Source organism: Manduca sexta, chromosome 21, assembly GCF_014839805.1.
Source record: "Manduca sexta isolate Smith_Timp_Sample1 chromosome 21, JHU_Msex_v1.0, whole genome shotgun sequence".
NCBI classification, from domain to species: Eukaryota; Metazoa; Arthropoda; class Insecta; order Lepidoptera; family Sphingidae; genus Manduca; species Manduca sexta.
Genome location: NC_051135.1, coordinates 2,460,167 through 2,532,255, shown reverse-complemented (window position 1 = coordinate 2,532,255; position 72,089 = coordinate 2,460,167). Strand labels below are relative to the sequence as shown.

The window sequence follows — 72,089 nt, the reverse complement described above, 5'->3', positions numbered from 1 at the left end:
TTATTGTGGTTAGACAGCATGAAGAGATTATTAGGTTCCCAAATTTCATCAGGGGCGGGTTCGGCGATTATAATTAACGGGAGCGTTCCGCCGTTGGTCCGATCATCTGATCCGTGACTTGCCTTGAGATAACGTTTCCTCATTCATCCACATCCCATTGCTTATTTCTGTCTATCCGTATTATAGGAAAATATATATATTTTTGTATTCGTCATGTCGCACGCATTGAGATGTAAAATGAATTATGTAAATATACTTTCTAACATGCTATATATTAGACATAAGTATCTATATTTAAATGTTGCTATCTAAAAATAATGACGTAATTTTGCCTTGAAATTGAAAATAGAATTTTAGTTGACAGATATATCCAATTAGTAAGTGCAACAGAAGTAAAAAGAAAGAGAAAGAGATAGAAGGGGAATGTCTATAACGGCCCATGTCCAGGAGATAAATAATGGCAATCTATTGGATCAAAACAATGTGCAAGACATAAAACGTGGGGTCACTTTAAGTAATACGCTGGGAAAATCCGGGAAAATGTTACAGAGACATATTTACTCCATATTAAATCAAAATGTAAATGACCAAAAAAATCGTGTACGCCATCATCCAATTTGTTTTAATGATAGAAACAAACCAACTGAATTACAATGGGCGGTCTGAGGGCGTATTGCGTATGATATCATATCTATATATGCTTCGCTGCGTCACTCAAGCCTTCATTTCACGGTATCAGAGAAGGTTATATATTTTAAATAGTATGTAACGTGTTATAGATTATGTAGGTAAGTGAATAGAATTTTTAATATGCCAATGTCAAATATATCACTACCGTATAGAAACGGATTAATATATCTGGCCTAGAGGCCATGGTGATTCAGATTTTAATATCAAACATTGTATAATAACTAATACCGATTACTAGTTATGCGTATAATTCATTCTAGCTTTTAAGAATCGAACATATCTACTAATATGTCCGTACGGTGTGGAGTCAAATACAATATACCTAAAATCTTACAAGAAATAATTCTAAAAAAAATAAAAAAAAAAAATCTTAGCTTAATTTTTCTGATTTTATATGTTTCCCTCCTAACAATTCACTCAAGAAGATGAGCGTTGTTGCTAAACAAATGCCAGTTTGGTAAAAACGCATGTAGGTCCATAGAGAGTGACTAGACTATATTTAAGAGCTACATTTCACATAACATTTATCGAAGCCATATAATATTATACTACAAAAGCCGTCCACATCTAATATACGCAAATGACAAGCCGACCCGATCCAATATGATGTTAAACATTTGCATTTCTGAGACCGCACCGAATATTCTTTATAAGATTGGACAAAAACAAAACCTTTGTTTGTACTCGCGTCCCTGATTATATTTGAACAAAATATACGTTGTGTCATGTACACAGCGTAATAAGTCTCTCGGGTCGACAAATGGTACCGGAGAACCATCGACTCTAAGATATTCCTTTATACGTGATCCAGCCGGGATATGTATGGAATGAAATGGACAAGGGAAAATCTCTTGAGCTGTATTAAGGTGTAAAGGTATCGATTCCGAAATGGCATAGTTATTTTCTCGTATTGCGCGTTGGGGACTTACATTGCATGCGACGCAGAAATTGAAAGTCAATGGTCGGATGGTGGCATAAAAAGGGAATGTTCTCGGAATGAAATAAGTCTAGAGCTTACTGTAGAAAGGTTTGTATATTTTATATTTCATAATATAGTTATTTTGAGCCGAGAAAATATTAATAATACTTTTAAATACATCCAACGTAAAATGTAAGGTTAAAATTAAATTGCTACCGAGAACGACTGATGAAATTGCGTTTTTGAGCGCTTATCGTTGCCAAGTTATCCGTTACGAATGAGCGCCTCGAGAAAATTTCCTTCCTTAATGACATTTAATATTAAATTATTGGAAGAGGTGAACATTCCGCGAACAAATCTGATTCGTAATTTAAAAACAAATGACACTTAAAAGAATTTATTTAATCCAAGTTCTTCCAAAAACTGATGCTGGAGGCACTGTTTTGCAAAGAAATTTGTGTTGAAATGTGTCCGTGGATCGTTGTTTACCAAAAACCAGCCTTGTTTTTTGACTGTGAAAGTTGATTATCTTACATATTTATTTAAACACGCATCCGGGTCCATGGCATACAATTTGATACTCTTTTCCTGGAGGATAGAGTCCAATGTTCTCCGTTCAAGTTTGTTTTGTAAAGCGAGTTGAAGCGCACCGCCCGCCGGGATGGGACCGTCGAATATTGCGACCCTTATTTATGTCCACTTGAAGTTTGCCGTAACAACAGCAAAGTCGACCTACACTGTTTTTTCCAAAACATGCACCGCTGACTGCCATTAAGTCCTAGAGACTTAATGATAGTCTACTTAAATTGGATTAACCTAGAACACTTCTCTTTAATTACGTATTCATTACGAACTTGACTGAGTACTTTGAGTAACAAGGTTCTTTGATATCGGCATACAAAAATTATGTTTGTTTCGTATAAAGGTACATAATTGGCTTAAAGTAATAAAAAAATAATGAGTGTTTTCATAAGAGGTATATACGGTTAATTGTGTCTATATTAAAAAAAAATGTGATTACATAAATTAAATTTAACCAAAAAAAAATATAATTTGCAAAAATCTTTAGAAGGAATCCTATAAAATGAAAGGGAAGAAAATTTATCCGAATATAACCTTAAGGGGAATAAGTTTGCCGTTCATACATTTCACATGATTGCCTTGTCGAATATTTTTTTTAGAACACGTGTAGTCTGAAACGTGTTGAAGTCGAGGTTTAATTATGTTGTTTTTATGACGACTACAAAAATCTAAACTATGAAGTAAATAACTTATTTATTTTATACCTAAAATAATTAATTAAATTATAAAATAGATGAAAATTATAATGACAGTATTATTCACATTTTAACATGAACAATGCTGTCATTATATTGGATTTTTAATTTAAACTTGCTTCAACTTGAGCTGAAACTTTAAAACTTTAAGACTCCAGTTGACTAACTTCTGAAACTTCTGATTTGATCATCTTCCTCATCTTTTGAAGTGATGTAGAAACATGCATTTACAAAAGTTGATTTAGATGTGGCATTTTGTATTTCTTAAAAAATGTGATATAGGTATTGATGTAGAAAGAAATGTATTGTCCTATAACAAGCATATTGAAGCAAGTTGTAATAAATTATATTGACTTTTATTATTAAGATTATAGGTAAATTAAGTAAATATTTCGTGTGAAGAAGAAAATAATGATCAAAGCCTAGTATTTTTTCTATATCTCAAATAGGATATACAAAAATTAAATAAGTAATTTTTTTTTATGCCCTTTGCATAAAAAAGAGGTAATATTACGATAAATTCAAAAATAAATAAATAGATTCAAAATAGTAAGAGCGTTTATTGATTAATACAGACAGGTTGAGTTTCATTCCAAATACTCATATCTAAAGAAATTAATTAACGTATGTGCCAACAACATATTGGCCTAAAAATATTAAATTTTATTGAAATATAAAAATGACTTAATTTTTATTTGGCTCATCCTACAAACAAACTTCCTTGTTATAAAACAAAGTATCTTAACCGAGTTGAGATTAAACATATCTACGTAATGCGAGTACGCATGGTGGGGTGACAGAGGTCTCATTCCGTGGCCTTTGTTCGCACTTTAATAAACTTGACGAATTTTGAAATTTATTGCATGCGAGCGAGTTAATGATGCCCGCGAAGAGGGTTCTGTAAAGGGGTTGCAATGCCGATAAAAACTACGCTTAGTGGGTTTAAACATACATAACAAGTTATTTACTTACATACTTTGAGGAATTTTCGGTGAAGCTAAAGGTAGTTTTTTAGTATGAAAATGTTTAACGAAATTCAGTACTTATTGACGTGCACTAAAATTTTGCAACTTCTAATCTGCTTGTACACCATAAATATGAAGCTCAAATAAGGCAAATGCATAATATTCGTAAGTGACGTAAATGCGGTGCGCATCGTCGTGCCGAATAAATAATAGTGAAGGGAACATTGTTCGGTAAGTGCATTCGGTCGTCCGATCGCCGGCACTAGATAAATGCCGAAGATAATGTCTACACTACTAAGGAGTTAAGGGTAGTTGCTTACATGTTTACATTTCGGATAAATACAAAGTCGAGTTTATTGAACTGTGAACACAAAACAATGTAAATATAAAAACAAGTTTTAATGTAAACAATGTAAATATTATAACAAGTATACGTAAGTATAAAAACAAGTTTTTACAGAAGTCTTTATTCCGATTTGTATCTTACTAGCAATATAATTTAGATACATATTATACTAATAATTTACTCTGTAAATATATTTCTAATGGAGTTAAGATATTTAAATAAGTTTTTATCGAACGAAATATCTTCGCTCACACCTACATGAATTTAGTTACGTGTAAGTAATACTTTAATTTGAAATTCGTGTAATTTATTCTTCAAATTACTGACAATAGGTTAAATATGTAGTAATAAAAATATATATTTGTATCGAACTTTTCGGCAATCTTCGTAAATGTGGTCTCAGCCTTATCGGAGTAAGATAATAAATTCTTAGCTTTTAACAGGTAGCCGCTGCTTAAGATACTATGCGGTATTACACTGGAGTACGAATGCTGTTATGCTAAAATACTCATATCTCCGAACAGAGAGTCTACCTAATTGTGAATAAATTAAGAAAGCATTTAAGATCGATAATACATTATGTATATCTGAAGTTTCTTAAAGGTTTAAAGCGTCATAAATGTTCTACAAGCAATTTTTAGAGCATGTACATCGGTTTAAAAAGTAGCAATTATTTATTACTTTCGTAATGCTGAGGGCCCGTTGCACAAATTTTGAGTAAATTATACTCGTCGCATAATTATATTAGCTGACCAAATACAAAAGCCACACTATAATACTTCGAAATAGATGGTAATAAAATTAGTACTACGGAAATTGGCTGTTTAATATGAAAACTGTCAAATAAAATTTACTTGAAGCTTGTGAAACTTAAAACCTTAGTAATTAAATTCCATTGAATTTTCTAACGATATAGATACTCATAAAACTATTCATAATAATCAACTTAATTTATAAAATCATCTGTCATGGAACGAAATTATTATTGGAGAAATGTAGGCACACTAATTTCAACAATGCTTACACTTTTGTGACTAAGCGTAATAATATATTGAATATGATGTAGTCTTTAATTTTAAAACAATGATATTTTTTAAATTATTGTTGATTGCCTATGATGATATTGTAATTTTTATCGATATAAATTACTTAAACAGGCTAAAGGTATATTTTCTCATTATACAATTTAATAAGTAGGTATAACCAACTTTAAAATTTTATTAGTTTATATATTTTTAGCAGTACAATAAAAATAAAAAGCTATTTAAAATTTGCTCATAAATGTTAACAGTATTTCATTATTTTCCTAGCAAGAGTTGAATGTTTAATACAAGTCTTGGTTCTGTAGAGAGTATATGTTTCTAGTAGTTAACGTTCTCCAAGTGGACTCTGTGAAATGTACTTCTTTAATTACATACTTTGGGTACAATAAAGTTGAATGATATCATTCATTTTAATTTGACATTATTTTATTCAAAACTATTTTAAAGATAAGGGACTCTACATTGTCTCGCATATGCCATGTTTATAGTGAGACATTATTTTCGCAACAACTATTCAAACTATCTCGTTGATACACTGTATTTTTGTTATAATAATTTATTATGTTTACGCGTATATAAGATATTGAAATAAAAATATTTTGCCGGATTTTATCGTGGTTTCTGTGTTTTTGTTATAGCCGTGTAAACGTTAATCGACGGCAAAATGTATTGAAAAATCATCTATCAGCTTAAAACAGTGTACGTGGGGTTTTAAAAGAGACATCGCGCGGCTTTGATTCCCCCACCACAAACACGAGATTCGCAAATATTTCGAGTTCGGGTATTGATTGATAAGTTTAGAAAAGCCACAGACTTATATACTCATGTAAGGAAGCCAGATTTATTTGTTATATAAACTTAAAGATAAACAAGGAAATCTCATTACGCAAAAATACTATTTAAGCACACACACCATAACATATCCCCCTAAGATATACACGTAATGTTGTGCAAGATTCCTTCATTAGGCGCTCCGCTTGCGGCTAAGCAATTAACGTCGGTCTATTAAGCAATTACGGTGCAGAGACAGTTATACAATCCCTTTAGGAACGTACGTGGGAATTGATTTCTATTTAAGGAATGGAAAAAATGTGAGATTTAAGTGTAAGATTTCTTTTAACATAGCTAAAATGTTTGTGTAAAAGGTTTTGTGCAGAAGAGGCTAGGTCAATAATTTATATACTAAATGAGCACATCTGTTGTTGTGTTTTGTATCTTTTTAATTTAGTAATTTTTATTATAAAAATAACATGATTACGTTGTAAATGTTGTTAAAGCGCTAATTTATGGATGGAACGGAACTACCATCATTTTATGTAGCTACATAATTGATTTAATTTTGAGAATAAAAAACTCTATTATCAATGAAGTAATTGATAAAAAGTTTATGAATGGAATCGTTGTTTATGCATAGTTAAGTGAATAGCTAATGTAATTATTCATGTTGTCATGAGGAAACGATCAATGAAAGATAAACAATATAATTAAGAATAAGAAAACTGTAAACTATTTTAATATATTTTTATAAATCTATAATTCTAAGCATACCCATTAAACCTATATTTCATTTCACTATTTTTATATCGAATGTTAATGTTCAAAATCAAACACACATTATATATTACCTATTTTAAAATTTAAATTTATTAAATCATCAAATATATAATTTTATTAATTATGCCTGACCATGACCCAAGAATTCAGTGCACTCTCGTAAAAATGATTAATCGTTACAATTTCCTCTATCTTCCGTTGAACCTAAAAAGGAAAGTAATGCGGGCAAAAGAAAAATGAAGGCCTTTCATTCTTCCACTATGTACCTAATGTTAATTCTACTTAATTTAGCCGCTTGTTTAGCGGCAACGAATATTTGAGTCTAGTAATTTTGGTTACATAATTTTGTTCGGTTTGTTTTACTCGGAATTATGATAAGAATTTTAGCCTGAGTGAAAGGAAAATTTACACTTTTAATTTGAGCTACATTTTTCTTTAGAAGTATAAAAAGACTAGAACATTAATGTAAGTATAAAATAGGTAGGTATGACGTACTAAAATAAGCACTAATTAATTAAGAGAGTACATAGATCTACCGTAACCGTAATAGCATGCATCTTTATAAGTACTAGTAACTAGGATAAAATTACTAGATGTATTAACATGCATCTTAGAATATCGTCCGATCAAAGTTCATTCTTATCTCTATAGCTTTTAGGACTCGATTACACAATACCACTGTCTTATAAATAAAGCAGTAACTATAAATTTTAATTGTATTACAACATTTTAACAAATAGTATTGAATTATACTGACCTCCATCTTTCTTCAGTTCTTAAACTTTTACTTAACATTAAAAATAGTTGTTCAAATTACGTGACATTTCAAATTGCTGTTTTAAATCTAGAAACTAGCGTCACGTCCGCACAATTCAATATCACAACGTATTCATATTTATATGGGGTACGCGGTGGCAAAAAAATGGGGAAAGTTTGGTCCCATTGTGCCACCCTCATATAAAAACTGGGCCAATAGGGGGCCGTTTATCTAGTACAATGGATTTTTTCTCACCAATCGATATGATTTCACAAGATGGCCGCTGTGTATCATTTTTTGTTTTGAACTTAGAACGTGACGTCATGCGGGCGTGTGAGCGGTTGAAACCGGTCTCAGATGGTATGTTATCTGGGTTCTGTAGTCAAGTGTTCTTGGGATTGGGAACAGAAATTCCCAAAATGTAGTTTCGTTTCTACACTGCAACTTGGACTTAATAACTTTATACTGTTATGGTGGAGTTAATTAAACTTAAAATTTTAGTTCAATTCATATAAAATATAATTATAACTTTCGAAATAAAAATTAAAATATTATTTGTATTTGTGAAATTGATATTTGATTAATTACACAATAATTTGTTAGCAAAGTCAACTTGCTCGTTATAATATCTAAATTCCAGTTTATACTATAATTATCACTATCAAAAATTAAACATTCAAAAATTTTGATACCAAATTCTTTGAGCATTATTTTAGTAAAGAAAATTAGAGCTAAAATTTTATCACAACCGAAAGTTCTCCAAGAACGCGAAGTAATTACACTTCTACAAAGACATCTAGATTTCTATTATAATAAGCTGTATTACAATAGTCTAGAGTTCATGAAGTGCAGAACTTTCCATTGGTTATAAGGACGTCGACTCTATGTGTGTCATTTATTGTACTATTAAGAGTTTTTGGCAACTTTTTAGATTAATATTGTGACAATAGTTCTAGTTACGTAAAATAGTTTAACATTAATAACTTGATGACCAAATGTTGAATAAAAAGAAATAAACTTAATAACCAAACTTCGTTAAATAATAAAGAGTAATTGGATGCTGTTCGAATATTAAATGAAATCTATTTAGCATCGGTAAAAAGCTCTCACAATGTATAGTTACACTATAAAACTAATATACTGTTAAAATGAATAAAGGAACATTAAAAAATATCTTTGTTGCTCAATAACAATCGATTATATAATATTCGACTACAAACTGTTTCCAATATTCATTGCTTGTAGTGTCTTTATTATAGAAACATATCCAATCTTCTCAAAGATAATTAATGTCTCCGGTTATTGCTTCAAAACGGCTCTTGAAATGAAAACAATCTACAAGCGAAGTTCTCTTTGGTTATCTAAAGAGAGTATGCTAGCGCCATCTGTCCTCGCTGTGGAAACACAAAACTTCTCTGTATATAAAAGTTTCAACGTGTGCATTCGTGTTCCGTTACGCAACGTAAAATATACACTAACGTAATCCAGTGTCTTTACGAGGGGCGCGTTTGCATGTGTGCGTTGTCTGTGTACGCGGCTTCTATGTGTGCCGTGTCTGTACAGTGAATGACAGTATCCGCACAGTGGTAGTGTGCGTCTGTGAAGTCGGGAGTTGATCTCACACTAATGGAAACTTTTTCTCAACATTGAAACATGTAGCGACATCTGTTCAATCTTACTCGAACTAGAAGCTTACAGCGGTCTTGAAGAATGACGCTACTATGTTTTCTTATGTGATTATTTTAATATTCAGTGAGTCTTATAAGTTTTGTTTATTATATAAAATATATTTGTTATATATAATGGAAAATAAGTAAAGTTCCTGTAGTTATTTGTAGTAAGTTAATAACCATGTTTTTAGTATTTAAATAAGGTTTAACAACGCACTCATAAGAAACTTGTTATCATTCTAAAAAGGTATTACTGCTGTATGATTTAGGTTTTGTTTGTTCGTGTATTATATGTATCAGGTCAGGGTATTATTTATTGAGTTTAAGAATTAAATGTCATAGTCGTATTAGACTTTATTTATTGATTGCACAATGATTTCCGGATTTGTTGCTGCTACAAAACAAAATAATAAAACTGCTATAAAATATTTAAAAATAACACAAATTTCCAAAATAAGAAATATATGATGAAAAGTAACGGTCAGCGAGCAAAAAATTGATAGAAAAAAGTAAGTTGAGTCCTTATTCGTCGGCGCGCAGCTTAAAATAGACATCTTTATCAAAGACTTCCTTTATGTATGGCCAGATTGAATTCGTTTTGGATAATTACTACAAAACCGTGTACTAATTTATAATTCAAGGATTATTGTCGGCGCGTAATCAATTATAATAAATTCAGATACGAAACAACAGTTTATGGGCAACTAAATTAATACAATAGTTAATTATTTTTGTACATGAAGACGTAAGTTTTCATTAGCATCTAATTAAGCAATTAAGACTTTTGAAAATGGAACATTTAAAATTCAAATGTCCGTTATTTCGTCGGTGCACGAACGCGCTCATAAGTTGTCCGCGTCATGTTTGTTAGTACGTCACACGGTTATGTCATTGCGACTTTAAACACGCGACGAACTCGGTCAATGGCCCGTGAAACATTTGATCACATTTCTTAGTCAAAAGTTAAGTAAAATAGCGCCGAATGACGTTCCGTTGTTAATGAAGTTTAGCTAAGTCCAATCTCAGTTATATCTGCCGGCGTTCCAAGGGCCCTGCGTGAAATGAATTCATAATTAACGTTTTTGTATGACACAAGGACAGTGCGGCGGTTACACTCTTACGTTTTGTATCGCGTCGAGATTAGTAAAGTTCATTGACGTTTTGCGTAGACGCTAGGGGATTATTGGGGATCGCGCGATATTCTGTCGCCTCTGGCGGTACGCGGCCGAGCGGGACGGCTGCTATACTAGCGAATTGTCTCGCGGCAGCAGGTGGCGATTATAGCAGCTCAGTCGGCTGACTGTTTGAACTTTTGAAGGTCGAAAAATATGTGTACAGCGGACTTTTGGACGCAATAATGGCGGGATGTATGCTGTGCTATCACGAATTTAATTCTTTTTTACACGTTTCATTAAAACTTTTCGAACCAAGATACATAAATTATTCTTAATTTTAACATTTTTTAAAACTTTATAGTTCTGGAAAACTTAATGGAAAATGCAAATGTTGAGTCTCGTAAATCAAAAACTTACGTAAGCCTGACCCTGTGTAGACTCATGTTTAAACTAGAAATAATTAATATACATAGAATTATACAAATTAACAACATAGGATTACCTTGAATGTTAATTATTAAAATGGCTTTAATATAAAAATATGTCGGAAGCAACTATTTCAAATAGTTATAACGTCAGACAACATACTAGATCGAAAATGTATGACCGATTTTATCTCAGATTAGAAACAAAAAGTTATAAGTCGCAAACAAGAAAGCGCGGGCTAAACTGTTATTAGCCGACGTCACATTTCGCTGTAAATTTTTCAGAACAAGAGACACGTGCGGCAGTGACCTTGAGTAAGTAAAGATTTTTGGAATCCATTGTTCGCGCTGCTAATATTCCACTTTAGCTAATAATATATTAAAATCCATTTAATATTAATTTTAATTATTTACATTTTCAGTGTATGATTTTTATTATTCAATTATACATTAATTATATTCATTGTTTATTTAGTATAATAATATGTAAATTATACATTAGCTTATTATTGACTATTTCATATTGATGTACATCTATTAGGCTGTCATGTTTTAGAAAATTAAAGTTATTGATTGTATGACAGCTTGTTATTAAAGTTTTTCCAAATATCATATCTAATTAAAATTCGTATTATAATATACAAATATATGCAATAAAGACATGTTCAACACATTACAAAAGCAATATAGACATAAAGTCATTTATTACATCATCATAACATATTTCGGATTTATATTTTAAGGTTGGACAGACTTGAGAACTTGTCTAAATGGCTTGTCTAAATTTGAGCTGTGGGTTACGACTGGCCGTCTATCTGACGTCAATCCTTCGCAATTCATTAAAAAAAAGAACTTTAAACTAAAGAACTGGCATTGACGTTAACTTGGTTTAAAAATGGAATCCTTGAATTTATAGTAAATGAATTCATTCAAACTTTCGTTTAAAATCGAATTAATGAGATTGATATAGAATTTTCATAATTATTTTTTATTTAAAAAATCATGATATATGAAGCTATCATATGAATAATCGTTTGGTATTCGACTATTCATATTTATTTATAGCACAAAATGGCGAGCTAAGTGACCTGTGGACGTTTATAAATAATAAATATATATTTTATTTTAATTTCGGGTTTTCTATGGCATTGAACCGTGCTGTTCTCTAAGATATCATTTAATTGTGAGGTCTAATAATGTACTGCAATTGCTCTGGCTGAAATATTTGGTTGTATATAAAAGAATATTTATCCCCATTTTAGTTTTTTCAATTAAGGAATGGATAAAAATTTGCTTACAAATTGTTAGAGTTATTTTAGTCGGTGTATTTATAGTACATTTTTGTTATATAGCATAATAATGTATGACAACATTGTTCTTCTTTAAGGATTTAGTTCCTATAGCCATGTAATATAATGATAAGAAGTAAGACCATGGCTCTAGTGTTAGTTATTGGTTCGAATTAGTCTCTTATCTAGTCTAATCTAGACCTACGTTCGTGTCATCTATTTACCTTATTTAATAAAAACATAAGTAATTATCAAATAAAAAAAATAATTATTAACGTATCTCAAAGTTGAATATAGATAATCACATTGTTTGATATCAGTAAAGAGGAATAAACAATGTTTATTTACTTCAACATAAATAAGTGTATATAATATGGTTATCTATATACGATGCAAAGGCAATACGAATTAAACGCTCGTCTGAAAGTAAATGCCACAAACGCCTTATACATGAGAATAACCGTACAAAACATTTAATTACAAAGCTCGGAATGGCGTTGTCTGCTAGATACGTTAACCTAAACCAATTATATGTACTAATATTCCTGAAATCAGATCACAATAGTGCTGGTAGATACATTTATAATCGTTAGCAGAATTACATACTCAGCAACAGCAATATTAATTGCTCAATAAAGCGGCGTGTATGTAATAAGGTTTAACACCAATTGGTTAATGTATATTTTTTCTGAAAAAGCTTTTAGAGAAGTATGAATGTTCCTGAAATACACTCATTGTAACAGCTTATCTTTTATTAAATATATATTGATTACAAAACTCTAAAACAGTTAAATGTTTTTGTAATTAATTTCAATAAATAGACTCTACCGTAGAGTGGAATATGGTACGGTAATATATTAGGACAAGAGCTTTTTCAGTTCCAATCTCTCTCTACATTTAGCTTGTTACTTTATATAGTAATGATATCGTTCACGTAAAAAAAATACTCATGAGGTATACACAATTTACATACTAATAAAATTAAATATGTAACTCAAATAATACACATATTATTATAATCCTACATCGTTCTGCTAGTATAATTAAAATTGAAGTTAGTAACGTGGTTTGTATGTTATAATAAACATTGCTGTATGTGTTTGGATGACATTACATAAACTCGGTCATAGACTATAAACATTTACCACCTTGTTCATAGACGTTTTTATCTAAGGACGGAGCATTGCTGTGATAACAAGTCTGTTTCTCAGCTTTGTTTATCTGACAGCTTGCTGTTTGTTTAAGTTTGTTTATCTGACAGCCAACTAAGTTCAAGTTGTATATCAATATTAGCCTATGAGCCTATCAGGCTCTATGTTTACGCACTGCGAAGACTTCCATGCCGTCAGCACTGAGAAACAGACTTGTTATCACAGCAATGCTCCGTCCTTAGATAAAAAACGTCTAAGAATAATAGGGTTAATCTACGATACTTTATTTATACTTACAGTATTTACTTTCATACAGGCGAAGCCACGAGCAGATACCAGTATTATGTTAAGTTGAACGAACTTTTCTAAGGTCTCAATTGCTTATAATTAAATTGTACAAATACTATTTTAGCCAGTTGCCTAAAGCACTTATAAATCGACGTTGCAATTAAAAAATCCTTGTTAATATTTTGAACGATGAAACGAGATTTTGTATGTAAATGTTCTCATAAATTATCTGTCATATTATTTTTATTTTAATTAAGTTTTACATTAATTCAGTAAGTTCGTTTGTAAATTGATGAGAAGACGTAGTGTACTCTGAGATGTTTTGTTTTACATTCAAATGTATACGTTTATCATTGATTGCAATTGACAACACTTGGCATGGCAAAGTGCCAATATTGCTAGTTCAAAGAAAAACTCTACTAGCCTGGCAGTCTAAGAGTCTGTCGCCATGTTAATGCTGATTCTTGCTCGTCTCTACATTTCCTTTAAACTCTACATACGATCGAATTAATATAAACAAATTGATTTTTAAATTGAATTTATTAATTATACTGATTTGCTTGCACCTCTCTATATTTCCTTTAAACCCTACATATGATCGAACTAATATTAACAAATAGATTATTAATAATTAATTTTTCATGTAAAATCTCATTTAATAGATGCTCAACACATATACAATAATGATTTTGTACTTGATTTTTTTATGCATTACTTACTAGATGTATATTTTATTAACTATCACTTAATTTATTTATTTGTAATACGGTACACCAACAGCACTACATATTACATCATTCAATATAAAAAAAAGAAATAAGGTCCATCCATCTGATATGTATGCTAATAGGTGAACATGTACGCTATGCATTTAACATGGTATACATAAAGTGTAACGCGGAGTTCTCAACGCGCAACACTCCAACGAGACTGAATAAAAATTCAGCCGAAAATATAACGTTTGAAAAATGAATACATTGAAAATATTTTTAGCCGCGCCCGACACCGCCCTTCATCTGATCAGCTTGAACATTGACGCTTGTTTACGTCGAATTGGTCAAACATCTTCGGAAGCTCTCAATTGGCCGTTGGGTCGGAGGCCAGGTGCAGAAGGCGGTATTGCTGGACACGGCGCGCATTGTGAGGAGATTCCTTACTTTGAGTCCCTAGCCGTCGGTGGCCTGGGTCTTGAGCTTCGCCATCGGAGGATCATTAATTTTTTTATATGATGTGCGAAAAATGAATAGATTGAAAATATTTTTAGCCGCGCCCGATGCCGCCCTTCTGAGCTTGAACATTGACGCTTGTTTACGTCGAATTTATTATTAGAATGTTTTGTAGTTGTTATCAAAATTCTCAAAGTTAATGTTAAATTTTCGATACATTTGCCGCCCACTTGCGGCTTAAGTTTATAATGAAATAATAAAATCACTGATTGCCAAATATTAACCGTCTCGAATTTGTATTGATGGAAATACATTCCGTATATTGGGTTAAATTATCACTATGTATGGTAACCGTTTAAACCAGCAATTATTTAAATCCAGTTTAATTTGCGAACGGTTTGAGATATAAAAAAGATAATGAAAACTCGTTCGATAACTTAATTTTGGATTTAATTAGGCGAGCAATGCGCGTGAAATGAAACACAATGGAGTTTAAAATATTATAGCGTCATAGCAACACTGGAAAATTGACTCCGCACCGAAACTTACTACATCCTGTTTTAACTATTATAATAAACTTAGTAATATTTCTTATACAAATTTCGGAGTCGATAATTCAAAAATAATATTACGGAACTAATCCGTAATTAGCGATGTGCGTCAAAGACGCCGCATCAGAAACTTGTTTCGTACCTAACCTCGTAAATTTTCCTTATATATAGTCATCTAAAATAGTCATTATGGACGTAGATAAATAATTACCTAATTATGAAACCCCCATACATATTCAGTACCTATAAGTATATGAAAAGCCATTAATCTATAACCCAAAGGCCACACAAGCAGTTTACGTAATATCGATTTGCTATCCTTGTCTATCGTGATACCGATCTAAATTAAAGAGAGAGACAGCTACTAAGTAGGCTGTCACGTCCTTCGAAAGGCTTCGGCGTGAAAACTGGTTTTGATCAGATGCTTCGGGACGCTGCTCTATTTATTTTTATATATCGTAATTATATTGGTATATTTAAAGGAATATGTTTAATTAAATCTCTGAAACCATTTTTTTGGTCTATAACACGTTGTAATTAAATCGGTCATGGTCAACAGATGTCGCTGCTTTTTCCGAAATAATAAATGAAGACAATATTTTACTTTATATGCGCTGTTCCCGATCTGCCCTATATAACATGACAATATCATTTTATTTACACTAAATCAAATGGATCTAATGTGAAATGTTAAGTATTAAAGATGTGAAAATGTTATATTTTGTATGAATATAATTTTTTTATTGGCATATCTTGCATTAGGGTAAAATGGTATGTAGCGATATAAATTATACGTTTTCATCGAACCTTGTTTTATTCATGTATAAAAATATAATATCACATGTGTTAACTAATAAATATTAGTTTTGTAAATAACCACGTTTTAAATACAGCTCTCATTATCATAAAAATATATCTCAAATAATTTACATTCCACATAACATTTTTTAAATAATTTTATTCAAAGAAATTAATATAATTTCCCTAAAAATACATCTACGTCCCGTAGCATTCGGCGTAGTTCGGAAAAGCCTCCGAGGATTTTGGATAGATGGCGTTAGGCTGCCTGTAATGGCTTCCTACTTTCTTCCCTCCAACTAGCGCCTTTACATAGAAAAACATTTTGTCACATCCAACTGAACTTGAATAGTTCAATTATAAATTTAATAACAATATCAACATTCAAAAAACGTAGTCGTATAAGATTTGGCATGAATAAATTTGAATATATTTTTTCGCTCGGCCTTTTTTCTTATCTTATCCGATAACTGAATGGTAAAAATTTAAAAGCTTCAGTAATTAAGATTCGCAATGCCCACGTGTGGTGCAGTTACTTGTAAGTGTTGTCTTTAGAGTTGTTATTTAATCATTTGTTTACTCATCAAAAATACACGCTTGTGCAACTTATAAGACTGAGTGGTTAATGATAACTTTCTTTCTAACAAGAGTTCAAAGAAATTCATATAAGACGGGGAGCTATTCTGAAAACTTAAGTTTCGTAATCGCTATTGGATATTTTAATAACTTTTCCTTGATGTCGTAGATTTATTGAGATGTTTCCAGATCAAACAGTGTTGCATAACGCAGGGCGGCCGGGCGTCCCATCGCCATATTTATAGTCACGCACACATGCAACTTCGCGCATGCGCTGTTCCCGATCTGCCCTATTTGTTGGTAAACATAGCATTCATTGTGTGGTCGATAATATTTGTGCACCTCGTGGGAAATAACAGGACCCCATGGCTGAATAAGAGGATGGCGTTTAGCTATAGCGCATTTAGCCCCGATGGTGTTACGGAAATGAACGGGATATATTGTTACATATGCTTATATTAGGCTAGTTTTCAATAATTGTATAAAGCTATTCATTATGATACAAATACACAAAGTAAAAACAAATGTTTAAAAATTGGAGAATAATTTCAAATTAAGAATAAAAGAGTTTAGTTAATTTAGATACTTTTGTTTTCGATCAGGTAATTTAATACGTTCATACGATATTTGAAAATATGTCCCTCAAATAAATGACAATACAAACCTAACAAATCAAGGAAATCGATAGTACATCTTTACTAAATTACATATATCTGATTTGTTATACGTTCTATTACATTGAATTTGTACGTCTAGAATAGGTATTACGGATAATTCTCATTGTCATAGCAACCATCTGGTCTACGTAATGTGGACCCGCATATGTTTTCTACGACCTACATCTGGCACTAAGCTGAAAAAAATATTTTCTTTTACATTGTCCGTGGACAGAAAATGTACATAATATGTATTTATTATTTCTATAGTGAAACAAATGTTAAAAGTTAAAATAAACGAAATAATTTCCGTCGCATTGTTATCGTGAAAATGACTTTGGTATTTTAAATTAAAAATAATGTACCTACCTATAATTAATGTTATCTTTTCATGCAATAAAATTATAACTAGCCGATGTCTGTATAATAGATATTGAAGAAAAATTAACATGGCGGGTATTGAAGCAAGAGAAGCCAAAACGACAGCTTTTAGATCTTTTTTCAGTCTTCTGTTGGTACGCGTATCGCGCAAAAACTCCTGCATGCAATTGAATGCAACTTTTACTGATGTAATGCTAGAGGTCTGCCTTAAAAATGTAGGCTCCATTTTGTCCCAAAAATATAAAGCTGGACTTTAATCCTGAAAAAACTGTACACATGGTCCGCGGCACTAACATAAGGTAGTTTATACCATAATTTGGCTACTATGTAATTCTTTTTATTTTTTACTTGAAATTCTCATACAATTCATACATAAATAGGCATGTATGAATTGTATGAGAATTTCAAGATAGGCATAGGCATTTTCAGGCATACGCATACAATTTAGCAGCATAAAACAATAAATATAGTTAAACTCGCATCATAATGAACACAATATCCATTAACAATAATATATAAGTATTATAACAAAGAAGTTATTGGAAATACGATCATGAATCATCAGATTTATATCTTGACTGGACTCTTTCAAACGAAACCAAAGATTCTTAATCAGTTACATCTCTGAGATTTTACGTAACTCTTAATATATGTATTATCACCTTACATTTGCACCGAAAAACATCTCTTTCCATCCTCCCAACTAACCGTTGATTGAAACTGTCGGTGCTCTACATAAAAGTGCAAACTTATCTTTGCCGTTGGGGAACCGAAACATTCCCTGAAGAGTATCTTCATAGGAACGTAGAAGGGCGAAATTAAAACGAAAGTGTTTTACAGAAGTGCGTATACAACATTGTAAGTATCTAAACATAGGTTATCATCAATCAATAGTTATGTTAATGGGAATCAAGCCGCGCGTGCAAAAGTTAAATAACCCTTTATTTATTCTCTCAAGATCAAGATAAATTGTTTGTGAATATTGCAATAAATAGATCGGATTTTTCTTGTGCTAAATTTATATTTATTTGTATGATTATTTACCGACATTTTTCAACGAAATTGTATAGTGTAGGCAAAAATTTAAGCGCTTACTGCCCACGTTACATCGTCATATATTATGTGGGTTGATTTTTACCGTCAATTATTTTTTAAAATATATTTTGTAGTAAATAACGATCATATTTCATATAATAATTTGAAAGCGTGGCGTTGTGAAAAGCTGCGCTTTTATGTTTAATTATTTAAATTTTTAAAACCTTTATACCAGTCAGTGAAATGAATTAACATTATTAATGTTAAAAATCATTCTCGTTGTGATAAACAGTGTCGATATTTTATTTGCAAAGTAGCAATAGAAGATAAAAATCACACATTAACATTAGAGATTTAGTCTTTTTAGTTGATTTTTATCGATAAATGAGGAGCAATTTACTATTTTATTACTTCACCACCTCTCTATAATGAATTTATGGTATTTGAATCGAGTTTATGTTATTTAAATTCTCAAAAAAAAACAAAGAGACAAAAATAGATTTTCATAAAATGCATAGGTAATTGCTATAATATAAAAATTAATTTTGACTAAATTGAATACCAATCCGAATGTATAATTTTAAGTTGCTAATTTTAAGTAAGCGTCCATACAACCCGATTCCTACCGGCTTCTCTTTTAGGTTTATTTATGTTTGTCTTAGTTTTTGACCGCTGTTTAATTGCTCGCGATTTAAGTAAAGTAATTTTTGCGTCGGGTTACCTTTTGAAAAATTTCATCCTTCGCCACTGTTACTTTCCTATTATAATATTAAAATTCATAACATAAAAATTCACATTAATTAAAGAATTCAAAATATTATTATAACATAAATTGTAAACACTATTACTGTGGTTCTATACCTACTGAAGCCGTGCGGCGACGGCGGAGCGGCGGCGCGGCGGCGCTACGTACTTTGCGATATTAAATCTCCTGAATGTTAGCATAAATAATTATGTTAATTTTCTTTTTATAGTTGTAAAAATATTAACTAGATGCTACGCAATTTGTAATAAAATTTGAAATTTTTTTGTATATTTTTTGACTCTGTCGGAAGTCTTTAGTGCCGCCCAAACGCTTTAGCATGCTGTTTCTTAAGGCCAAAGTGATTTTTGATCGCTATTCTAAATATGTGTCTACTTTAAAGTTGTAATATACTACGTATGTTAGTACAGATGTATTTTATGAAATAATTTTTCACATACTTAACGAATACACAAAATATACTAATTAGATGTCCATTATATATTTTATATGCACGTGGCTTTAGCTCTCACACATGGCTAAGTGTGGGAAGAGTGAAAGATACATATTACATACTTATCGCTTGTAACTTTCATTGATAGAGCCTAATGGAAGCATTGGAGTTCACATAAAACTCGGAGCCAACATTTCCTGCTTTATTATCTGTATATACCAATAAATCACTAGACTTTAGTCACCTAAAAGCGAGCGAGCAAGCTCGACAAATGTTTCTATATGTGTTTTATAGATAAAGCACCGTTTTTATGTATCCTTTTTAAATTTTTGAAATACATTGACCTTTGTTACATTAGTCAACGAATACATAGAGTAGATTTGCATAAATGGCCAGCAATATTTTAACAAAAACAATGTATCCACTAAATTAACGCACAAAGTTTCTCTTCTAGAAATTCTGGAACAAACAACCGCGCCGATATCCCCGTCTTCCCCTGGGGTGGGGAGGCCACCGCCCTCTTCAAGGGTGCAACGTTATTACCAAAAGTGCCACGTTGCACTGCACTAACGTTCAGGATCTGCATGCGAATACCCGAATTTGCCAAATCACGATTCGATATTTGAAAATGAACGACGCTGATCTTCTAGTCTCGAGTCGGGATGAGAATAAGATGGAACTGGTGTTTTCGATTTGCCTTATCGTGTTCGAAGTGCATTTAGTTAGGGACGTGACGAGTCAGTACATTCCATGCATGTGAAATGTATCTTTGTTAATACTAATACGATTGGAGATAACAAGATCCGCGAATTGCAAAAAGCGTACAATTTTACATAATCGATAGCAATTCAAATCGATTTTGTATGGTAATAAAACACTATTAAAACTGACAGAAGCGTTAGTTATGGTATAAACACGTTGATAGAGCAATTAAATTGTAAAGTAGGCAATATTTTTCCTTCAACGGTTATTCATGTAAACTTCAATATCTTATACGGCCCTATGGAATCGAGTAGTCATATTTTCTTCGAATGATTATTGGCTAAAGTGTGTAAATATGCTTGCTAATATAAATACAATACATTTTGTTATCTTTATAAGAAGTTTATTGATATTTATGTGAAGATAAAAGCATACTTTAACATTTAACGGTATTCCTCAGAACATGTCCGTTTATTGCTTACAAATTGAAATAAATTAATATTTGCATATTTTTTTAGTAATTAAACGTATAATTATCATAATCCTTATATGAATAGGAGCCAGGCTTGCTAAGACAAAGGATTAATAATTGCGCATCGGCAGGGAAGATATAGTATAAATTTACTTCATCTTTATACCTTTGCTACCTTTACTAAATTACTATATATTACCTTTACTATATATCGACGGTATTTACTCTTTCAAAATACAATGTAATATATTTTCAACACATCTGTCTTATTAGTCACTGTTATATTAAGTAACATCAGCTGTATATAATATGTTTCTTATATTTGTTATAAATGTAATTAAACTATGTAAACTATTTTATACATTTAATGTTTTTTTTACTATAACTGTTACCCGTTTACAGTAATAGTCTATTGACGTGTCTTATATATACACGCCAACATTGTAAACATATAATTACTTTTTATGTTACATTTGCTAAAATATTGCATTCGATTTTTGTGTTTTGGTACCCGCTGAGTTTGGCCGACCACAAATAAATTGGGTTACTTTTTTACTTTTTATTTAAACTTGATACTTTAAAGCCGACATACATAGGCGCTGCCCTGTCTAATTATGTGTTATTTACGACACTATAAACAGCTAAAATGTATGGCAAATTGTAAATAACTAATGGCATTCGAGATTCAATTAGTTTTATCTATATGTGAGAAAAAATTTAAAATTGGAATAAACTATGTTTGATTTTCATTGAATTGCGGGTATCAAGATTAGCTTTCGCATGTTTTACTCTTAATAGGTATTATTAAAGTGATTCTGATACTTATTTCTATTGCTATAAGCGTTAATTGGTTAGTTGTGTGATAATACTGGCACATAATGATGAATTCAATTAACTGAATAGTGAATACTTATTAATCAGATAACGTTGTCATGTGGCACCGAGCGACTGGCGCCTTACCGCGTCCTCACACGTTACACTTGTTATAGTTATAGAGTAGTTTATAGTGACATATTTTGAGATAAAGTAGAGACATTATTTGTCGAAGATTATATCTCCAATCATTAAAATTATGAATAATATGTTTTTTGATCTACATTTATGAATTAATCAGTCTTTTAATAACCATTAAAACTATGAAAAAATTTTACTCTACATTTTTCGTATTTACTAAGGTTTTAATACAACGACAAACTAACTCAATTTATTAAGTAACTTAAAATATCTATTTCTTAATACGGCATGTAAGGCTAAAAGTACACAAAAGCATTTCAGGTAATTCCGGCAAATTTGTGAGAAATAAACAGCAATTTGTAATGTATGGATACAGACGATGCTTAACTGGGTCCAGACGGCATACGGCGGCGTCGGCGTCTACGGAACCATTGAAGATATTTTAACCCTAACGATCGAACCGCTGAATAGTCTGAGTGGCTTTCGAGGAGTTCTACGGTCCAAGGTAAATGTTTAAAGCGTAAACAGACATGAAAGAGAAAGAATTATAGTAAACAAAAACAACACAACTCTTAGGCATATTTTGACTTTGTGATGATAATAAACTACTCATTTTATGGTTGATAACAACAAACTCCTTTTTTAAGATTTACATAAATAAAAACCCGAATCATTTAGCCAAATCGAAGTAAGAGTTATGTATTAAGAAAAAAAAATGGTACCTACTCATGTATTACATGAGTGTTGTGATCTGTTGGACATAAATGGGGAAAAGTCGTCGAAAGGGCTTAGGTGTTAGGAAGATCAAATTATTTGAATTAAAACTTTTGCTAGACACAACGCGTAGATGGATATGATATTCTCATCGCGTGTTGATAGCGTGCGTGTTGCACTACAACGCTAAACCATGTGTGGCAGTTTGTGTGTGGTGTCTTCCATACATCTTCATAGTAATTTGCACGCCAAGAGCATGCAACGAACACGTGATCTGAATAACACACTTAGCCACGCTCTGTCTAGCGAGGCCATAATTCAATTGGTTGTTAGTTCTTTTAATGATAAAGAAGCTTCAAGATGGCTATAATTCTCAGAAATTAAATTACGAGCAATAACAATGTTTTATCATATTTAGGCAGTATCATTTAAAAAACAATAACAATCATTTTTAAACAATAAAATATGTAAGCTATAATTAGTTCAGGGTTCATGCAACTGCAAGTATATTTAATAAAGAATAAGAATATGTTTTCTTATTTAGGTTGTAAATTAACAGCTTAGGTGTTAACTTGATCGTTAAGGCCGATATTATTCACCAGGTTCCACCGCAATGTCTATTTCTGCCACCAAACAGCAGTGTGTTGTCACTGTTGTGTTTCAGTTTGAAGAAAATTTAAGCCAGTGTAACTACTGGACATAATGAGACTTAACTTTTCATGTCTCAGGATAATTTTGTAATTCAAGGTATTGGACGGTGTTTCTACTGTTTATGGGTGGTCGTATCGCTTACCATCAGGCGAACAGCAAGCTTATTACATTTTTGTATTTTTACTTTAAATGACGAAACGATATATACACTACTAAAGCTACACACAACTGCTGATCATGCAGCCACTGACACGAATACAACTCTTCAGTTATCGACCAAACGTGTCACCTACTCATCAAGCAAGAGGCGCCGACGCTGCAACTTACCTATTAAAATTTTCCATTCCATACATTTAATTTTTTCTTCTAATTGAAACTACAAACAACTACTAGTATATATGTAAGCACAGTCGCTAACAGCTCGTACTTTGTCCCAGACCACGACTAGGGTGCCCCTTGGTACGAACGGCTTCATTTTGCTACCGTGGCCGCTCTTGTTGTTAGGTACATAGACGGAAAACGTCTGTCTACCAAACATCGAAGCATAGAGAAAATGTCTTCACGAGACTTAGCATTTACTCTGTGGGTTTATTAGCGCGTTCAAATTTCGTTTGCATTTATTAAGTGAAATATTAAGAAAGTTTTCCAGCTACAACGAAGGCATACACGACTTGCTTATTTAACTTTAATTTATTATAATTTATTTAATGTTAATACTTAAATTAATTGTGTTACGCAAAGTTTAACTTCTAAATATGTTTCCTAACTCAGTAAGTTATTTACATAAAGTAAATTATGCAAAGGGCCGGCTTGATAGTCCGTAAAATCAAATTTTAATAAATAAAAACATGCTATAATATTTTTGAAGGTATGTACGCAATTTAATTGGTTCAGCAATACATGCAGATGCAACTTAAGTAAATTAGATGCCAGAACAGCTAAATTAGAAACTTTATTAGGTACCAACAAGGAACTCGTAAAATCCATTAATTATTGACCCAAACACTTACTAAATTAGTTTGAACAAAACAACTTGCAACAGTACAAATTAAACCCAATCCTCTAAATTAACAAGTCAGGCGTCAATAAATAGAATATTAACAAAATAATTATCCGTCCATAATTTCTACTGTAATGTTTTGATAAGGCATACGCTCGTTCAGGGCATCTGTTCCTGACCACCTCGGGATTGTCGATGCCGACGTTTGAGCAAACCTTATTATTCGGTCCACAAATTGATACAAACACCCTTACTAACCCAATAATAAGAGCGATATTACTTCATTAATTTGCTTAATAGATATCATAGTCAAGATTGGCTGGATGTTCTGTTCTTTAAATTAATTCTGGCCTCCTGAGACTATACTCGGCTCTCGGACGAGATTAAATCGATCTCAAGTTAATGAAATCGGTAGATGGAAAACAACATGCCTCTTATTAAAATAGATTGGACGTGGAAAATGTTTACAATATATTCTAAAGGATTTTTTGTTAATTATATCATAAGGAATGTAATCACAAACTATTCGAATTGAGTTCGTCAATTAGTGCAGTGGTTTTTTGAACATGTTAGTTAATGATTGTAATATTTGATATTGTACATACATCATATAATTTAAAGGGAGAGGGTAGTACTTTATTTGTCTCAACTATCAATAAAGAAAAAAAATACAGTCTTAACTTCCTACTTATAATATCTAATCGAAATGAACCGATTTCCCCAAAGTTTATCCCCTTCTTTTCATTTTCACAGTAGATATATTTCCTTATATCGACTCATTTCTCTATTATTATTGTTACAAAAGGGAAATTAAAATGCTCTCTAACTTTAACGACTGAAGCATTTTAATTAATTATTTACGTAAATAAATAGAGAAACGAAAACACACGTCTAACTAATAGGCTATTATAGTTAAACACGACTAAAGCGTTCTCTTTATATGTAAGTTATTTATACTCGCGTCAAGTATGAACATTGTAAAAATTACCTACAATACCATATTTTTAATTAAATACAGTGAGCCAATACAAACTTTATTTATCGAAGAAAAATAATACTAAGTCGTTGGTTTCATATCTTTATGGCACATTATGGCGATTCGTTAATTCGATATGTAATATAAAAACTGTGAATTTATTTGCAATATGGCAACTTAAACCGTTCATAAAATGAGTGTTCATATGTCCATGTGTCAAGCAGGTGGCCCTGGGACGAGCTTGAGATGGGTATCGGACGATTTTCGTCTCACGCTGAGAGCCTGTTAACGGATATTCGATTTTGCAATGCATTTAAATGCAAGATAATCTTACACGTTTCGATTTCTTACCTAATAAGTTTACCTTATTTACAGAGGATATAAAGTTATTATGTAAAAAGCAGATTTAAATCCAAAAAGGGCTCCTCATTCCAATTTCCATTTTCAAAACTATTCAAAAGGATTAAAACTAAATTAAAACATGATGCAGCGAGAGCCGTGAAATAACTTGAGGGTTTAAAAATAAAAATTAGACAAAAAAGATAACAAAAACATCGGCCATTTTCAAATCGTGTTCCATTAACGTTCGATTTTTAAATATGGTTCCGAGTGCACAGAGACCCGATTCGATGGTTTGATATAATCGTCCATTTAAAATTGAGCTTTGAACCTTCGCGTAATAAAGTTTCGTGGTTGATTGGCTTACGGTGAGACGGGGGGGCGGCGGGTCTTTATAAGTTGGTTATCAGCTGGCATTGCTCGGCCCTTGAGAGTGGGGACGGAACGGTACTGGCAACACGCGAGGGCTTGTCGATGTCAACATCTATCATACATTTTATGGACCAGAGGCTAGAAAGCGAACCGCTTACATGCGAGTCTCATCCAGTATTACCTCGTTTTATTATTATAATTTATAAAGAAAACGTTTATGTTTAAATAGACGGAAGTAATGTGATGGTACATAATATTTACTTTAAGTCTTAATTGTAAAACTATCATTTTTATGCGCCATAATGGGAAAGTTGTTTTTATGAAGCCCGTAAGAATGACTTTCGTAACCATCAGGCGGTAACCAAAAAAACGTACTGATCTCATTTTATTATTTGTTTTTAATAAGCTGTGATATATACAATAATATTAGAATCAAATATAAGAGTAATAAAAAGGTCAATTACAATTTATTGCAAACATTGCGAACTTAACCTGTCAACGAAGTTGCTTGCGATTTCCGATATTCGACAATTTATAAAGTTTCCCTATTCGTATCGGGATTATGCGCGATCAAGAGCCTCAAAGCGGTATCAAAACTTCAACACTTAAAATCAAAACTGTTTCCAGGAAAACGGGGCTATCTTATCAGAAGTATCAAATCCATATTAGGGGTCTATACGTGAGATTGGAGGTCAAATCCGAGAACGCTGCTGTGCATATTTAATTTATATACAATATTTTCCAGAGATACCAGAAAATTGTGCGATATGTCCCTACTGATATTGTAAAATATAGCTTATCGCTTTACAATAAGATCGATATCTGCAAAATGATATCAAACTGGATGTGACGTTTAGTTATACTCACGCAAAGACTTAGGAAGGTGGGTAAAGTTAGGATTCCCGTCCAATTTTGAGAGAGTTCATTTGCATCTTCCTTTACATTAACTAACGCACTCGTCGAAAAGTTTAGCATTTTAAAACTTCTTTCCTACTTCAACTGCTTTGGTAATGCGCGTATTTCGCGGAAGAAGGATTAAAACAAATTTCATAATACTGAGTTCTTTTGTAATAAAACTTTTTGGTTCGTTCGCCGGTTTTGGCACTCGTAGCAATCTTCAATTTTCGAGAAATAAAATAAAAACTGCGAGCTTTCTCGCAAAGTAGGTACCTATTGCGTTTATACTTACAGTTTGAGTTTAAATGCTGTCCTGCAGTAGGTAGTTTCATTTATTTTTCCGTTAAAAAATCTTTAATCTCTATGTAATAGTGGCGAAGGTTCCATATACCCGATTCCTGCCGGCTTCTCTTTATGTAGAGTTTTCGTAGAATCTAATTATGATCGAAATTATTTGCAGACCGCATTTATGCATATTAGTACCTATATATTGTGTCGGGTTCCCGTTCGTAAAATTTCACCTTCCACTACTGCTATGTAAGCAATTAAAAACTATAGTTATATGTACCTATTTAGTATACATCACAAGTAATTATTATATCACGTGCCGTAACTTACTTTTATATGCCTACTTTCATACCAATTCCAAAAATTAATTCTTAAAATGAATACATTTAATTTTTTTGCAATAGTTAGTGACTTTTACGAAACGTTCTATATCTGGCTCTATCGTACATTCACAGCCCCATTGCCACTAATCAAGGCTTTATTAGAAGAAAAACACGCGGGGATAATAACAAGTAATATGGAAGCGACGTGTTGGGCCTAGATACGTTACATTTGACACGCCGGTTGACACGTTCGACAAATATTACTACAGACATGGCAAATACGAGCCAAATGGAACAAACATAGGGGCATAATGGTACACGATATAAAATTACGACTTGCTATTGTCTCTATGGTTCGCTGTAAGGCACGTTCTCGACTTATCGCTTACTCAGTTTTTCTCGCGAAACTGTTTTCTATTATTGGCGTCGTTTAGCTATCGATATTTTGAACGTTTCTTTTTCTATGTTTTATTCAAGTCTACGTAGAGTTTAGGTAGTTATTATATAGGTATGATATAGGATTAACAGAATGAACATTATGAATTGTCAAAACTGATTGTCTTTAAATCAATTACCATGTTTTTGTAATGAAATAGTTTCAAGTGAATTTTTAATAAGTGAAAATATAGATAATTTTGGATTGAAGTCTGCCTATGTAATATGTATAAATAATTAAAAACTAAGATAAATCGTAAATTCAAATACCATTACATTAGAAGCGGTAGATGCACTACGCCTTTGCGGTCACTCAATGTCGGAAACAATAATCGATATTTCACGGTACAAACCTTTCTTTAAGTAAACACCTTTCACTGCAATAAATCAATGATTATGGATAAAAGAAAGTAATTTATACTGAGGTTAGACAATAAGTCACATGATCACAATAAGAACAAGCACCTCACTATATCACCTGTAATTTCAAACTGATGTACACCTTAAAATGTACAATTGTCGAAATGCGGAAGGGTTTCGCTTTTTTGTTTATGCTCCAAATTTTTATGGTCCCCATAAAAAAGTAGACCGACTAAAAACTTAAACAATAAACTTTCAGTTTCTGTATAAAAACAATTCAATAGAAAATAGACAATGCCGTGAGGTAAGGTGTTTTTTGATACATCGCGTACAATACGATTGTTTTACAACCATTGTTTCTGCTGCTTTAGTTTTAACTGGCCATCCCTTATTTTATTTTAGTCATTCTTCGAATATTTTAGTGAGTTATCTAGTAAAAAACATTTTTTTATAGAACTAAGTGTTAAAATCTGAACAAGTGCGTGATACAGTGTTATCGTTAAAGATCATTGCAATTGATACGAGTCACGTTATAGTTGTTCAACACGGAGTCATGATCGACAAACGTGACTAACAAGTCTCGAGGTAAATATACAAAATAAATGCCAATAACAAATTTCCTTTTATTTATTTGTATTATTTAAAAAATAAAATATAGAAGGATTCGCAGATCGTTTGCAAATTAAGGAGGGGAAACATTTAACCGCCTCTTAAAATAAATCTCGATACTTTATTTGGCAGATTTTCGTCATCGATGTTTATTTTGAAGGTTGTGCCAATGGAATGAATATCACATTGCAATGTGGTATGAACTAGTGACACACGTTTTATATCAATTGTTGGCTACATACGTAATCGAGTTGGCAGACCTCTCCGTCTGAGATGTACCCATTTGCTTATTAGAAATCGGTTGACTTATGATAATGTATTCGCGCACAAGACATAAATATACATATTTAATGTTCTATATTCTCATAGCCCTCTTTTGGCTAACATTTTTCATGTTAATACGTCCAGATATTCGTACATATTTCGTCTGTTAATTCGGAAAACGTATGCATAAAGACGTCTGGCTAAAATCCATAAGGAATTTATTTTCAAAATTATTATGTATTTCCTGTCAGAGTAAAATAAATATTTATTCGTACCACATATTTTAACAATATTGCCAATCAGTGCCTTTCTCTTTGCTTTTCCAACAACATAAATACTATTTTATTTCGTGAAATGTCATGACTTAAATTAGTTTTCGACTTTCACGGTCGACTTGATTTACATTTATGAGAACTGTGCGGTTAATTGTAATTAAATACTATTTGTATTACAAGACTATAGGTAATTCAAGCAGTAACTGACTTCGCGTAGGTATTTGTGTAGAATCTTGCATAGTAAATTCAAATAATTACTTTTTATGTTAGTACTATCAGATTGTGAATGTTTTGATATACCGTTTAGGGTTTTATATATCGTTACGTATAAGGAAATAAATATCATTACTGAGAATAAAGAATTGGAATCACGGGATTGGAATTTTATCAGATGTTGAATCAAAAATAAAATGATGAGATTTTAAATGATAAAGTTACCTTACATTTTGAACGAACAAAGTTGCAGCTTGTGATCATAATTGAGTTAGGACTACTTCAATTAGGACGATCACTATATTCCATTGATGGGAAGTTATATCTCATATTTAAATAATAATATAATGAATTCAATCTTGGCGCTTAATTAGTTCTGATTCAAAATGATTTCGCATAAAATAAATTACAAGAAAATAAAAATTATATACACTTTAAATACTAAACATTATTGGCCCGTGTCAACTTTTTACGTATTCTTAAATAACAAAAATGTATCTACTAACATTGATACTGTATTTTTCAACAAAATACGTTAAGCCATGGCTAACACAGACTGACCACAGCGACTCGGCTATTTCTAAAAAGCCAAATACCTTAAGCCGATATAGAACGTAGGAGGCGAACATATTACGAACGCAACGATATTTAATCAAACACATATATCCCGCATTGAATCAGCGTGGTCGAATACATCAAATCCTCTAAATGTGGGGAGACCTTAACCCAGATTTGGTAAATAATACAGGCTGAATTGTATGCGTAACACAAATGTGTTTTATGCGATGTCACCCAACGCACGTAGGCGTAAGTACATAAGGATGTGAATTGAGTACAATACAAATTAGAATTGTCTTCGTGTCCATGTGAACACGATGCTTCTCCCATTTCGGTGAGAATATACGGGACTAATTCGTCTTTAATTGAATACGTGACCGTCGTAATCAGGTAGGTGGCAATTGAGTTTGTCGATTTAAATAGCCTGATACGACTGGAAAAACGTGGGTGCAGTTGCCTTGTTTTACCGTGTATATCTATATATTATTACATAGTATATGTTTATTGTTTGTATATGATTTGATGACGGCTACAATTTGCAGAATTTGGTCCGACGATTGAGTTTGTTATATACTTTAATCTTTGAATTACATAAAAAAGGTTTTTCCCATCAGTATACGGAAGCCTTATAATACCAGATAAAAAAATCCACAATTTCCCAATATGTAAAAAAATCTAAATATAACCAGTTAAATCACTTCAGCGCGTTATTAACATTAGTCTGGTCAATAAAATCATGAATTTATTACACCCCAGCTTAACATGTTTTAGCGGAGTCAATTTAAAATGTAGGTTACATAAAACTGTGTCTGAAATATGAATCCATTAATCTCAGAACACGGAGGGAAAGATAAATTTATCGACGGTAATTAGTTAGACCTATTTAACATATATCTTAAAAACTTTGGTATTTCTAAAGATAGAGAAGATATATGGCGGCTTTGGTGGATAGTCAAAGACTCCGATGCCAATTTGGATGACAGCCAGACTTCACAAAGTGTACGGAAGAGCCAATATAAAGTATTTTGATAGCGTTCGTCCTCTTCCGGCAGTTTGTAGTTTGAAAGATCTTATGTACCTTATGCTTTGTAATTAAACTCTAAAATGATAATGGTATATATACAGTTAACGTTTTGACTTTGATCGATATTGAACTTATCAAAATATTATTTCTAATGTTGAGTTAAAATTATAACAAAATCTTATCTATGTTATATATTATAATATGGTAACAGTTAAATCTTGTAACTACCACAAAATATTTATATTCATCAGTCAAAAAACCATTAAAAAATTAGAAAAATAGAGTCACGTTTGCTACCACTAAATTAAATATAACGAACCTACTTTAAATGTAACAAAAATTCATAAAAGTCATCATATTTTTCATTTTTATTATAAATATAGCAAGTCCGTAGGTTTATACATAGAAGTTCATTTAAACATAATACACGTTCCGAAACAAGGCTTGGAACACTAAGCCTACTCAGCCATTGACTTATTTGAAATCGTTGCGCGGCTCTCCACAAATCCTCTAGTTACACCACGAATACTGGCAACATTATACTTTTTGTGACATGACAAAGTTACCAGATTATTTCTTTCTTTACCCTGATGTATGACGTCTGAGAAGTGAAGTTTTATATAAACAAATATTTTTATTTATGTACCCTGACTGGAGCTTTGTTGCATAAATATGACTGTATTAAGTTGTTATTTCATAAATTATCTAGAGTAAAAACAAGTTCATACAAATTATAATTGTTTAATAAATGAAAATTTTATTTTTACTTAAAATTTAATAAGTAGGGCATATGAATAATTATAAATTATAGTGATAATTATATGCTTGGCTACAAAACTTAACATTTAGTGTGAAAGATTAAGCGAGATAGATATCACGAAAGTACAATATATTTTTCACAACATCTTTATTTTGAGGACTTATCAACGTCACTGACTCATTTTTATTGTTACATCTACTTTTGTTTTTACTAAAAGTAGAGTTACTGACCATATAGGACATAATCACGATTTGAAAATAAAATTTCATTTTCCATCTATAGTCTTATATTAATATAAAATAGAACAATTGAAGTTTTTATTAAATGGTGTTGCCAACCTTTTAGGTTAGTATTTACTAGGTTTAAACAGCTTTTAAGAGCATATCAAACTATAATAGTGTGTGCGATTTCGTATAAGGTTCCGTAACTTTTATGGCGGAGTCTTTGTGTGCAAGTTTTTTTGCAGTGTGTCCCTAAAAAGTATTTGAGTCCAAATAAGAATAACTTCCTCTCAGTACCCATATATCGTAAAGTAAAGAGGCCCAAACTTTAAAGTATATTTCAAAAACTGGAAAAATATTTGCGCAATGTTATCACGTGTTTAGTGTACCTACTACAAAATATATATTTAAGTTTAAAACAAAATTGAAGCTACCAAAGGTATTATGTCTATAATATACATAATATTTAATCTTTTGACATAGAAAATTAAGTACCTACCTACCTAGCTATGTAGTTTTCGGTTCGCGGCTTAATAATACAATAAGTAGGTATCTAAATTTATTAAATACAATCTTCGAATAAATAGCTTTGCCTAAACTCATCGTTAAATACCTACTATTTTAGTAAAAAAAAAACATTTAACTTGTATTATAAAGACAAATTTATTCAGTAAGTTTTTAACATAGATTAATTAGAGACAAGAATATTCAAGGCAAGATACAACCCTAAAACTAAATGAAGAGCCAAGTCTTCAGCATACTTAGTTTTAAGCACGTCCCCTATAACTAATTGGCCTGGAGCCAACATTGGACGGTTCTTCTAAATTTTAATATAGAAACAAGAGTGGTATTAACAAGGTGCCTCGTTACACTATTTTCACACTGAAAGCTTTGTTCAGCTCCACCTAACAAGCTCGGCTTTGAAATTTCAACATCATTCGATCTTGTTAGACGGTGAAATATTATTTATGGGTAGATATATTCACCGGACGTTGACGAGGCCTCCTCGTTTCAAACTTCAAAGTATTCAGGAATAGATTGTGCCACTTGAGATTTTTAATACAATATGATTGGGAAATTTTCGCTAATTTATTGTTTTGTTTATTTAGAAAAATTCTATGTGGAAAGACGATGATGAAACCAAGATATCAGAATGATTTTTATTTATTTCGGTATAGACCTTTTCTCAAACCCATATAATCAGTTGCAGTAACCCCCGAATCAACATTTAAATAACTTCATCTAACCAAACAAAGATCCATCGAATTTTCCGTTCCCAGAGGCAATAATTGGAAAAAGCTTTCATCCCCAAAGGTGCACGTAGCGAACCCTATTCTGAGGGCCGATCCGTGCGGCATGCGAGTGTCGCGTTCGTTTCCCGATCCTTACAAGGTGCATTTCCTTGCATCTTTAAAGTAGGGTTGCCAAAAAAATTGCTGATAAAAAATGCATATCTAATATTTAACATGCTTCTTAGAAGTCTGGTTACTGTAGCTAACAAAAGGTCGGTTTTTGTTGGAAACAGCGAGGGTTATGCTAAAAAAATTAGAACAATTGTTAGATATTAGGTCAGTTTGCACAAATGTTACCAATAGAGTCTATTCTAATAGAAAAAAAAACCGTTTATGTAAATTAAAAACATTTGATATAAGAACCTACTTGTGTGTCCGTAAGTTAAAATATGCCTACCGATGTTTACCATTTACGATTATAGTACATAAATATATTGACATTGAATTCAAAGCTGGCATTACGCTCGCTATGTGGTGGAGTCCCTATGTGGATAATCCAGTCTGAGGATAAAACCGAATAATATTGTGGGCGGATGCCAGCCATTAGTTACTAGTTTTATTTATCAAATCCGACATTTAGTAAAAAGTCCGCCGAACCGAGACGTCGCGTTACAAAACGTCCAAGTTACTGCTATACTCATAAACATGTGAATTTAGCTTTTCGCTTTTTATCACGAACTGGTTTTCTTCGTATCGCAAGAATGTTCAAGTCGATTTTCAAGTAGGTATGCGATTGATACGTATCATAAACAGCTTAAGTGAATTTTTATTTTCGTGAGAATAATTTTAGTAAAAAAATTAATTATTGCTGTGAGTTGCACTTGGCATTGTAAAGTTACAATTCACACGAATAATAAATAAACTTTATAACGTGAACTTTGCGTTGGAAATAATGTCTTTCTTGCAATGCTTGAACTTTTAATTTTAGATATATAATTAAGAATCTAATTAATGTTTCTATTAGAGTTTTTGTAACTTTAAAAATTAAATTAATTTGTAAACATACTATATTTTATTTTACCATAGTATTACTTGTCATACCAATGTAATTTTTATCGGTAAATGATACTGATTAAAGGTAAAAAATTTACGCAATATTTCAGATATTGTGTTCAATATATTAGTTGTTTCAATCAATCAATTATGTTTATAGAATATTCCGTTCCGCGTTTGTTTATTTAAAAAGATTTTATATAACGTTTGTTCTGTCGTTACCGCAGCACTCTCGGTTCGCAATCTCGGCGCCCCATCTTGTAAGAAGATAACATTACACCGACTCTGCTTAAAAATACGAAACAAACAAGAAACGAAAAGTGCCTAATGAATGTTGAATTTTATATACCATACCTGTTTCCAAAAGTCAAGATACTTGAAAGTAAGGTCGAACTTCGCACTGTCACATAATGTAGACGATTTTATTTACACATTTATAGGTATTCAGCAGTGTACGTAATGCACAAATGGTGTTAATATTACATTTTATGCATTTAGAGAGTTCGTGGCGCTTGATTAAAATTTGTGAATAAATTTTTTCGATAATTTTTACGAATGCAATGGTAGTTCTAAGAATTCCCCCTTTCTGTCACTTAAATTAAGTGGTTTTATTTTTATATTCAAAAAACAGACGGTTAGCTGCTTACTTTAATCCGATTTTCGATGCATTCCTACTTAAGGTGATAGCTTAAGGTCCATTTTCATACATTTTGTTTCACCTTTAATCTGGGTAACTAAACAAGTATTGACAAGTGTTAGTGATTAGTTCTCGCAGTTGAAAGAAAAACGTAAAAATAATTAATATGCATGGATATTTCGGCCTTTAAAATTTAATACGACATATATGTTTTGATTAAAAAAGAAAATTGGCCTTTCAAAAACTATATATGAAAGTGCGTCCAAAATTGATGAGGATGTCGAAGCTAAAGGGTATATTGTCAATAATGCACAAGTTACTAGACCAATTTCCTACCGGGAACATGGAAAACCAATAGAAAACATGCCTCTACTCCCGAGGGACATAACGCAATAACAAAAATATTTACCGGAGCTCAAACCGAATAAAAAGATGTCCCTTAATGTAGAGCCAGGTGCGCCCACTTATCATTTGTTTCTCTAAAAATGTTTCGGATATATTCATTTGAATAATGCAAATCCTCTGTCGTCTTTAATAAGCGATTTTTCTTCCTTACTTTCTTAACTATAATATGTAGATGTTTTGAGTGAATGAAGAATGTAATGTCTATCTTTTATGTATTTATTTAATTTCGATAATGAAAGCATGTCTTATATGAAATCATGTAAGATATACGATTTACGCAAAAATGTGCTTTATCCATTCAGACAAATTTAAATATTCAGTATTCCACTTCTTCAGTCAAGCGTAACTAAATTGTTTGCTGATGTTCAAACACTCAAGATATGCACGACATCGTACAACAAGAACGAGTTCATGTTCGAACAATTATACATAGTTTTTGTACGAACATATTTCAAATGCCGTACGTCACGTGCAATTTTAAAGTTAAAATGGAAAGCGCATATAAATGAATCATGAGTCAGAGCGTAGTACGCATCAGAGTTATAACCGCTACGTCACAAATTACGACACGCTCGTAAAATTCGTCCGTCCATTGAGCAAAACAATAAAACGCGATTTGGATCAAACGGTGTCACTAGCCCGCCAAGTTCAAGCGCGCTATTAAGTTGCACAACAGGCAATAAACGTTTGAAATAAAAACGTAAATATTCTCGTCGTAAACTGTATATCATTTATAATAATAGCGTGTGCACGAGTTATTTTTATCTGAGTATCGGTTGGTCGTAAAAGCTGTAGACTAGGAGCAGACGGGTTTTACTGCGATCCGTTGGTGACGAGCGCAGGTGATGAGGTGTCGCGTAATACGCTCCACAGCGACTCGTATTACATCCTTCAGTTTTACGTCGACTCCATCCAACCAGAAACGTATTACAGAGCTTTCTATCCCCGGCTCTTCGGAATACAAATTTAATCTGAAAGATAATCAGAATGCGAACAAAGGATACAAATTATTCTGTTTGTTTGTTACAGATGTACAAGGATTGCGGATGAGAAAGAAAAAATGATTTGGTAAGATTTCGTCACTATACAAGCTTTCACAAAATTATTATAAGCTAAAAAGGAATAAAATAATTTGTCAGCAGAAAGTTGATAAGGCCGAACACAGCCGCCGGCTCGGCACCCCTGGGACAGTCTATTATCATGATTATTCCAACTCAGATTCTCTATGAGATTTTTTTTAGAAATCTCCACGGGTTTGAATAAAGAATTTCAGCAAAAATTCAAGTAGAATTCCTTGTAATAAGACGAACTCGGGTACGGACAATGCTCGGTTTCATAGGATGCATGCGTATTACCTAAAGTAGGGTAGATTAGTATTTGGGAACGTTAATGAAGGTCTGTCCAGTTATACAGGTACAAATGTTCACCCGCCTTATTCACACCAACTTAATTTTAGACGTCCACCATTTGTATGCGAGTAAACGTACAGTCAACTGCAACGCGTTTCTCAAGAATATTAATTTATTTCTCAGAGATGTTTCATTTTGTTTACCAGAATAACATAAATTATAAACATACTCAACATTAATGTGTATGATAACATATAATTATCTATGCAAGAATCTAATTTACGTGTTAAGCATGCAAGATATTCGTATCACTAGATTTTATTACGAATATTTTTTCGTCTAGAATCCGTCTAGACAGGCGATGACTAACATTAAGTGTTTCGTCGACAGTTCATTTTATTGTGACACATACAAATACATAAAACCAAACACGTCATTTAGACAACTATAATGTTCTATTAGGGGCAATTTAAACAGCTCCTTACGATTTTACGATTTCGAAGACGGTTTATGGCGTGGCACGCGCTTGACTTGCTCGTAAAAGCTACGGTCACCTGTTGTATCCTTACAATGTGTCAATAAAATTTTGTCAATGGACGACGTTTTAATGTGCCAATTATAGCTTCGATGTTTCATGTTTACGATATGTCGAGTTGAAGCGCCACTCAGACAAAGGAAACTTCCCTGTTCCGCCCAGATGTTCGAGTAGCGATAGTTAGAAGAAATCGCGCGTCATATACCTATTTGTGTTTGGGTTATTTTAAAGGGTCGCCTTTGCTTTTGTTTTTGTTATTATAAAGATTTAAAATGTATCGGTTGTATTACTATATCGAAAAATTATCATTATACAAGGAGTAGAACTTTAATACGATCTTAATATAAAAAAGTAATGAATAATGAATCTAAGCGCCTCTAAAATGGGTTTGTTGCTTCCGTCAAAGCGGTAGTATTTTTTACACGTATAGGTAAAACGTGCATTTAAATTTATACCAAAATGAATTCATGAATGGAATATTTAGTAGCCGTGTTATTTATATTTTGTCGCTTATACTTTTATATGAAGTACGATAAGAGTGACAGAGACAGAATCTCCTATGCCATAATATAAAATATTTACATTTTTACGATACTGGTATCACTTTTTTTCAATATTTGCTGGGACATCTTAGAATATTGTGCATTTATTTTCAAGTATCATTATTGTTACATTTTATTATACCTAGTTATAATATAACAACTACCTACTAGATGTTCATATTATGATGAATAAATAAATACTTTTGTAGGCGATTATACTATAATAATCGCTCAATTTCTCTTACTACGCTGCTTTGCCCAGTTAATTAGTTCCGTTACACTACAAAGAATAATTATCTAATTACAATATAGTATGTTAATTATATTTGTGAACTTAATAATTATATTATAGTGATTTTATTTAAATAAAAGTTATCTTTATATCAAAGTAGGTATATGGAAGAATTTTGCACGATTCAGGTACCTTTATTTACATAAGATATGCTAAATAGTGCATAGTATATAATACGATTACCTGTATACAAAGTTTACAGTCGTATAAAAGTAAAATTATGGTATCAAATAACTTATTCTTATCAGTAAACTTATGTCTAATCGTGACTTTAGATTTATAGCAGCTAAGGCGAATCAGCATTATATCCGACAAAATATAACCCACACCAAAAGAGAAGAATCAGCGAATTTCTTATAAATAAGCGTACTCTTACGCCATCGACCATAACTCAAATGGCTGCATACGTCAGGAATATAAAGGAGGTTCTTTACCCTAGCTCCGCCTGAAACCGCATGGCCGACTTTAGTGCACCCGCCTGGAGCTCTCCCATTGGCGGAAAAGTGTAAAAACTCGTTCACCCACGCTTATACTAACCAATCAGCAGCGTGCACATTTAAAAGGTCATTTAGAAGACATCTTGCGGCGTGTTCTTCACTCTGTCATCGTACAAACGAGCGAGCGAGACAGACAATCCTTTCGATGTGTTTGTGAGTTTATGAAATATTGTGAGCCTGTTGGCATAGATGGCGCTGTAGCATGCGTAGTTCGTCTTCTGCGTGCTAGATGGCGTTAGCGTCGATAGAGTAAAATAGAAACTACTATCAGCTGTTATTTGATACGAGGAAAATATTTTGGAGGCAAAAAGGATTCAAAGTTCGTTCATTTTTAGTCTTATTGTACATATTTCACATTTTTCTTTCTCTATGAGTCTGACAAGTGACTTATTTAAGATAATTTTCTTGTACGATGCTTGGATGTCTAAGAAAAAAACACGTGGCTAACCTAATTTTAGAATGGGCACAAGCTCTAAAATAACCAAACAAGTGGTACATACAAATAGGGCTATCTATTCACTTTATTGCGGTGCAATGTTCACTGTATCGCGTGCTGACATACAATTATTTTTAAGTTAAGCATTCGTGAAATTATCTATCTACGTATTAACGAGCTGCTAGGCAATAAAAATATACCAGACTTACGTTCATAAATTTTACGTTTTGTGTATTCGGTTCCGTACGAAATTATATTGTCTTCGATTACTGAAAATAAATTAAAAACTCTATAATATAGTATCTACCAACCTAGTCAGTCAATAAATTGGTTATTTATTGTATACCATGGTTTAGTATAAATGTTGTACTTACCAACCTAAGATTTAGATTATTTTACTAAGAAAATGTAGCCAACCCATAACATTAGTATTGTGACTAGAAATATCTACATACTAATTACTTAAATTTATGTAAGTTCTTCTTATTATGCATTATAGAGTTGTCGAAGGCCAAGCGGTTTGAAAAATTGTCATCTTTAGAGGTAATTCGGAATTTTAAAACCTCATATTACTTGTTTATAATCTGTTAATAATGTTAGTGATACATTTTATAAGTCGATAATAAATTTTGCTATTATAATGTCATGAACTTTTAGCGATCCATTAAATAAATCAATGCGTTTTTGTATTCTATTTGCAATTGGAGAATTAGATACTGAGACCGATTTATTAAATTTTATTTGTAAAAAACTGATTTTGATAATAATTGTAGATAGTATATTGTTTAAAAAATTTGAATTTGAGAACGTTCCTATACCTATACCTAAGCTTTTATTTATCGCTTATTGGAAACATTAAGACAAAGAATGATACTGTTTCCAGAAAAAAACATTTATTTTTTTTATCTAATTTTTAACATGTTTTGCTAAGAAAGTAAACCTGCCATTTTCTGAATATTCCTTATTTTTAAACAATATTTAATGTTATTAAGCATGAAATGAAAAATTTCTAACTAGACAAGCTAGTCATACCTACACATAATTAAGTAAATTATTTGGTATTACCAAACATAAAATATTAAATCAAAAATATCACATGAGTTAAACTGAATATTTATACGTTTATAAGATTCGCTCCCGTTTTCGGTCGGGTGGTCTCACTTTATCAAGCATTGTCGCCACGCTATATGCTCATTGTCTACAGATCTATTTCTATTCCTAACGTTATTCATTGTGTGGTCTGCGATATCGCGTCACGTTATTATGCTATGTATTTGTATTGCATTATTAACCTTGATTGCTTATTTATAAAGGACTTTTTTAAATATCTTCTATTTTATATGTTGTTATTTCTTTAATTTCAAAATATTAAATCAAAAAACAATTATTGCCATTGGTCGTTAGATTAGAAATATTGAAGAGATTATGAAGTACCAATCCAGTAAGTAATTTGGCCTTTAGAGAAATATCTAACAAAAATACTTTTAAAATAGAACATATTGTATCTGATTATAAATAATTATGCAGTTATGGGAATAATCTAGGCGAACAAAGAATTCAGTTGCGTCTCTACCTACCTCCTTTCGAACGAAGGCGTATATTTTATGGGTAGGTCTATTGCATACGAGCGCAAGATGTTTCCGTATTTTAGAACTTCTGCTATTCTCCGTAAAGTTTGTGCAACATGAGTTGGCAACAGACTTGTTGGTTGGAAGTCATTGTTATATAGGTATACCTACTTCGTCAAATATTAATTCAAAGGTATTTATGATAAGTGATTTTGACTTTCTTCTGATAATACTTTTACTATATTATTTATTATACACAGTTGAACTATTGAGAAAATGTTATCAGTTTTAAAAATAGAATAAATGTTTCTACTGATTATAATTGTTATTCTACTAGCGGTAGTTTCTTAAAATCAGAGTAGGGATAAAATTATAATATTTTTATTTTATTTTCATTTTATTTTCATTTCATCATAAGCATTTAATATGAACAAACAATAGTTAAAAGCTGTGTACCACTTTTATTATAATAATGTTGAATATGATATTATTTTCAAATAATTTTAATTTTTTAATTATTTAGTTTGTTTGCAAATGGTAGAAGAAAAATAAATATAAAAAATACATGATTATCGCTTTTTATTAGTCAATAACATGTAATGAATACAATCATATTCACATACTATTTCGTTAAACTAATGTCTTCAACCCATTGCTTTGCTATATAAAGATTAGTTTCACTACATCAGTAATCTATACAAAAAATATCCAACTAAACAAAAAATAACCAGTACATTCAAAGATTCCAACCCATTTTATTACTATAATTTCAATGTACTACCTGACACTGGATTCATTTCGAATAACGTGCACCATAATGTACAACTTTGTACGCATGAAATGATTCAATTCTTACTTTCCATATTAAGTATGGAACCCTAAAAATAAAAAATCAATATACAATTATCGATATAGTAGCGAATAGGCCATAAAAACGATTCTATGTACGATTATACTTGCTTCCACATCGGTAAATCGATTTTTTACCTTTGATATTACGAAATCGATTGCTTATGGCAACATTGTATCGATTTAGTGTGTCGTTATATGCTTATGTATTTGTTGCTGTAATGGCTCGGATCGTGTAGATACTATTAATGTAAGATATGGGGTTCGAATATTATCGATGTTAGTTGCTGCATAACTGAACAATATCGTTTAGTGTTAACGATCAAGTTGGTAATTGAATTAATTGGAGTAGGTTTGTAACATTGTATATTACCGATGTAATTTCGAAGTGTCGAAGTGTCCTGGTTTAGTCTATTATACATATTCTTTCGTCTTATATCTTTGCCTATAGAAGTGGATCTTAAAAAATATTTGGAACGTTAAAAACAAGTTTTAAAATATATTTAGTTACCAATAAAGTTCCAGTGGGATATTCTCAGATTAGGTAATCAAAATTCGTATAAGTTTTGCTTTTCAAAAAAATGGACGATTCTAGCGTCTCATATTTGTGCCCGAAATAATGGCATGGTCGCCTTCTGCCACCTAGTAGGTCGCAGTTAGCGAACTGTGCATGTAGTGGTAACTGGGGCCGCAGACAAGACGCCTTTCTACAGTTGTTAATGCTAATAGAAAACTAAAAAAAATACCGGAATAACATATCCTAGCGATAGATTTATCGTTAGGTTGTCTTATTTCCATACATATTATTACCGATAACGATTGTGGAAAGATAGCTTGGCTACGGCCTCAGATTGCTTTACATCCCTTCAGAGTCAGGCGTGAAATTTTATTAAAGCAACATCCAACCCATATATTCTTTTTTAACAAAATTCACAATACGCCTTAATTGTAAAAATAATTTATTTCAATAATTGCATTGTGATACTACCGTATTCCGTATAGAATATTTCTATCGTAATGAATATAACACGAACTGAGACGAGATCCACGAAATTAATTACATGGACATAAAATTTATCTCCTCAATTAACATAAATGATAAAAATTTAATCTACGCACCCATTTTTACGGGTGAGATGCGTGTGTACACTAACAGTTAATGTATTCAATCTTTTTCTCTTCGCTTTCATAATTTTACGATTAACTGTTATGTACTGGTTCTATGATTTATGTCGCGGAAGTTAATTTAATGAGGTTTTTGTCCCATGAAATGTTTGTTTTTAATGTTAATTTATGTTTAGAAATATTTTTGTCTGCAGTTCACTGCACTGTTTATTCAAGGATTTAAATAAAATATGTCTAGGTATTTCGCATTCGCAACGAATTGAATTTTTAACAAAACAGTAAATTTTTGCGATATATTTGAACAATATACCTACTATTACATATACCGTATTTTAGTTTTATAATTAGAATTGACAGCGAAGAAGCCTACTTGTATAGATATATACAATATTGTTTACATAACATTGAATATGCACCCCTATTTCTTGTGAAATCAAGTGGTAAATCGCATTATTTTATCGCATAACGATCGACGTAAATTGTTTTTAAACAATAATTAATATAGATCTTTTAACATAAAACAACTAATATAAGCACTAGGTACAACCATCAACGCAGTTGTCTATATTGCTCTTAAATTATTATCGTTACTATCGTGTAAACTTACTTGGACCTCTAGGTTATGAGCGGATATTCTGTGTAAAATTTGACTGATGCATTTCCGCCTCTATTCCAAACGTATTAGCATTCATTTTTGTAACACAAAAGGTTGACGTATCGCGGTTTGCGTGTACATCCCGTAGTCGCAAATTTGTATTCAAAAGATACCTACCATCGAAGTACGCAATAATCGTAAAACGAACAATTTAAACTCTGATTTTGTCGAGTTTCGAATATTGCTCTACCATTGAAACAGTAAATAAGAAAATAACTATGTACCTATGTAAGGTCGGACTACTTACCTACATCTGTTTATAAGACATTTCATTAATTTACCTACTACATAGTGGGCGCCGACCTACGTGAGCAAATGTCTACACGAATGTGGACTTTATGTTAATAAAAACTGCTTATTATGCCGAATCAAATTAAAAATATCACTGGCTTAGTGACAGCGTATCCGTTGAAAAAGGAATATAAATAATCGTTTAAGGGATTGATTCCTAGTTCGAGAATATATTTTGTGGTTGGTGTTATACAGAAATGATTTGCTTTGAAATAACATAATTTATTCCCTGGAACGCTAAGTACATTTTTTAATGTCTTTTTTACAGAATATTTTATTTAGGATTAGATATATTGCCCTCTAAGTGTGAGTACATTTTAGTTCCTATTACACTTCCTTCCTAACACTGTTTTTGAAAATGTTTTCATCAATATCTTATACAAAAATTAGTAAATTTCACAGTCATTATAATTCCTGATGTCAACAAGGTTTTAAAACATCGTATGATTACATGGTTTATAACGAAAAAGGTTCAAACACCTAGCCAGTTATACTGTCATTGGATATTTAAACTTCATATTAAATACTTCTTTAGATTCATATCATCTTGCAACTGCATACTACCTCGGTTCATGGCTATTTATTTTTAATTTTTATTTCTTTAAAATAATGTAAAATGTTAAAAATAGATATGGTAATCAAGTATCAAATTAACTATAACACATAATATCCATGCATATGGAATTCGACATAAATGTTATTTTCTTCTCTGCTTACTCCGTGACCATAATATCTTTTAAGTTAGTAATTATAAAATAAAAGACACAACAATAAAACATAATTTATTATGCATAATTAAATAGTTAATAAATATTTCTTATTTTAAAAGAGAAATTTCCATGTAATGAATATTTTTTTCGCAGAACATTTAAGTTATTCAGTCAAATAATCGAATAATGAATTCACAGAGTTAAACATTCATGTATTTAATGTTTTAATGGAAAGCAGACGCGTTACCTTACCATTTTAACTCGCAAATTTCTCGGCAATCAGATCGCTTTAGAATCCGCAAAATTATTGCATATATAAAGTTTTTTAATACACTACATATCGAATATTGCTCATTAATACATCTGAAGAAGTGTAAAACTCATCTTAACCATCATAATACACTAGTTAGACTCTTCAATTGAATTCGGGTTGCAATAACAACACAGTACTTCTTTATTTTGCAGTGATACTCTACATAATTTTATCGCTTTCGATAGCGGTTGTGTTTTAGGAGCGAGATATCAGTGAGTTGGCATGGTATCAAGCCTACTATAAAATTATGAAAATATGGCGGATTGGTACATTCGCAATGAAAATAAAGGGAATTTATTGTAATGTAGTTTGCCTGAGTATGGTGATAAGAAACATCTTGGGTACTCGGCGTTTGGTTTTCCTTAGGCTCCCTGGAACAAAAGAAAAGGATTTTATTTGTAGAAATAGGAAGGCACACAATATTTGTAAAGGTTATAATATAACATTTTTGTAACAGCGTCTAAGACCGTAGTCACACTGTACAATATTTTGATAGCAGTGATGTATTGTTAAATATAGCATTTGTTAAAAAATCTATCACTTTGAAGAAATATTATTTTTTTATGATGTACCACTAAACATCGATGTTCAAAATACATCTATATGAACTACAAGCTGTTTGTCTTATCCAGTGTCTGCCTTCGCTTCGTGGGTCGTCGCTCCATCTGGCCGGGGGGCGTAACACGTTCGCATTATTGTGTTTATGTTATTAACCATGCAATCGTGACAAACCGATAAAGGATAATATAAAATAAAAACAAAGAACAAGTTGCCCTTTCACGTTTTGTCTATATTTAAATATACAGCGTTGTGTCCAGTTTCATTAAATACCTTTTAAAATTCTTATCAACTAAGGTATACATGTTATTAATCCGCAATACACATACCTATCTATGCTTATTGAAATTTAACAGTAAGTGAAGATAGATACTGGTAATAAAATAGTGGTAGGTCTCTTATAAAAAAAAAAAAAATGATATATTTTGATATTGAAATATTGCAGTAGACTTCACTTCACTACAAAAACAATCTATTTACAATTTATCCGAAACGTTTTATTTTAGTTACTATAAAAATACTGAAATTAACAATCTTGACTTAAAAAAACTTGAATTTACCTAAATAAATTTAATTAGAGCATTTTTTTATATAAAAAAGTCTTGATCATTAACAATCGCTCACAGTGTGACATTAACCTTAACCCACGTATGCTTATTATAACGTAAATATACGAGTGCTGCTGACGTTTCACAACACTTATGGGATTGTGTTGTTTTCACACGAACACATTTACCACCTGTCAAATCCATGTGCGCATGTTTACACGATATATCGTGGCTTAGTTAGTAGATAACAGCGATTTCATGTGAGCTAGATAACGTGTACTTGACGGCATTTGTACGGGTGTAGTTACGAGTATATTTTCTTTGTGAACAGACCCTTAGATTTTGTAGTAAAGAATGTACAGGTTTTGGATAAAAAGTCCGTCTTTAGCGTATTTTTCTTGCGTATATACAATAATTATCAACAACCAATAGTGATATTTAATGCGACTTTACTTTTGTTATGTACAGACCCCCTTATACGTTTGTAACATTAATTATTTAAGTCTATTTGTAATAATATAGATGTTTGTAGTTTGTTTTGGGAATGATTATCAGGTTTATTCATTTAGCTCCTTAAATGTTTACAAAATAAACATTTTTTGATCTCCTATGGGAAAGTCCGTTTATGGTACCGTCGCTTTGTTTATTTCTGTAACTAAGCAGCTGTATGCAAGCCTGTCTTCCGGTTTGAAGGACATTCAAGCCATTGTAATTGCAGGATATTAGGATAATTATCATGTAGTACCCAAGGTACCGGACACATTAAATCATCCTATAGTAGTTATTATTTCAATGTTCTTGTCATGGCTATTATATGTGAAGATTTCTTGATCTTATTTTGAGGCAAGCGAGATGTTCTTCATTCAGTATTGAAACAAAATTGTAGTGTAATTTTCCCCTTATCCAATTTACGTCGAAATGCAGTAATTATTAATTCATATCCATTAGCACGAATCCTATTTAATTTCAAATCAAAATAATATTATCTTTACACTCTAATTAGTGCTCATTAATTCTACAATTCTGATTAATAATTTCACACCTAATGAACTAGTAAATATAAATTATAATACCAACATATAAATAGATTTAATGTCATTTAAATTAAGAAGTTAATATAAGTAATTACTTTCAGTAAAAGAAGTCTTGTTGATCATCGGTCTTGATAATCTTATGAAGATGTAAACCGCAAACCATGTATTTTTAATTAAACATTATTACAAAAACAACCCACACTTACGTAGATAATATGCGATTAAATTTCTTGTTTATTTTAAACCGCACCTTGCTGCACAGGTAAGACAGCTTTATAAAACACACGATATTATGTTTCCTAAGCTAAATTATTTGACAACTGCGCAGTTTTTCTACATAAAATGGCATAAGTATGTACCTAATTTGCTTAAAGGCAAAGGGCGATACCCTGGTAAATTGAAAATTGTGTACTTTAATATAAAAGTCAAATTTTAATATTGCAATATGATTAAATTATTATTTTGATACCATGCAATAGTAAGTTTACGTACTATGTTTCCGTAAATATTAGGCAGAAGTATTTAATCCTCAATTGGTACACTAAACTCATTCAAAGACGGAAAGATTTAATGCTAGCTCTTTTTAAACACTTAAAAAAATATTTAAAGTTGACCTAAGGTATGTCTTAGTTAGCAGAATGCTACTAATTCTGGATTTCTGTAGGTACTATATTATTACAGATAGTAGTATCGTTGTAAAGTAAATCTGTAGAAAACATAGGGCTTGAATTCAAAGATTCATCGCAAAGCTTACTTAAGCCTCTGATCAATCCACCTTAAATCACTGCACTAGATTAATGAGGCGAAAATTATATCACCAATTAAAAATGCATACTACACTAATACATACACATTTGGTACGCTTAAAGTCTTGATCAGACAATTTATGAGTACGATGCACCCTACCTCTGACTATATTTTTGTTATTTATTGATTTGGTTCTTTACAAAACATTTTACGACCCGAATCTACATATGCCTATCGTTTTAATATTTGTTGTGACTGTGACAGAGATATGGTGTAATAAAATTAATCTTGGTTGTATTAATGCGAAAGTTTCAATGTTTTTGTTAGAAGTAAACATGGACGTTGAAGGGACTTGAGTAAAATTAAGCATTAATAGTACACGAATATATTGGTTAATTTTAAAATTTCGCAGCGTCGAGAAACGCCTAAATATTTATATTATAATTAATGGTGTTAACATTTTATGATATTTCATGATACATATTATGTTGTAAATGAAACTGGAGTTCCCAAACCAATAAGCCAACTATGCAAACGTAATAGTGTATGTAAATATTCCGGTTAAAAATTTATTCTGATAATATTTTAGTACTGTAAATGTGTCGAATAGAAATTGTTAACAAACACTTAAAACAAGCTTAAAATTATCGGCAAGATCTCAATCTACGTTCACGCCTATAATTTATGAAACATTCTTTTACATTTTCACCGTTTATTGCGTAATAAAGTAGGCTTAGGAATTAGGGGAACTATATTTGACAACTTTTTCTAAATACCCATAAGTTATGATATAATATTAGGTGATGCTTGTAACTTCGCCTGCGTGTATTTCCTTTTGTAGTATATAAACCTTACAGTACTTTTCCGATACATAAAATACTGTGTAACTTATTAATCCAGGTAAGTAATGATATAGTATATTAGCTGTTGCTCATGGCTCCGCACGGGTGTTATACTTTTTCTATTATATAAACCCTGCAGTACTTTTCCGATACTTAAAATAGCCTATAACTTATTAAAGTAGGACTTGGTTGTATGCCAAATTTCATTCAAATAGGAAATGGTTCGATATTAGTAAGAGGAAAACAAACGGTCGTTTTTTTCTAACTAATATCCAACCATCGAAACGAAACAGTTTCGCAAACTTTGACATTTATAATATTAGTAAGATTTGGTATTATTCTAATACCTACTATAAAGGAAGGAAAGGAAACAATAATTATATTCTTACCCGGGCTATAAAACATTTACAAGTGTTAAGAAGCCCCATGAGATTCCGAGGATGGTCTACGGTGTCCGTATAACAAATGCTTGGGATTCGCAAATGTTTATTTCGGGTCTGTGTTGTGACAATAAAGTTTCTGATACTGTAACTAGGGATATAACATAGAAATTTGTTTTATTTAACCACTACATTATTCTACTAGAAGGTTTTCATAATTTTCGCTTTACTATTGTAAATATAGGTCTTAATTGAAAGAAAGAAACATTTATTCGCCTAGTATAACTCATTACTGTCAAGAAGTTGTATATAAACGATAACATGAATCATTGAAGTAGGTACTGTATCCCGATTTGCAAACAAAAACATACACTTTAAACAGTACACCTGACAAGGTAGTAAATATAGGGTAAGAAATTCACCTAAAACATAAGTTACGTGTTACGAATGCGGGCAAGTCTGCGTGAACTCATCTATACATAAATATAGGAATGGTATGTATTATATATGCCGGTCGGGAGCTCTGAAGTGCAGTTTGGGAATACCGCACCGACTGATACGACATAAAGAACGTACTGACGGTTCACAAGGGATGACAACCTGCGACGTGTATGGAGATGTATCCATTTTAAATATTTATTTAGAGTTTGGTGTACTTCGTATAGGTTTTTTATTGTTAGCAGTAGACTGTTGTAGAATATCGTACTAGTTTTTGTTTGCAACCTTTCTCCAATAAACGATTTTTTCTAGATTAAAAAGAAAAGTTTCAATAATTAAATTAATCAAGAATAGTTGAGCTTTCTATAAGTGCCAGAATTTAAACAGTGGTGAGATAAATTAAAACATTTTACGTAACCAATGTGAAGACACATAGAAATTCAGTTCTTTTAAATATTTGCATAGATACGCAACGAGGTACGAGTATTAAAAATATTTTCTACTATTCACAGTTACTAAACAGTTTACAAATTTTGTAAATATATTTTTGTTACTAAGACACCTATCCCTGGTTATTCTCATTACTGTTACTCATTTGCGTTTGGCTCCCATCCTTGTAGCAACAAATAAACCTCACAACCGATTAATTCTGCTATTTTACGAATAGTGTTATTTTGTTAATGGAACACGCTAATGCATTTCCTTGAGTTGCGTTCGGTTGTAAAATACAAAATATAAACCATTACATACATTGTGAGACACTAAAATTAATCATACAATTCAACAATTATCTTACAGCAATATCTGAAGATATGTCTCGACGTCATTGGTGCTTGTGTGTCGTGCGGGGTCAATAAAATATGTAGGTAGAAGCGACGTGTGAGCCGGGCCCTCTCCGACCTTTCCTATAACAAGAAAGAATTTTTCTATGCATTTATTTTGTAACTGAAAATTTCTTAAAACATATTTTTCTGTTTTTGTATCGTTTTTTGATAGCAACTAACAAACAGGTTAACATTTGATGGCAAGGAAGTAACAAGACATAAACATTCAAAATACCGTAAGGATTGTGGTTGCAATGTTGACTAAAGAATAAGGTTTAGGAATACTACCACTCTAGCTAAGCCTAGTCAAACTGTAGACACAACTATTTACAATGCATTCTACGCTTTACAATATAACTATATTTTTATATTAAAACTGCTTATGCTTAAGTTACCTTAAGCAGTATATAGTTTCATATATTCAAACATTGTTGTTACACTGTCGTTTAAACCCTATATTATACTATGTTTTCCTACGTCCAATATATTATAGATAGATATAGAATCCTGATAATAATCCTAATTCGCTTCTCGTGTTTTAAATACTCTAATTTAAAATAAAACATATCTACGGTTACGGATTTCTTGTTCACGATTAGATAACGTAAAAGAATTTGAAGTCAATGAATTAGAACTTTTTAATGTACATAAAGTAAAATACGAGTGAAAACATCTATAAAACAGATAAAGCGGATGCTGCCCGTCCCTGACCGACAGTCTTATTATTATTTACGAAAACATGATAATATCACAATTTAGTACGTGCGTTTCGATTACTGTGTAATAGCGGTAAAATGGTCCAATTGATTTAGAGCTTTAATGCTTGCTGGCGACAAATAGATACTTGTGCCTTATGACTCGGTACGCGAATGGTGGATTTCTATAGGCAGTGATTTATATTCTGTTTGAAAATAAAGAAGTAATAAGATACAAAATCTATTTATAAGTTGACTTATAATGATTCTGAAATTATTGTTTAGAAGATCATACTTGATAGGATGGATCTTCGCAAATTCCATACCGGTACATCAAATTACACATACTTATATGGCTGTTATTTTATCCTCACACGGAAAAACGTGTACCCTGAAATTCTTAGTAGATATAGAGTAAAAAAATACACACCACGACTAACCCCGTAGGGTAGGTAGAGGTGGAACCATGGCGTACTCTTTTCGCCGTGTATTCCGTCCCATGATGTGATAAAAACGAGGCTACCGCTATGTCTAAATACAGAGCAGGCTACATAAAATATCGATCAACGAGAGATATTAAGATAGCCGACGCTCCCCTAAACTATCTCGACATTCTTATTGTATCTACCAGCTAACTCGGAAAGCGACACGAGTAAGAATGGCGCGGGTTTTCACTAGGTATTCTTCCAATCACATACACAATACGTTAACCTCTAACCAGCTAAATAAAATATCATTGTAGAAAGTAGGAATTAACACGGACAATGCTACTTTATTCGTGTAGCAAGTAACATTTGACACTAAAACGATGCTGTCTCATTAACCGAGAGGCAGTGCTCGTTGTGGTAAGTTACTGTCGCATGCAACAGTAAAGTACGGCACTTGATTGGCGAACAAATATTTGCCTTAGTTACCATTGCGGGTTGGGTTAGGAAGCGAACGCCGAAAGTGTATTGATTCGGGCGATGTTTGTCAAAACATCCAAAACTATACACTGGTTATTCTTAATATGTTGTGGTAAAAACAGAAGGAGTATTATGGTCGTGTGTATTTTGTACAGTATTGTACTTTATTTTTAGAATATACTATTAGGCGTATTTCTTAAAATAATATCGGGGTTTAAATTTGATTAAAATAGAAAACACAGATGAATTTTCACCACCTGCAATTAAGTTAAGTAGAAAATATATTGAATCCTAACGAATTTTGAATGCCTTGGTGACGTAGTTGTACGACGTGCCCGGTACAAAACCGCCCAGAGGTCCAAGGTTCGAATCCCAGGCCCGGCAAATTTATATTAATTTTTTTTATTCAGTATCAGAATTTGGAATTTGTGCTCGATACAGCGATAAGCACGCCGCCTAACACATGAGGGGACGAAACACACAGGTGAAAAGTGAATGCCCTGGTTGCACTTCTGCCTACCTCTTCGGGTATAAAAGTGTGATGAGTGTATTTTTATTTTTATTTATTTATCAATAAATCTTATTAATTCAATTAAAATGGGAACTCATTTTTGTTTCACATTTTGCCTTGCTTAAAATAATGTAGTCAAAACACCTACTATCTGTATCCCAACGTAAAACTACATTTTGTAACTTATAGTCTACGTAACGTTTACTTAAAAAATACCTCTGATTTAATTCAGTAAAATATATAAAAGTTCGCAAAGGTTCAGTCTCATTCTTAAGAATATTAAACTGGGCGATCGCAAAAGATTAAGTTAGAAAGCGGGCCTTGACTCCATGCGGATCGGAATCAGGTAAAAGGTGGCATATACACGGATGTTTGTATGAGTTGACTATAAAAAATATGGCAGCCCTTTCTTACGCAAGAGTATAATATATTTATTTATTATATAGTCTCACGCTAGAAATCATTGCTTTATTTATTTCTGCATATATACAAACAACTATGTGCAGGCATTGCCGAGTTCTGATTTAAAGGACAATGTGGTTAGTGTAATTGATGGGTATTATGAGACTGAACCTCTAGTGTCTTGGACGATGAGTGCAGTTCAAGACCATGTAGAAGTTTTTAATTCAATGTTCTAGAGTTGCTGCGTTTTATGAGCATTCGTGGCGCTTACTGGCAGGCGATTTGCTATTCTTTCAGTCAAAAAAGTGAAATTTCTAAATTGTATAATAATACCTAGTTCGAATAACTAGGCACGTGTGTAGACATGACGGAAAGTAAATTGGTGAAACGAAGTAAAGACGTGTCAATTTAAGTAAAGCAATATTCACATGGAAGGCGTTCCGCGGGCGTTCTTCATCGAGCGTTGTAAACGCAAAAAATAAAAAGATAATATATATTTAGTAGTTATGTTGAATGTATATTGGAACCGTACTTCAAGTTACTAAATTAAGAATTTAGTTTATAAAAATTTACATATTTATTTTCATTATTTTCACCACTTTGTAATAGGTTTAAAAAAAATTAATTATGTTGCATTATAGAATTAAAGATCATAATGTATGAACATATGCAATTTTTCTCCAAGCATAAGCTACAGTATTAGATTTTGATCTATCAACTTATGTATAACTTTGAACGTCTCAGCACGTTCCACTTTAACTACAAATTGCCATACGATAAGGAAGGTTGGGGCTTGTATTTCTCTCTCGTCTGAAAACTGGACATATATTTTTCACCAAATATAACACGAATTTGTTTAATTAATTTCATTTAATAACGAATAAATACTCTGATAAAACGGGATAAGCAAATTAGAAAATAAACCTTTAGACTTCTTATTAAGAGAATCGGGCGACAAATCTTTCCAACAAATATTGACGTTAGAGGGCGGACAGCGCAAAATTCTTTAGTCTAAGCCCACGTTGTTCGACTTACGAAGTCATGATAAGAATTATTAATTAAGCAATATTCCGATTTGAATTAAAATAAGTTGTCAAAAACATTCATGTTAATACTTCGCATACCGTTAGTCGCCAACGTGACAACATAAATTTTAGCTCATGCGCAGGTAGCTCCAAATTACTTAATTTAATTAAATCGAAAATAAGCCGTAAGTGCAGGAAATTATTCGAAAAACTTGTGTGTTAGTCGTTTCATTTACATTATGCAATTTAATACGATAGATATGGTGATGCGGCATCGGTGATGAAAATGACAGAATTCGGTTCCAATAAACGGTACCGCTGTCATACAATATGGTTATTTATAGATTTTTGTGTAGCAATAAATTATAGATTTATTTTATTTTTGAAATTATTATCATTTTTGAAGTTGGTCAACAAACAAGTTTACCACATTAAGACGTTAGTGATTTATATTTTTTTAGACATGGCACTTTCCTAATTGTGAAATATTAGTTTATTATATTAATATTGAATTTCGGTAATTGTGGTTGCTATTGATATACGCCAAATAATATGAAAGTAATTTGCTTTAAATTTCACGCTTCATGTATTTTTATTTTATTACAAGTATTTTTTTCTTTTTCTTACGCACTTGCAGGGATTGTTGTACTCATAATTATTTATCTTTTAATGTTATTTTAGGACGTAATATGAAGTTGAATATATCTAACAATATATACATTTCGACATGTCACACAAAATCAAATACCTACAATAAACCTTATTTTAATTATTTCTTTCTTAACATAATTCTAAAATTATCCCTAACATAATTTTAGGGATTTTGTAACTAGGATAAAATCGTATAACTTGCGCACCATAAAGGTAGATATATTAAAAAGAAAACAGTTCTGATTCACAGAGGAAATAGCTTATTTAAACTTTTAACATTACTACCTGCGTTAAAAATACTTAAATTAAAATTAATGCGATAGGGGAAACGGAGGTAATGAACTCGGCAGCTTTACTTAAAGAATTTGCTAAAGTGTGCACGCGACTTATCAATTTAGGGTTCTGTCTGGCCTTAGCATTTTCTCCATTATTATCGGACTTTATTCCTCGCTACGGAGCGAAAACAACCCCTTTATATTTTGGAAAGCTAAGACGCCTTTTCTAATATAAGGTTATGACTACAGGATGAAAATTATAATGTAATAGGGTAGATATTTAAAATATATTTCTAGTATTCATTTGGATAGATAGTTTTTTAGATTTAAATACCGAATCACGTCCACCGTGAAGGTTACAAAATATTAAATATGAAACTTTTTGTTGTATCCTCAAAAAATTATGCATACAAGCTGAGTTTAGAATATGTATATGAATTAATATAATTTATTCCGGTTAAAATTAAAATTTGGTGTTACAATTATTTATAAATGTTTAGAATCCGATTTTTTATACCCAAACGCTACGTTTTACGTTTACTACACTGCGTTGTTAATTAAATATTTTGGTTTCCAAAGTCAAATAAATTGTATTTCTGAACGTTTTTAAGACGTCATGCTTCTCGATTATAAATAAAAGTATCATCTGAATATTGTTATTTTAATAGTTGTCTTTAATTGGATTTTTCATTTCAAATGTGTGTTCACCATACGGCGAAAATGTATAGATATTATTTTAAATTGCTTATTTTTACTAATACATGAATATGGCCATCATAATTATATCATGGTTTATACGGTGGCGACCAATATAATAAATTATAGGTACTTACATTTATCTGATTGATTTCAGTCATTATAAGTCAATATAAAGCTGACGAGTTTCTTGTTTGTTGAAAGCGCTAATCTCAGGAACTACTAAACCGATTTTGAAAATTTGCCACTTAAAGGAAGCTATATTTCCCCTAAGTGTTTATAGGCTATATTTAAAGCCGGGATAATATTTATCCTGGGAAAACTTGTTCCGCGAGCGGAGCCGGAGACAAAAGTTAATCAGTAATTAAACTGTACATAAATAAACTTATTGCGCAAACCGCATAATATCAGAACAGGCTAGTATTTTTGGAATCGATGTAGTACTTACGGAAGCTAGACATTTATTCACGAAAAGCAATAAGGAAGTTGGCACTTGCATTGAAAATTACAAATAGATTAATACGACTATAGAAATGCCGATAAGTATACGTCCTATTTGACATTAAGCATCTTAAAATTGACACTAAAAATAAATTGGTGGAAAATGTCATCAATGTTTTTCAGAAATCAATTATATACATGTTGAGTTTTCCTAACTGGGGCTTATATTATAGCTATAAGTTACAATATTTAAATTATTGTTATCGTAGTGTTAAGTCTGCTGGAAATCCTAATAAATAAAAGAGTCCGGTTTAAAAGGAGTCTTCTTCATTTACGCGGTAAAGTCCACTTTCGAAGTAAATAATAATATTTTGCTTAAATTTTAATAACCTACAAAATATAATTATTTTGTAATGGCAAAACATGCAAGTAAAAAATATAATTATTTCATATCTTACATCATACTAAATACCGTAAAAGATAGTGTCTCTTTTATGCTACACTTCCCATACAAGTTCCTTGGTGGATATCATTATAATTAAGTAAAATATAAAGTGTAAAAAATCCATTAATTTATCATTTTATTCATATTTATGATAATGCGTGGCAACTTTCTATTTTTAATAATAAACACTCTGTATAGGTCAACAATGTATGTGGAAAATGAAAGGAATGCACTCCAATGTATAAAAGCTTTTAGTCTTACGTATTATTATTGTAATATACTAAATGTGGCACCATTTATATTTTTATGCGAGTCATGCAAACTAATATATTATGTTTTTTTCTATTGTTAATTAACTCAATATGTTCACTTCTTTGGTCGAAAATAAACTTAAAATATTTTAACTTAAATATATAGTAATTATATATTAAAGTTAACTTGTTTCTGTAGATACTAATTTGCAGAATATCAATTAGGAAATTTTATTTGCTATTGCATTATCAAAATAACTTCTAAAGAAACATCGATTTATAATATCTACATAATTGTACTTGAAAAATACATATAAAAAAACATAACAATTTAAAATTCCTAGTTTTTCATTCCCTAAATTAGAGTTCCATATTATCGACAAATTTCATCACTGAACCCTAACAATCTACGTCTGATAACGTATCATACGTAATCTCAATCTGCTGAAATACCTACAAGCGTCATGTGTGTTCGATCCGACTCGAAACAGGTCCGGTAATACGCCAAGCAGTTAGATACTAATTTTATGAGACATCGAAGAATAAACGCCTTTCGGCTTTCTACACACGGCATCGGATACCACGACTAAAATACTTTGGCCTTCCTCTATGCGATAGACTATACGCATTTTTCTTGCTACTATTAAATATATGTTTGTAAATAATATTCTACTAGTGAGATGGTTTTATAATTATCTAATCGTGGGTTTCGCTTTGAGTTCCTTAACTAAAGACATACTGAATATATTTTAAGCGTTTATCTGTCCGAGAAAGGTGCCTCAGCGGGTACTGAACTTGTGACCAATATGCGAGCGCCGACCTATCGTATTTGCTATGAAATTATTGGTATCTTGCCTCTACATAAAAAATGTTACCTACCTATCACATAACAATGTTATGTATTGTATTTATATAACAATAATTTTCGTGTAGTGTCAATAAATGGAATAAGAAGAGACGTTTGCCCAGCGTGAGAACACGCGTCTGGTAAATTGCGGAGCCTTCGCAAAACAAAAACGTACGGACGTAAGTACTTTTTTACATGCAAAATTAAAAACATCAAAGAATTAAAGAAGACTCTCCGGTTAACATACGAGCAGATTAAAGTTGTTTCGGTGTAAAAACCACGAAACATCTTTTTATTTCCAAAGCATAGTATAACAAAATGACCTCCGCACGCGATCTCTGAATTAAGCTACTCACAAGGTACCATTTTCGCACTCGATAAGGCAAAATTCAATTTTGTTCAACGCTCCACGAACGATAAATAGGAAATCATGCAACAAACACAAGAGATTTACGATAATGAATATGAATTTTTAATTTGTCACGAGGTATACTGGAAAGGGCGTTCTTTCACATGAAATTATTAACACATAATAATGTAATTTTATGGTTTCTTTTAATGGAACGCGGGGCTATCTGAGTGGCTCGGGGTTCGAGATACGGCCTCAATAACGCTTGATGTTAATGGACTTGCCCGATGGCGGTGTGTTGCACCTATGTAGCTATAGCTCAATAGGTATATTACTCAACATCGGTAACGAGCTCTGTTTATACCTACATTAGAACTTTGTGTGTTTTCTTACGCGCTGGCGCCAGATAAGTGTCTACACACGCGTTTGTTATATAAAAACAGAGTAAATGAAGCTCTTTTGATTTTACGAACCTATCGTTTTTTTAGATTAACCCACTGTATGTCTAGATTAAAATATAACGTCTTCTATAAACTGAAAACTTTAAATCTACGAACGGTATTTCTATAAATTTTATTCTCTTCGGATGCTTAAATACATGAAACACATCGAAGGCCGCTATCTGCGTAATATTCATTGTGTTATGGCGTCTGTAAACGTTATTCAAAAGTAAGTGTATTCTTATAAAAATCAATTCATAATAACACAAGCTTTATATTCCTATTAGCACTTTATCTAACACAACTAAAACATCGAACATGTTTTGTTGTTCTTTTAACGTCTATAATTCAGAACGCTAGTGTGGCTCACCACACAAATGGATCTTGAAAAACAACCAGTTATTTTGACAAGCGACTCTTAAAAGAACGTCGTAAATCCATCAAGGTTCAACCGAAATGCTATCTACCTCAGTCGCGATAAAGACCGTTTCGCATTATAACATACACTGAAAATATAAGATTCTTTTCTTTAGTTACGCTAGACCTTAATTTTAATTTGGAATGAGCTTTTTATAGAGGACTCTCTGTAGAGAAACGATTTTTCATAAGTGATGAGGCGGCACTGATTGTGTATATTGGATAAATATTTTTAAGAAAAACTTCGGAGTCGGGAAAAATGTGTGCCGTAATAAATATTAAATCGAAAGCCATGTCGACACGTGTTACTAATCTTTCGATTATAGGTGCGCGTAATGAATTAGCCTCCTCCAGAGTTTAATCAGGTTGGGCGGGTGGATTTACATGAAATATTGCTGGACCTGACAGAATCACGTTTTAATGCGTCCCTCAAACTAAAAAAGCCGGCCCTATTTCTTTGGGCACGAGTGCGTATTGGCATGAAGTTAATAAACTTCGAAGATCCATTAAGTGCGCAGATGTTTGTAATGGTATAATTTTACCTAAATCGCACACCCGAGTTGGGATTGTTCAGGGAATATCTAAATTAATCTATTATACGTGTACCCTACGTATAGTATAGTTGCTTCTGATGAGAGCTCTATTGCTTTCCGCTACCTTAATATAAACTTTCTATTAATCTTGAAGTTATAAAGACACAACATTTATATATATTTATTAGATTAATGAACTATTTGTACCAGATATAAAAACAGTTACTTATGTGAACCGTGTTTAAATGAATAAACTGCTGAATATGGATTAAAATACGTAACTTATCAAGACCACTTGCAAGTTGGCTCATGTAGATTGTGGGCAAGGTCTACGATCGTTATTATACATTATAGTAAATTTAACTTTAAATTAGCATTTTAATGGCTTCGGATTCTTCACACGCATATTTTGCTAGAATTTACACGGTTTAAATTGTCAAACGATGGCAATTGAAAAAACATAAAAACGTCGTAAAATTTGATCGTAAAAGAATTGTAATTCCAGCGTATATTTTTAACACAATATTCGAATTGGATTTCACGTCTGATTACGTTATTTAATTATTATTGGGCACATTTATTGGAAATTTTTAGCCGAGTCGTAAAATGTTTAGGTATTTTACGTCACGCTTGTACACAAAATTATGTAAATAACGTGATATGTTGCAATACAATTTCGGAGCTTTCTTTCTTGTTTAAATATTTATATAACTTTAAAGCGTCGTATCTACCGATTTTCGATTTACACTTTATTATAAGACATAAAGGACAAGAATACATTTTGTAGAAAAAACACAAAGGTAAACTTTTCAATGGTATTCCTAAAATGAGTCCTTTTTTACATTTATCCCGCGAAGCGTTAGGGAGCAGGGAAAGTAATACAAGTTCCGTGCCGAATAGGTGTGTTATCAAAGTAAAGATAAAAGTTTTAAGATTTTATTTAAGAGCACGGGTCTCGGCTCAAAAGTTTCTCAATAACGGTTACAGGTCGGGAACTTGGGAATTTTTAGCGATGAAACTAATGTTTGTATTATATTGGTAAGATATCTAGCGATATTCTATTTTATGAAATGTAATGATTGTTATAGAAATTATTTTATTCGCGAGAATTCTATGTAACCTTTAGCATAGATTATTTTTATTTTACTCTAAGTACGAAATTAATTGTTAAAGAAGTCTTTACCTAACGGTATGATACACATCAATTTAATTAGGTAATTATAATTCCAATAGAACAGTCACTGAAGGGCGTCTCGAACTAATCTCCATTAGTTTGATTAAGAAACTATACAACATGTTGTTATTTAACCTTTAAGTACAGATGCACACATATCCACATACCTATGTGCGCTTCCGTTTATTCCACTCGGATCTCAAACAAATAGTCTATAAGAATATTTAAGCGAATCCGCTACGTAACGCCAGGGCATACGTGCGTCTATCGGATGGCTACGAAAGGAGATATAAGTCGAAACAGAGCGGAGATATAAGGTATCGATTGGTAGCAACTGAGAGCCGATACAACCGTTTCTATTTACGCTCTTTACCTATTTATAAACGAAGCGGTTCGACTCCCTACCTGCGCACTAGTTCCAATATCAAGTCTCATATTAATGTATCGAACCACACATTTTTCGACGTCAAATGTGCGAGAGAGAAAACTTTGCACGGACCGGGTACAAGACGAGAACTCTATCGATTTTGTGATTTGCGGATGCAATGTTAATCGGGTCAGCATTTCGTGTGGTATGAAGTATATCTATGTTCTCGTTATGAATATGTTGGTGAGTTAATTTCAAGATTCAGAGGTCGACGACTTGACAGTCGCGGCTTTGGTGTTGTTTCCCACAATATTCAAGTGATGAATATTGTCAGGGTTAAGGTGCTAACTTTAACCCTGGCCTCTAATGACTGTAGCAAAATTTTTCCTTGAAGCGGTCTCGGGAATATCTTTTGTTGTAACCTTATTTAACGGTGGGAAAAAACCGACATCCGTATTTATTTATCCAGTTATGCTAAATATTATACTACATAATCATCGCCCGCTTTCTAATCCCGTCTAATGATAAATATTGATCTGTCAGGTGTATAAGTTGAAGAATAGTTTGACCCATGTTTGTAAAGTAGCGAATGTCGTCCGACACGACGCGTGCCGTCAAATTTAATGTCCATAAAGTGAAGCATTTAGAGCTCATCTTTCTTGTTAACGAGCGTTGGAATTGTTTATAGTGTAAAAAGGCGCTAAGCCCGAAGAGTTGGTGGATTAACGACCGAAAATATTTATGTTTACTGTTCTGTTGAATTTAATGAAACCGGGAAGCCAAAATCTTTACGCTTCTCACTTCTGCGCTATTTTAGTTCTGAACGGTTTATAATATTCAAAATCACTCAAAAACCCGTACTCTGAGCTAATATTTGCACTGAAGTTCGCATAAAGCGAAACTAAAGGAGAATTACGCAACGCCCCATATATTATTAAAGTCGGCCGTAAAAAGCCTGAGTTACCGATTCCATCGACGTTTAGTGTCGAACAATCGGCTGTATTCGGTGAGTCAGTTGGCGCCCGAGGACGGACGTCGAACTACGCCTACAAATTGGAAAATATCCCTTACCATGTGTTACTAAACAAACACGCAAGCTGCGCGGTAACCCACACGGCACACTCTAGTCACTACTCGCGACGCCCATCTCCGTTGTGCGGTACACGTTGCCGGCCATTACCGGCGCGAGACACGCTCGTATCAAATCCATTAATATAGTAGGCAATGAGCCGAGTCATCTTATAGCTACAAAGAATATACAGTATTTGAATTTTGATTAGAATTGTTTCATTCCAGCGATTGGTGTAAAGAAACGCTTGTTAAACCCTTGGGCAGATGGGACGCGTCTCGCGAAGCCTGTTTCGCTCGAACCCTAATTAAATATTTTAATATATTCCCTTCATCCGTTCTGCTTATTATTTTATATAGATACCCAGCGAACATGTTGTGTTTAATTAAAATGCCTACGCTGCTCGCCTCAGTCGCGTAATTGACTGCGCTCACTTACGCGGAACAAACGTGAAAAACTAATTCGATATTCTTCATTCACTGGTAGAGATCTTCAGTTTTACGACCGTATAGTGCAATAAAATACATCGAAAAAAATTAATAGCACCAATAAAGTTCCGCTACCGATCACACATAAGGAATCGTGTGAAAAACATCTTAAAACTGAGTTAAACAATTAAAATGCCGTAAAAAGGTGGTTTCCTACCACATTCATTGTGTAAGTCTGAATCGTTACTACGGGATGATAAACACGCCTCTCGTGCCGAACGTAAAAACAACTTTTGTTACCATTTTATGACAACAATTACGACCTATAAAACGTGTAGCGATTATTCGTCGTAGCGATTCTTGCGGTCTCGCTGTCATCAGACTGCGCTGCGGAGTGGCTACTTACGGACTTACTTAATTTTAAAACAACTCAACCGCCTACATTCTACATTTCGAAATAAACTTTATTGATCAAATAATAGGAATCAAATTGATGAGTAATCCCAATGATTTGTTAGATATTTAAACAAGACAAAATTACCAACGAGCCTCGCCGGGCCTTGACTTTGTCCGCCGAGTATTTATAATCCTTCATTTGTTTACTTTTATTATCTTTGTGTCATATGTAACTTACGCATTGTGTTACGTTGTATATGCCATTCGGTTTACTGTTTAATGGAAGACAAATATACACTCCTTTTATTAATAGACAACAAACCGAGTCTAAATATATGTATCTTAAGAATTTTGTTGATGTTTGTGTTACGAACTTGTTATTCAAAAAGGAAGCGTTTTGTAATGTTATATTAAGCGTATTCCTTTTACTTTAACTCTTTCATTTAAATAGCATTGATTATGAAACACGCTGTCATGATTTAAGTATTATTACAATAATCATGGTAGGTATCTATACTTTAAATTGTTTCGTCGATTCATTTTATACGTAACATTGAAACACCTACGCGAGGTGTAAACGGCCAAATTTAATGCAACAATCTTCACAATTTCCACATCGTATTTACGTTATTTAAGAGGATAAATATAAAGAGAACAGCTCTCATTGTTTATCACTTTTATATTTCAAATTGCAGCGATACTCCCCTACACAATAGATTTCATTTAAGATGGTGTTATGTTAAAATTTTGCATCGAAGTACGCCCAATTTGGCGGATGAAACAAGGGTTACAATTTGTGTTGATAGTTATCTAAACCATCTATTACTAGGGTTAAGTACTGATTACAAAAAAAAAACTGCATAAATATTCAAAATTAAAAATAATGAGTTCTTATGATTACGCGAATGTTAGACATTGAAAATAAAAGTATTTAACGGATTTTTTCGCGGTTTTTATATTATTATTTTCTCCCGACGTTTCGAAGACTTTGCAGCCTTCATGACCCTTCCTTGAAACGTCCGGAGAAAATAATAATATAAAAACCGCGAAAAAATCTGTCAAATACTTTTATTTTCAAAGTATTAAAAATATTAGGTAGCGTTGTGAAATCTCACATGATAATTGAGTATTATCGACATCTAACGTAATTAAGTATAGGCAACGAACATCTGATAAGACGTTGTCGATAAAACTATCGATTTGATCGCTAACATGAACGTGTGGTTATACTCTTTAATTTCTGAGAAAGGTGTAGAGTTTCGATAAAAATAAGTAAATAGTCCTGTTATAAGAAACGTATGTTTACTAAAAATATATGTTTTGGATTACAGTCAATTTACAGTTTTATTTATTTATACAATATTATTGTAGAATGTGGTCTGAACTATGCGAAGCAATTGAAACCATATCGCACATTGTCGTTTTTTATCCACTATTTACATGAAAAATGTAAAAGAGACGTCTCAATGTCTTATGATTTCTTCATCAGATTATTATCGTTCGAAATTTATATACAAGATCCATTTTTCAGCACATAAGCCTTGCTAAATTCGTACTAACGAGTACACGCTGCATACGAAATGCCACTGCGAAGATATGCACACGAAAAAAAGTGTAAACCACGGAAAATTTAATCGACATTTGGAACAAGGCTTGCCTCGATATCAAGCAAGTGGCGATGACAGCCAAATGCAGTGTTTTCGTTGGCTGAAGCCATCTGCCCTTTCACAAACCGTCTACAAACGCGTGACATTTAATTTAATATTCATCGCGCCATTTTATGTGAGTGTGAAACGCGCTTGTAAGCTGTAAAGGGCATCGAAAATAAAACTTTGTGTATACCTCGAATCTATATATAATTATTGTGCTCAAAACTGTCGCGATCTGAAGAGATTTGAGTCACCGATTATAAATCTTTATAATTATGTCGTTTGGATTTCGACGGTCATAATTGTTGACAAGATTGTGGTAGAATTTTTATTTACAGGTTACAGTTATTGATGAATTAAATACGTTTTTATTTTTACTAACTTGATGTTGAAATCGAATACTGTTGATATTCGAATCGGTTTAGCTACCTTGCAGCTATGTACAAAGATCTGAAGACTCGTATTACAAAAAATATTATTTCAATTTCTATTATTTGCCATACCTACGTAAAACGATAACTCTATTTATTTTCTAACGCTACCTTGTTTCATATTCGCCTCGTGTTCCCTGCGCTATATTTTGAATGAGACAGTCTGCAGACCTGCGTCCCGCACACATGTGCCTTCCACATACTCGCATTTTATAAAGCACGTATGACCAGCGAACTAAGATTTAATATAAGAAAACTGTTTTATTTCGCAGTTGACGACAAAAATATTTTATGAAACTTAATAACGTATATACGTAATTATTAGAACACTAGCTTTTGCTCGCGGCTCCGCCCGCGTTATAAAGTTTTTCAGGCTAAAGTTTCCCATTATAAAAGTAATAGTTTCCCGGGAGCCTATGTTCTTCCCTGGGTTTCAAACTGTCTCCATACTAAATTTCATCTTAATACGTTGGGTAGTTTTTGAGTTTAACACGTTCAGGCAGACAAATTCAGCGGGGACTTTGTTTTATAATAAATTTTTGTATAACTTTTTAAGAGGAACAATCCCGTCATACATTATTGTTGCATAACTTTAACCGTTTACGCAGCGCACGCAACAGAAGCTCTCAAAACTAATAAATTTTCCCCGTTTTTGCAACATGTTTCATTACTGCTCCGCTCCTATTGGTCATAGCGTGATGATATATAGCCTATAGCACTCCAGGAACAAAGGGCTATCCAACATAAAAATATGTTTTCAGTTCGAACCGATAGTTCCTGAGATTAGCCATTACTGAACTGCTCCTATTGGGTATAGCGTGATGATATATAGCCTATAGCACTCCACAAACAAAGGGCTATCCAACACAAAAAGAATTTTTCAGTTTGAACCAGTAGTTCCTGAGATTAGAGCTTTCAAACAAACAAACAAACAAACTCTTCAGCTTTATATAATAGTATAGAGTATAGATGTCGCAGTAGTCAAAGTTGCGTTAATGATGAAATGTGTATTCGTCTGCCAAGTTTGAATTTCCCGCCCTCTAAATTCGCCGCCCGGGGCACGGGCCCTGGCTTGCCCCCCCAGATCGGGGGCTGACTGAGAGTGTTATAAACGTAAGAGTAGACAAATATAATGAGAAAGCTTCGAACTGCTATGCTATCGGGAGCTACACGTGTTATTGTGAGTCAACCATAAAAGATAGACATATGCTGTCGTGGGATATTTTTTACATAATTTTAAGGCGAACATTTCCGTCATACATGATTTCTGTGTAGCTTTAACTATTAAGGTTGCACACGCGACGGAAGCTTAAAAAACGGAGTAACTTCTCCCGTTTTCCCAACATTTCCCTTCACTGCTCTGTTCCTATTAATTGTAGCGTGATGAAAAGTATACTATAACCAGCACAGGAGTATGACAAATAATTGTACCAAGTTTCGTTAAAATCCGTCGAGTAGTTTTTGTTTCTATAACGGTTATACAGACAGACAGACAGACAGACAGACAGACAGACAAAAATTTTACTAATTGCATTTTTGGCATCAGTATCGATCCCTAATCACCCCCTGATAGTTATTTTGGAAATATATTTCATGTACAGAATTGACCTCTCTACAGATTTATTATAAGTATAGATTTCCATAAGTAATTAAAATTTCATCGTAGCACTTTTGGAGTCTTTTTTTAGCCATGAAATGAAACAATGAATTTGTTTTCAGGGACTTTGGCTCATAATGAGCGTAATTGTGGCAATATTATCTCCGCTTATTTACATAATATGTATGCATTCAGAGCATAGTGATAACCGCATAATTCATGGACGTATCTAATTATGACTTAGCTGAACACAGCCCCCATTTAGAACTGTACTCGCTACAGTAAAGTAAACTATAGGTATTCTTACAATGTACGAGTCAAGATGTGTGTATACATAGTATATATTATTCAAAGGTTCAACCGCGCAATACCGTTTTCTCCTGAGAAATTGTAGGGAAAAATGTCGATACGATCAGCAACAACGCGCTTCGACTGTATAGATTTAGTCGGATCTGACAGCTAGGCCGGCAAGTTTGTGCCAAATCAAGTAAAATATTTGAATACAGCTGCCAACAATACTAAAAGTTTTCTAACAAAATATATTTGAAACGAATTTATTCCGTATTTTATTTGTTATCTATTGTAATGTTATTCCTATGGGCCGTTTTATATGGATTTTGTGAGCATCGTGACGTCATAAATTGTTCTTAACGTCAAGTATTGTGAAAGTTATTTATTCAAATCGTAAATAAATGATATTTATATTACCTGTTTAGGTACTTATTAATACTTCATTTATATATGTAACCAATAAGTGGCTCTAGTATTTTATCGCGGCAAATAATGTTTGCCTTTATTTACAGAAACGGTAGTTGATGATTGTTACGGTCAATTTAATCTAATTCATAGCCTCTATGTCATTTATTATTAATAATGTACAAACGCAAATCGCTACTACTAATTATAGTGCAATAAAATTTAACATGTAACAATGTTGTATTTATAATAATTAACGAAGCTTATTAATTTTTCCTTCTATAGTACTATGGTGAGGGAAAATATAAAAGGTTATTAGTATGCCCGAAGTTAACTATAGAGTTGATTATCATCATAGTTAAACTTAATATTCAACTGCAAAACGTTTAAAATCGCAACAGCGCCCTATTCCTTTTCTTCTTTATTTAACACAAAATTGCGGATCCCAAGTACACAGTAAAAATAATTTGTATGTAAGCAACATGCCAAAGAGGGCGAGTGCGCAAAACGTCGTTCCATAAGTACGTCGGGGTCGAAACGGACCCTTTCAAGTGCGGTTGCATAACTTTATTTCGAGATTAACATAATTAGAGAACATTCCTCGTAGGTAGGGGTTGAGTAAACAGAGCCGCCATTTGTTAACTCGGCACGGTCAACTTTAATTCTAATTACTTACTTTATGGCTTTAAAAACAGGTGTCAATTTCGTGAATGTTAATTCGCGCGATTCTTGCGTTTAGTGTTAGTGTGTGTTTGTGTAGGATGTTACCGTCAATTCGTTTTATATAAATTGAATACAATATATAGTTATTATTATAATACGTATGCGTACGTACGTAAGAATTGAACGTATTAGATCCACGTCGTTTGTGTAAAGCAAAATTCTCCCCGATTAAAAATGTTAGAATACAAATCTGTTCATATAAAAATGGCTGATTTGTGGGCATCAGGTGTTCTAAAGATCCCTAAGAATGATATTATCCCCAACATATTTTCCAAAGGGTCGTACACGGAAGACCCCACTCTGAATAAATTACTTATCTGCATTGATTTTTTCCTATCGCATTTACATAGGTTTTTCGAAGGCTACGAAATTATCTGCAGCTTTTAGCTTATCTCGAATATTCTAGAAACCCAGGGTCAATACTTAGAGAAAGGTCAAGCCGTGTAATACAAAGTTGTTCGCGAGTAACCAGCCCTTTACTGCGCGATGATACACTGATTTATTAGAGGAATTTCGCCTTAAATTACTCTTGGTTTAATTTATATGTATAAAAACACTGAGGTTATTTATTTAAAAATGTTTTTTCAAATTAATATTCAACCAATTCAGTGGAGGGATTTGTGATGCTTATACGCGGTCAAATTTATTTTTAAATTCAAAGAAAAATATGGAGGTTAGTCATTCAGAACGCGTCATTGGAAGATGCAAATAAATTAATTGTCACTCAAATGGAAAAAACGAGACGGATTGGTATATAAAATAAGGTAGTTTATCGTGTTATTGATAGGTTTATGTGTTTTTTGTCCATTAATGTGCTCATTTGTATATATTTAATGAAGCAATAGAATAAAGAAAACCTTCAATATATTCTAGTCGATTCAATATTACATTTGAACAGTATTAAGTATATTGTAAACGTACATAGGTACCTATTATATGGTATCGAACAAAACGTTTAAAATGCATTTTTCGCAGTAACTCGATTTCCTTCGACGAGTAAGAAATTATACGTGTTCAATTTAATTTGTCTTGTCGGCAAAAAACAGATAGCGTTGAACGCGTACGTTAGGTATTTTCTTTTCAATTTGGCGACGACCTTTTGTTCGGGCCTTTGACCGAACATCGAACCGCGTACCGTCTAGACGTCTTATGCAGCGCCGCCCTTCGACTGTTTGTGGTTAAATATCTACAATCACTAAATACTTTAATGGCATGGGATTGTATACTTGTTTTAGGAATTTATTAAGCCTGTAGGCTTTAGTCTAGATAAGTTAGTTAATCGAAATTGCCTTCTCAATTGATAGAGGCTTTGGAAAATAACAGCTTTAAAATACTTATCGTGTTCTGAGCTTCGTTGTATATATATTATTAAAGGAAATACAGTAGCTATATTTATGTTAAATCCATTTGAATATTTTCATAAGTATTGTAGGTAATAAGTTTTAAAATAATATAATAACACATATTTTAAATTTATTTTCTTTAAATAGTGGAAAAGTTGCATTTTATTATCTATTGATAGTGTACCTATATTAAGGCTGTGAAATTTATAAGTGCCCTAGGTTCGATGTCTAGGGCGGGCAATTGAATACATACAGCATTCGGTCCACTTTAGTGAAAACGAGGCTTTAGTATTTATAAATGTTTTACTTTTCCTTTGAAGTATGAAAATGATTTCATCAAAATATTTTGAATCTTCTGACTTAAAGAATTTCGGTTTTAAAATGAGCCCAATGATGTACTGGCCAAAAATTTGAGATGATATTATAACTTGGATTAAGATAAGAATATATTCGGTTTGTAAAAATAAGATAATTTCATATAAAATGCTAACCAACTTGGGTATTTTTCTTTTAAAAATGTTCAATAAACCTTATCAAATGGCTTAGTGTAAGCGGTTTTCTCCCCGCACCTTTTAATTTGAGTTACGACGCAGTCCACTATTTATTTAACATGTATTGAAACAAGTATTTGATCATAAATTATAATGATTGTCTTTTAGGGTACCTATACAAGTTGGGTTTTTATAAATGCATAATATTATAGGTTCATAAAATTAATTTACTTAATTTTATTGCTAAATATATTTTTTTTCGCGACTGCGCTTGTATAAAAGTCCTTTAGCACAAAAAAACGTACACTAGATCACTCTCTGTTGTCTTCTACTTGCCAATAAAATTCCAATCAATATCAACCCATCCGTTACAGAGATTGGCCCAAACATACAAACAGACAAACAATACTTACACCTAAATTAAAACAAGCTTGGGTACGTTGCGAATGGCTGCATCAGTTTAAGAAAAGGAATACATTTCCATATAACAGATCTATTTCAATTTTATTGATTTATCCCATTGAAATAGTACAAATTAGCATAATTCAAACTGCTATTCAAAGAAAAGCTGTTTTTCAATGAAGCGAAATCTATGAGCTGTACTTTTATAAAACCTACCTAGGTATATTACGTTCTACTTACTTATATAGAAAAATTTAAAAGGTCAATATAAAACCATATATTGTTTTTTTTTGTTACAGATCATGGAGGAAATGAAAACAACTAGTTAAGAGGTAATGTATCTCAGTACTTATTTCCAAACTAGAAATAATTAATCAATATTTATTTATCGTTATTTGATATTGAAATGACTCCATTAAACATTAAAAGGTATATAACCAAAATAAATTAACTTCAAATTCGCTAAATAAGTACCAATAACAGTACTAAAGAATTTACGAAATAAAAAGAGTAAAATATTTTACTGAAATTCATAAAGGCAGGTAGCGGCACATCGCTTAATCGAGGCGAGAGATATTGTCGGAGGTTCCACATTAATCGGAGGTTTTACGAGGGGAATCTGCGCCGCAGACGCGCTCCTCTCCACTCAGCCTTTGTTCGAGTATACAAAAAAATCGCACATAAAATAGAATCTTTAACGGAAAATTTCTTATTATTTATAATGATTAGTTAGACCTAATCATGGCATAAATTGGATACAATTAAGAGATATAGGTATATGGTACGTAAATAAGGTATTATATAATACAGTCAATGATTTATAGAATAAAGTTTAATAGAGATATTAATAATCTCGACTATCTGATTAATAAGAAATTATATATACTTAAACATATGATCGGTCGCAAACGTTACATAACGATAATTAAGAGCAAAATTCAAACTAAAAGCTGTCTACAATCATAATGCAAAATTATTGTTCCTCTCCTAATCAATATAGTGCCACTTAACATGAAACGCGATTATCCTACGCGTTCCTACATAGAGAGAATACGTAGCACTGGAATCGAAGGAGCTCGCCCAAACTGGAAATATAATTTTAAAGATGGCCGCTCCCGTCCTGTCTCCCGCACCCCGCGCCGCACACCGACCCCGGCGCAACCTAAAATATTATGCACCCAAAATCCATTGTCTGTTGCTATGACAACGGACCGCTCGATACCGGCCACTCGCAGTCGCACAATCTACCCTACAGTTATCTCGCTTACTCTTTTAGTAATCAGATGCTGACACCGGATTTGGGTGATCGTCGTATTCGCACGGCGATGGCTGTGCGCCAGCTTACGTAGGGTTAGCACAAAAAGCTTAGCACGGCATGAACCGATGGTCTTGTTGGAAAGCTTTTCGAACAAGAAAGCGAACTACGAGTGTAGTTAAATACGTTGACCTACATTCAGTAATGCTGGATGTTCGATAGTATATAGGGAGTTCATTACATAACGGCCGGGAAATATATAACGTTGTTGGGAGGAAGTTGGTACGGATTATATTTCTGAACTACAGTTAATTTAATACTGTGGGAATATTTGTTTTCCGTAGATGTTTAAGTATTAAGAATTAATGTATTATTCAAATGTTTTTAAGAATAAGATTGGCACCTGTGGTGTGTTTAATGAAATCACGTGTCTTCATAGTAATGGTGACATAATCTTGATTTTTCTGAAGCTACTCTTTGACGTCACACAGCCAAACTATTTTTATTCACCACTACACACGATATGGTAATTGATCACTTAAATATTCCACATAACATTTTATCAGTTTAGAAACATCACTTCACGATCTTGAACGCTTCCGTGCAAATGATGCTGAGTTAAAAGATATGTTCTAACAAAAATTAGAAAGTTACAGTATCCAGCCCGGCTATTGGTCAATATTGCACAAATCTTTTTTTCCCTTACCTTTACTAACTTTCTCTTTTTTGTTACAATTCTATTCTTCCTGGTACCTCGAATGCGGAAGGGTTTTGAAACTTTCACCTTTGAAACAATGGTATAGTTCCAGTGACCCTTATTGGACCAGGCAACCAGTATTAAACCAGTTTTATTGTTATACACGTAATGGTAAAAAACGACGTGAAAATAAGCCAGTGAATAGAGAGAAAAAATATTTATTTGATGACTTCAAATATATTATAAGTTCATAAATTATTTTGAAATTTACGTAATTATTATTTAATATCTACTCGATAGAAATTATTCTAAATTCGAATGTATTAGTTTTAACTTGCATCATATATGGTGATACGTCTGTTATTTCTATAAA

General features: G+C 32.3%; 2 long non-coding RNA genes across 3 annotated transcripts in view; both read right to left on the bottom strand.

Moving 5' to 3' along the window:
• LOC119190002 overlaps positions 1 to 7,695 on the bottom strand; it is a 22,616-nt gene extending 14,921 nt beyond the window's left edge. Inside the window, exon 1 of the long non-coding RNA XR_005112712.1 lies at positions 7,552 to 7,695. This is a non-coding gene — a long non-coding RNA (uncharacterized LOC119190002). The remainder of the gene's footprint in view (positions 1 to 7,551) is intronic.
• A 36,832-nt stretch (positions 7,696 to 44,527) lies between these two features.
• On the bottom strand, positions 44,528 to 71,821 carry LOC115452127. 2 transcript variants are annotated; one of them, XR_005112713.1, is made up of 3 exons: positions 71,423 to 71,821; positions 50,088 to 50,196; positions 44,528 to 45,115 (listed from the first exon to the last, which is right to left on the bottom strand). It is a non-coding gene; the product is annotated as an uncharacterized LOC115452127 (long non-coding RNA). The 2 variants fall into 2 exon arrangements; XR_003939453.2 differs by lacking the exon at positions 71,423 to 71,821 and adding an exon at positions 61,611 to 61,701.
• Between the last annotated feature and the right edge of the window lie 268 nt (positions 71,822 to 72,089).